General features: G+C 44.6%; 2 protein-coding genes, 2 non-coding genes and 1 pseudogene across 5 annotated transcripts; 3 read left to right on the plus strand and 2 right to left on the minus strand.

The window, feature by feature from the left end:
- Positions 1-12,795: 12,795 nt before the first annotated feature.
- Positions 12,796-13,743, plus strand: LOC102287500 (olfactory receptor 2V2). Its single transcript, XM_005891104.1, has one exon. It carries the CDS (start codon positions 12,796-12,798, stop codon positions 13,741-13,743), a length of 948 nt encoding a protein of 315 aa, XP_005891166.1.
- Positions 13,744-31,507: 17,764 nt separating this feature from the next.
- Positions 31,508-34,898, plus strand: LOC102287781 (EP300-interacting inhibitor of differentiation 1-like; annotated as a pseudogene).
- A 3,141-nt stretch (positions 34,899-38,039) lies between these two features.
- TRNAL-AAG (transfer RNA leucine (anticodon AAG)) lies at positions 38,040-38,121 on the plus strand. Its single transcript has one exon. It is a non-coding gene; the product is annotated as a tRNA-Leu (tRNA).
- A 4,784-nt stretch (positions 38,122-42,905) lies between these two features.
- TRNAT-UGU (transfer RNA threonine (anticodon UGU)) lies at positions 42,906-42,978 on the minus strand. The gene has a single exon. It is a non-coding gene; the product is annotated as a tRNA-Thr (tRNA).
- Positions 42,979-45,500: 2,522 nt separating this feature from the next.
- On the minus strand, positions 45,501-60,031 carry TRIM7 (tripartite motif containing 7). 2 transcript variants are annotated; one of them, XM_070374194.1, is made up of 7 exons: positions 59,071-60,017; positions 58,094-58,189; positions 51,148-51,378; positions 49,637-49,659; positions 49,243-49,358; positions 48,725-48,760; positions 45,501-47,090 (listed from the first exon to the last, which is right to left on the minus strand). In XM_070374194.1, exons 1-7 carry the CDS (start codon positions 59,575-59,577, stop codon positions 46,579-46,581), a joined length of 1,521 nt encoding a protein of 506 aa, XP_070230295.1. In that variant the 5' UTR covers positions 59,578-60,017; the 3' UTR covers positions 45,501-46,578. The 2 variants fall into 2 exon arrangements, with proteins under 2 accessions (XP_070230295.1, XP_070230296.1); XM_070374195.1 differs by lacking the exon at positions 49,243-49,358 and having other exon boundaries at positions 46,888-47,090; positions 59,071-60,031.
- Between the last annotated feature and the right edge of the window lie 917 nt (positions 60,032-60,948).

A 60,948-nucleotide genomic window follows, 5' to 3' on the forward strand; every position in this document is an offset into this window, starting at 1 on the left:
AGGCCAGGGATGTAAAAAGCAAGCGTCTCCATTAAGGGCACATTGACAGAAACAGGAAAGGGATTATATTAGGGTGCATGGGGCATCCAACATGGGTCATTTTGAGCTTGAATAATTGTGACAGTGGTATTATTTTAAAGAAATAAGATAAGAGAAGGAGATATTAGTTTTTTAGGACATGCAGATGGGAGTACCAGTTGGGTTGTTTTTTGTTTGAGTATCAGGAATTGTATACATTCTGCAGGGAACTGGAAATCTAGGGTTGGGAATGGGGATGAAGGTCTGGGATCCAGTAGAAATTTTGGTGTCCATTGGAGAGACAGGCAGGCAGATGGATTCTTGACTCTTCCACCTCACCCTACTAATCATCACCCCAGTGTATTTCCCCAAGTTTCACAGGGTCATAAATGTAAATATAATTTCACTTAGGTTGGGGGAATTCTGTTTATACTAACCAACTCACAATATGGGAATTTAATAACCATAAGTGATCATGCATTCATCTGTGATGAGAACTATATCTGACAGGAAACAAGTACTGCTCTTAAGCAAAAGGATCTCCTTTTCTTAGAGACCGTATTATGGATCTGAAGGATGCTGGGTAAACAAAGAATAAGAGAAAGGTGAAAATAGAAGCTCCTAAATAATAATTTTTTCCAAGATTAGACAGCTTCTCCTTGTGAAGACATTTTTGCTCAAAAACAGCATGATATGATTTAAATTTTCCAGAACTTTCCATCTCATGTTTGGTTTTGCATTTACTAGCCATGCAAACTTGGGCAATCCAGCCAATTCCTCAATTTTCTCACCTGTAAAAGAGGGTCTATTTTAATAAAATCACTGTACCTTCATTGTAGGATCACTATGAGGATGAATGAAAAATGAATCTGAGTGCTGTGGGATGCAACAGATTTCTTTTTACTGCTTGTGAATAGCCTGGCACTAGAACCAGACAGGGAGCCTTTTTCTTCTCAGCAGGTGAGAGATAGATGGACAAACTCAACGTCTTTGATTCTTTATTTTCTAGAAAAGTTGCAAACCACGATTCTTCTTAATGAAGAGATCACTTGTTAAAATTAATGAGTCTAAATTATTTATATCAGTGGTCAAGATTTGAGATGGACTGTGAAAGGCTAAGGTACATAGCCTCTAAGATGGTCTCATTGGTCCTTGATTCATAATATTCATGCCTTGTGTATTGCTCTCCCAGTAACTTGGAGCTAGATTTAGTGATTCACCTATAATGAATAGAATTCAGCAGCACTCTTGGGATGTCATTTCTAATATTAGGTTATATTCTACCCCACACTTGGAAAATCCCATGGACAGAGGAGTGTGGTAGGCTGCAGTCCATGGGGTCGAAAAGAGTCGGACACGACTAAGTGACTTCCCTTTCACTTTTCACTTTCATGCATTGGAGAAGGTAATGGCAACCCACCCCAGTGTTCTTGCCTGGAGAATCCCAGGGACGGCAGAGCCTGGTGGGCTGCCCTCTATGGGGTCGCACAGAGTCGGAGACAACTGAAGCGACTTAGCAGCAGCAGTAGTAGTAGCAGGGTGCTTGTAGTCACTCTCTTGCACCGCTCACCCTGGAAGAAACCAACTGTCACATTGTGAACCAGCCCTGTAAAAAGACAGCAAGACTTCACACAGTTACATGGGTAATCCTGGAGTGGACCCACCTCAAGACAAATCTTGTTGCTATTATTGTTCACTCGCTAAGTCATGTCTGACTCTTTGTGACCCATGGACTGCATCATGCCAGACTTCTCTGTCCTCCATGATCTCTTGGAGTTTGCTCAGATTCGTGTCCACTGAGTCAGTGATGCCATCTAATCATCTCATCCTCTGTCATCCCCTTCTCCTTTTGCCTTCAATCTTACCCAGCATCAGGGTCTTTTCCAATGATTCAGCACTTTGCAACAGATGGCCAAAGTATTGGAGCTTCAGCTTCAGTCCTTCCAATGAATATTTAGAACTGTTTTCCTTTAGGATTGACTAGTTTCATCTCCTTGCTGTCCAAAGGACTCTCAAGAGTCTTCTCCAGCATCACAATTCAAACCTAGACAGTGTAATAAAAAGCAGAGACATCACTTTGCTGACAAATGTCTGCATAGTTAAAGCTATGGTTTGTCCGGTAGTCATGTATGGAGGTGAGTTAGATCATGAAGAAGTCAGAACACTGAAGAAGTGATGCTTTTGAATTGTGGTGCTGGATAAGACTCTTGAGAGTCCCTTGGTCTGCAAGGAGATCCAACCAGTCAATCCTAAAGGAAATTAATCCTGAATATTCCTTGGAAGGACTGACGCTGAAGCTGAAGTTCCAATACTTTGGCCACCTGATGTGAAGAGCTGACTCATTGGAAAAGACCCTGATGATGGGAAAGACCGAAGGCAGGAGAAGGGGACGTTAGAGGATGAGATGGTTTGACAGTATCATTGACTCAATGGACAAGAGTTTGAGCAAACTCCGGGAGATGGTGAAGAACAGGGAAGCCTGGCGTGCTGCAGTCCACAGGGTAACAAAGAGTCAGATATGGCCGAGTGACTGAACAACAAAAAGGTTTGTCATAGCTTTCCTTGCAAGGAGCAAGCGTCTTTTGATTTCATTGCTGCAGTCACCATCTGCAGTGATTTGGGGGCCAAAGAAAATAAAATCTGTCACTGTTTCCACTTTTTCCCTTTCTATTTGCCATGAAGTAATGGGACCAGATGGCACGATCTTAATTTTTTAAATGTTGAGCTTCAAGCTAGCTTTTTCACTCTCCTCTTTCACCCTCAAGAAACTCTTTAGTTCCTCTTCATTTTCTACCATTAGAGTTGTATCATCTGCATATCTGAGGTTGTTGATATTTCTCCTGGCAATCTTGATTCCAGCTTGTGATGCATCTAGTCTGACATTCCACATCATGTATTCTGCATGTAAGTTAAGTAAGCTGAGCGACAATATAGAGACTTGTCATACTCCTCTCCCAATTTTGAGCCAGTAAGTTGTTCCATGTATGGTTCTAACTGTTGCTTCTTAACCCACATATAGGTCTCTCAGGAGACAGGTTAAGGTGGTCTGGTATTCCCATCTCTTTAAGAATTTTCCACAGTTTGTTGTGATCCACACCATCAAAGGCTTTAGTGTAGTCAATGAAGCAGAAGTATATGTTTTTCTGGAACTTCCTTGCTTTCTCCATGATTCAATGAATTTTTGCACTTTGACCTCTTGTTCCTCTGCCTTCTCTAAACCCAGCTTGTACATTTGGAATTTCTCAGTTCACATAGTGCTGAAACCTAGCTTGAAGGATTTTGAGCATAACCTTGCTAGCATGTGAAATGAGTACAGTTGCACATTGGTTTGAACATTCTTTGACATTGCCCTTCTTTGGGACTAGAATGAAAACTGACCTCTTCCAATACTGTGGTCACTGCTGAGTTTTCCATATTTTCTGACACTGAGTGCAGCACTTTAGCAGCAGCATCTTTTAGGATTTTAAATAGATTAGCTGGTATTTCATCATCTCCTCTAGCTTTGTTCATAGTAATGCTTCCTAAGGCCCACTTGACTTCACATGCCAGGATGTCTGGTTCTAGGTGAGTGACCACACCATTATGGCTATCTGGATCATTAAGACCTTTTTTGTATAGTTCTTCTGTATATTCTTGCCACCTCTTCTTAGTTTCTTCTGCTTCTGTTAGTCCCTTACCATTTCTGTACTTTATTATGCCCATCCTTGCATGAAATGTTCCCTTGATAGCGCCAATTTTCTTGAAGAGATCTCTAGTCTTCCCCATTGTATTACTTTCCTCTGTTCCTTTGCATTGTTTATTTAAGAAGGCCTTATCTCTCTTTGCTGTTCTCTGGAACTCTACATTCAGTTGAATATATTTTTCCCTTTCTCCCTTGCTTTTTTCTTCTCTTCTTTCCTTAGTTATTTCTAAAGCTTCCTCAGATCAGATCAGATCAGTCGCTCAGTCATGTCCGACTCTTTGCGACCCCATGAATGGCAGCACGCCAGGCCTCCCTGTCCATCACCAACTCCCGGAGTTCACTGAGACTCACATCCATCGAGTCAGTGATGCCATCCAGCCATCTCATCCTTTGTCATCCCCTTCTCCTCCTGCCCCCAATCCTTCCCAGCATCAGAGTCTTTTCCAATGAGTCAACTCTTCGCATGAGGTGGCCAAAGTACTGGAGTTTCAGCTTTAGCATCATTCCTTCCAAAGAAATCCCAGGGCTGATCTCCTTCAGAATGGACTGGTTGGATCTCCTTGCAGTCCAAGGGACTCTCAAGAGTCTTCTCCAACACCACAGTTCAAAAGCATCAATTCTTCGGCGCTCAGCCTTCTTCACAGTCCAACTCTCACATCCATACATGACCACTGGAAAAACCATAGCCTTGACTAGACGAACCTTTGTTGGCAAAGTAATGTCTCTGCTTTTGAATATGCTATCTAGATTGGTCATAACTTTCCTTCCAAGGAGTAAGCGTCTTTAAATTTCATGGCTGCAGTCACCATCTGCAGTGATTTTGGAGCCCCAAAAAATAAAAAAAAATAAAGTCTGACACTGTTTCCACTGTTTCCCCATCTACTTCCCATGAAGTGATGGGACCAGATGCCATGATCTTCGTTTTCTGAATGTTGAGCTCTAAACCAACTTTTTCACTCTCCTTTTTCACTTTCATCAAGAGGCTTTTTAGTTCCTCTTCACTTTCTGCCATAAGGGTGGTGTCATCTGCATATCTGAGGTTATTGATATTTCTCCCGGCAATCTTGATTCCAGCTTGTGTTTCTTCCAGTCCAGCATTTCCTCAAACAACCACTTTGCCTTCTTGCATTTGTTTTTACTTAGGCATGGTTTTGGTCACTGCCTCCTGTACAACGTTACATACCTCCATCCATAGTTCTTCTGGCACTCTCTCTACCAGATCTAATCCCTTGAATCTATTCATTACCTCCACTGTATAATCATAAGGGGATTGATTTAGGTCATACCTGAATGGCCTAGTGGTTTTCTCTACTTTCTTTAATTTAAACCTGAATTTGGTAATATGGAGCTCATGATCTGAGCTACAGTCAGCTGCAAGTCTTATTTTTGCTGACTGTATAGAGCTTCTCAATCTTCAGCTGCAAAGAATATAATCAATCTGATTTCAGAATTGACCATCTGGTGATGTCCATGTGTAGAGTCATCTCTTGGGTTTTTTGAAAAGGGTGTTTGCTATGGCCAGTGGGTTCTCTTAGCAAACCTCTGATAGCCTTTGTCCTGCTTCATTTTGTGCTCCAAGGCCAAACTTACCTGTTATTCAGGGTATCTTTTGACTTCCTACTTTGCATCCTTATGATGAAAAGGGCACCTTTTTGTGTGTGTTAGTTCTAGAAGGTGTTGTCAATCTTCATAGAACTGGTCAACTTCAGCTTCTTTGGCATTAGTGGTTGAGGCATAGACTTGGATTACTGTAATGTTGAATGGTTTGCCTTGTAAATGAACTGAGATTATTCTGTCACTTTTGAGATTGCACCTAAGTACTGCATTTTGGACTCTTGTTGACTATGAGGGCTACTACATTTCTTCCAAGAGAGTTTTGCCCACAGTAGTTGATGTAATGGTCATCTGAATTAAATCCGCCCATGCTTGCACATTTTAGTTCACTGATTCCTAAGATGTCAGTGTCACTCTTGCCATCGCCTGCTTGACCACTTTCAATTTACCTTAATTCGTGGACCTAACATTCCAGATTCCTATGAAATATTGTTCTTTACAGAATCAGGCTTTACTTTTACCACCATATACATCCACAGCTGAATATCATTCCCACTTCAGCCTAGCCACTTCATTCTTTCTGGACCTATTAGTAACTGCCCTCAGTTCTTTCCTAGTAGCATACTGGACACTTTCTGACCTGGGGAGCTCATCTTCTGATGTCATATATTTTTGCCTTTTCATACTGCCCATGGGGTTCTCCAGACACAAATACTGGACTCAGTTGCCATTTCCTTCTGCAATGGACCATGTTTTGTCAGAACTCTTCACTATGACCCATCTGTCTTGGGTGGCCCTGCATGGCATGGCTCATAACTTCAATGAGTTATGCAAGCCCGTTTGTGATAACTAGGCTGTGATCTATGAAGGGGCTTGCCGCATCCAGCACAGCAGGTGAGAAAGATCTGAAACGTGGGTGAGCACGTAAGGAAAAGACAGACACATATAATTTGGTTAGAGGGAGTCAGAGGGCCCTCCTGCTCTCCATGGCAGGAAGACCAGATGGCTCCTTTCAGCCCTCACTTTTATTGATAGAAATCACGTGAGATCATTAGGAAATAGCTATACTGGGGAGTTTGATCAGCACACCATAAAGTGGGAGTAAAGTTAAGGCTCTGCTGTTAATCAGGAACATCTTGCTCTGTTTCTATGGGAACAGACACAGGGGCAGACAGTGAAGCGGAGGAGAGAGCACGTCCTACCCCAAGTATGTCCTTTTGGCATGCTTACTAGGACAGTCAGGAGGGTGCAGTTTGCTACACCCTCGAGTCATGGGGCAGGTTCTGATCTCTGCTCCATCAGGCTGCAACAGGGGCTTTTACCTTTCATTTATCTGTAATACTTTTGATATATTCATCAAATCTGAATTAGAGCCTGTCCAAGTAGTGTATTCTTGGTGAAGGTTTTAACTTTTCGTCACTTTAAATATAGCATGCTGCTCCCTTCTGGCCTGTAAAGTTTCTGCTGAAAGTCAGCAGATAGCTGAATGGGAGTTCCTTTATATGTAACATGTTGCTTTTTCCTTGCTGCTTTTAATATTCTCTCTTTATCCTTAATTTTTGCCATTTTAATTACAATCTGTCATGGAGTGGTCCTCTTTGGATTGATTGTATTAGGGATCCTTTGTGCTTCCTGGACTTGGATGTCTGTTTCCTTCCTAAGATTAGGGAAGTTTTCAGCTATTATATCTTCAAATATGTCCTCTACACTTTTTTCTCTTCTTCGGGGTTAGTACTGGCTCATTTGAGGAAGAACTGGATTCTGAGGTGGTTGTGGGGAAGGGATCTAGTGGATCCTGGATCTAATGTTGGCTTGTTTTGGTGTAGGGTCAGTATCTGACATGGTTGGCTGTGGGTTCTTTTTTTTTTTCTCATAGTGGTATATATTTAATGGTGTTTATGATTAGTTATTATAATTTTTAATTAATTAATTTATTTTAATTGGATGCTAATTACTTTACAATATTGTAGTTCAATTCTGGTTTCCTCAGTGTGTATGCCCAGCAATGGGATTTCTGGGTTGTATGGCAGTTCTATTTCCAGTTTTTTAAGGAATCTCCACACTGTTCTCCACAGTGGCTGTACTAGTTTATATTTCCACCAACAGTGTAAGAGTGTTCCCTTTTCTCCACACCCTCTCCAGCATTTACTGTTTGTAGCTTTTTGATAGCTGCCATTCTGACCAGTGTGAGATGGTACCTCATTGTGGTTTTGATTTGCATTTCTCTGATAATGAATGACATTGAGCATTTTTTCATGTGTTTGTTCAGTTCAGTTCAGTTCCGTCGCTCAGTCGTGTCCAACTCTGCAACCCCATGAATTGCAGCACGCCAGGCCTCCCTGTCCATCACCAACTTCCAGAGTTCACTCAAACTCACGTCCATCGAGTTGGTGATGCCATCCAGCCATCTTATCCTCTGTTGTCCCCTTCTCCTCCTGTCCCCAATCCCTCCCAGCATCAGAGTCTTTTCCAATGAGTCAACTCTTTGCATGAGGTGGCCAAAGTACTGGAGTTTCAGCTTTAGCATCATTCCTTCCAAAGAACACCCAGGACTGATCTCCTTCAGAATGGACTGGTTGGATCTCCTTGCAGTCCAAGGGACTCTCAAGAGTCTTCTCCAACACCACAGTTCAAAAGCATCAATTCTTTGGCACTCAGCTTTCTTCACAGTCCAACTCTCACATCCATACATGACTACTGGAAAAACCATAGCCTTGACTAGACAGGCCTTTGTTGGCAAAGCAATGTCTCTGCTTTTCAATATTCTATGTAGGTTGGTCATAACTTTCCTTCCAAGGAGTAAGCGTCTTTTAATTTCATGGCTGCAATCACCATCTGCAGTGATTTTGGAGCCCCCAAAAATAAAGTCTGACACTGTTTTCACTGTTTCCCCATCTATTTCCCATGAAGTGGTGGGACCAGATGCCATGATCTTCGTTTTCTGAATGTTGAACTTTAAGCCAACTTTTTCACTCTCCTCTTTCACTTTCATCAAGAGGCTTTTTAGTTCCTCTTCACTTTCTGCCATAAGGGTGGTGTCATCTGCATATCTGAGGTTATTGATATTTCTCCCGGCAATCTTGATTCCAGCTTGTGCTTCTTCCAGCCCCTGTATGTCTTCTTTGGAGAAATGTCTGTTTAGTCCTTTGGCCCATTTTTTTATTGGGTCATTTATTTTTCTGGTATTGAGCTGCATGAGCTGCTTGTGTATTTTTGAGATTAATTCTTTGTCAGTTGCTTTGTTTGCTATTATTTTCTCCCATTCTGAAGGCTGTCTTTTCACCTTGCTTATAGTTTCTTTCGTTATGCAAAAGCTTTTAAGTTTAATTAGGTCCCATTTGTTTATTTTTGCTTCTATTTCCATTACTCTGGGAGGTGGGTTATAGAGGATCCTGCTGTGATTTATGTTAGAGAATGTTTTGCCTATGTTTTCTTCTAGGAGTTTTATAGTTTCTGGTCTTACATTTAGATCTTTAACCCATTTTGAGTTTATTTTTGTGTATGGTGTTAGAAAGTGTTCTAGTTTCATTCTTTTGCAGATGGTTGACCAGTTTTCCCAGCATCACTTTTTAAGAGATTATCTTTTCTTTATTGTATATTTTTGCCTCTTTTGTCAAAAATAAGTTGTCCATAGGTGTGTGGGTTTATCTCTGGGCTTCCTATTTTGTTCCATTGATCTATATTTCTGTCTTTGTGGCAGTATCATACTGTCTTTATGACTGTAGCTTTGTAGTATAGTCTAAAGTCAGGCAGGTTGATTCCTCCAGTTCCATTCTTCTTTCTCAATATTGCTTTGGCTATTTGAGATTTTTTGTGTTTCCATACAAATTGTGAAATTATTTGTTCTAGTTCTGTGAAAAATACCATTGGTAGCTTGATAGGGATTTCATTGAATCTATAGGTTACTTTTGGTAGTACACTCAACTATATTGATTCTTCTGATCCATGAACATGGTATATTTCTCCATTGATTTGTGTCATCTTTGATTTCTTTCATCAGTGTTTTATAGTTTTCTATATATAGGTCTTTTGTTTCTTTAGATAGATATATTTCTAAATATTTTATTTTTTTTCATTGCAATGGTGAATGGAATTGTTTCCTTAATTTCTCTTTCTGTTTTCTCATTGTTCGTGTATAGGAATGCAAGGGGTTTTTGTGTATCAATTTTATATCCTGAAACTTTACTATACTAATTGATTAGCTCTAGTAATTTTCTGGTGGTGTCTTTAGGGTTTTCTATGTAGAGGATCATGTCATCTGCAAACAGTAAGAGTTTTACTTCTTCTTTTCCAACCTGGATTCCTTTTATTTCTTTTTCTTCTATTACTGCTGTGGCTAAAACTTCCAAAACTATGTTGAACAGTAGTGGTGAGAGTGGGCACCCTTGTCTTGTTCCTGACTTTAGAGGATATGCTTTCAATTTTTTACCACTGAGGATAATGTTTGCTGTGGATTTATCATATATGGCTTTTATTATGTTGAGGTATGTTCCTTCTATTCCTGTTTTCTGGAGGGTTTTTATCATAAATGGATGTTGAATTTTGTCAGAGGCTTTCCCTGCATCTATTGGGATAATCATATGGTTTTTATCTTTCAATTTGTTAATGTGAGGTATCACATTGATAGATTTGCAAATATTGAAGAATCCTTGCATCCCTGGGATAAAGCCCACTTGGTCATGATGTATGATCTTTTTAATATGTTGCTGGATTCTGTTTGCTAGAATTTTGTTGAGGATTTTTGCATCTGTGTTCTTCAGTGATATTGGCCTGTAGTTTTCTTTTTTTGTGGCATCTATGTCTGGTTTTGGTATTAGGGTGATGGTGGCCTCATAGAATGAATTCTGAAGTTTATCTTCCTCTGCAATTTTCTGGAAGAGTTTGATTAGGATAGGTGTTGGCTCTTCTCTAAATTTTTGGTAGAATTCAACTGTGAAGCCATCTGGTCCTGGGCTTTTGTTTGTTGGAAGATTTCTTATTACAGTTTTGATTTCTGTGCTTGTGATGGGTATGTTAAGATTTTCTATTTCTTCCTGGCTGTAGGTTCTAAAATATCCCAGAACTGGTGCAGACCCAGGAGTCTGGGCTAGATACAAGGGCAGCTGGCTGTCAAGTCCAAAGCATCCCAGAGCTGACATTGGTTTGTTTGTAAGTATGGCCAAGGTTAGGGGGATCCTGAGAATGGTGTCAAACTGCTGGTGCATGGGGCTATGGCTCAGGGGATTCGGGCCCAGTACTGGCTCACATGTAGGTGGAACCTGGTCTGAGGATCTCTGGCTAGACAGTCCAAGTGTTCCATCCCTATGGTGAGTGGTACCAGATCCCAGGGTAGCTGGCTGCAAGGCCCAGGGGATCCAAGGTCTGTGCTAGCAAGCTGGCGAGTGGACTGGGTCCTGTCACAGCCAGCTGTGTGATTGCAATGATCCTGAGGCTGGTGTCTGCCCACTTGGTAGCTGTATCTGGATCCCAGATTCTCTGTCTGAAGAGCTCTAAGTTTCCACAGTTGGTGTGTTAGCCTGCTGGTGGGTGGGGCTGGGACCCAAAGGGTCCTGAGTCTGGTGCTTAACTGCTGATGGATGAGATTGGTCATGGGGTTAATGCTAGCCCACTAGTGGACTGAACTGAGTCACAGAGTCTCTGGCTGCAGGACCCTAGGGGTTCCTGAGCTAGTGCCAGCACACTCATGTGTAGGGCCATGAGCTGGGCTGCCTGGTGGACATGGCCGTGTCTCCTGGTAGCCATGGATTCAAGAGGTCTTAAGGCAGCCTGTCAATTGGTGGGTGGGGCCGTGTCCCTGCCTGGCTAAGTGCTTGGCCTGCAGTGTCCTAGAACTCGTGTGGACAGGCTGTGAGTAGGGCTGGATCCTGATGCTAATAAGCTAGAGGGAGGATTCCAAAATGGTACTAGTCAGCATGAGCTCCTAAAAGTGTCTTCCACCAGTGCTTATGTCCCCAAAGTGAGATCCAGTTACCTCCTGCCTCTCCAGAGACTCTCCAACACCAGCAGGTTGATATGACCCAGATTCTGATCAAATTACTGCATCTACCCTGGGTCCCAGAGTGTGTGAGATTTCTGATGTATCCTTTAAAAGTGAAGTCTCTATTTCCCACAATCCTCTGTGACATCTGAAAGTAAACATTGACAGCCTTCAAAGCCCAATGTTCTGGAGGCTCACCTTCCTGGGGCAGGACCTGCAGGCTGAGGAGCCTAATGTGGGGTTTAAACCTGTTACTCCTTGAGGAAAATCTTCACAGTTTTAATTATCCTCCCATTTATGGGTCATTCATCTCAGTAGTTATGATCTTGACTATATCGAGTCATCATCTCCTACTTGTCTCCTTATGGTTCCTTCTTTATATCTTTACTTGTAGAGTATCTTTCCTGCTAGATTCTGATCTTTCTCATCAGCACTTGCTCTCTTAAAAGTTATTTCTTCAGTTGGTCATGAGGGGAGATGAGCCTAGGGATCTCCCTACTCTGCCATCTTGTCCTGAACACCCCCACTCAGTTGTTTATAATTATTTATTTTTTATTTGCCTTGGGTTCAGATATTATGAATATCACCAAGGAAGCTTTATCATTTTATTAATAATACGCATTACTTCTTTTCTCAATTTGGTTTTTGTCCATGTAAAACCAGACCATGTCTGTTCTTTTATACAATAAGATATTTAGAAAAAATATCTGGACCAAATATCCAGGAAATATCTAGGAAAATATCTGGGAAAATATCTTTTCATTGACATGTGCTGTGCTGTACTTAGTCTCTCAGTCACTACTCTTTGTGACCCCATGGACTGTAGCCTGCCAGGCTCCTCTCCATGGAATTTTCCCTGCAAGAACACTGGGGTGGGTTGCCATTTCCTTCTCCTTGATTTCACAGTACTCTTGCCTGGAAAATCCCATGGATGGAGGAGCCTGGTGGGCTGCAGTCCATGGGGTAGCGAAGAGTCGGGCATGACTGGGCGACTTCACTTTCACTTTTCACTTTCATGCATTGGAGAAGGAAATGGCAACCCACTCCACTGTTCTTGCCTGGAGAATCCCAGGGGCAGGAGAGCCTGGTGGGCTGACATCTATGGGGTCACACAGAGTCAGACATGACTGAAGTGACTTAGCAGCAGCAGCAGCAGACATAATTTACCAAGTCAATGTGCTCTCTGATAAAAGGCTCAGTGTAATATAGTAAAGCCAATACCTTCTCTGTTGAAGGAAATTGACCAAAAACCTATGAAAGATAAAATAATTCTTTCCATTCTTATTGACACAGATACATCCCAATACAGCTATGTAGTCCAATTCTGTATACTAGAAAGTTTCCTGTTGCTATGTTGGGGATATGAAGGGTTGCCTGCTTCAATGTCCCAAAGCTTATGTTGTTAAACATTCTTGAGTTACAAACATAACAGCTGCCTGAAGATGTGGAATATAGAGGAAGCTGAGGAATATATAGAGGAATATAGAGGAATTTATAAATAAATTTCAGTCAATCCAATATTTTTTGTCCATGTTCTCAGGTGACCAGGAACATCAGCTGAGCCATGGAGATATGGTTGAATCAATCATCTTCAGATGACTTTGTCCTCTTGGGCATCTTTTCCCACAGTCCCACTGACCTTGTTCTTTTCTCAGCAGTCATGATGGTCTTCATAGTGGCCCTCTGTGGGAATGTCCTCCTCATCCGCCTCATCTACATGGATTCTCGACTTCATACACCCATGTACTTCTTCCTTAGTCAGCTCTCCCTCATGGACCTGATGTTAGTCTGCACCAATGTGCCCAAGATGGCGGTCAACTTCCTGTCTGGCAGGAAGTCCATCTCCTTTGTAGGTTGTGGCATACAAATGGGTCTTTTTGTCTCTCTCGTGGGATCTGAAGGGCTCTTGCTGGGACTTATGGCTTATGACCGCTATGTGGCCATTAGCCATCCACTTCACTATCCTATCCTTATGAGTCAGAGGGCCTGTCTCAAGATTGTTGGGAGCTCCTGGGCCTTTGGGATAATAGATGGTTTGATCCAGATGGTGGTAGTAATGACATTTCCTTTCTGTGGCTTGAGGGAGGTGGACCACTTCTTTTGTGAGATGTTATCCTTAATGAAGCTGGCCTGTGCAGACACATCTATTTTTGAGAACTTTGCTTTTGCTTGCTGCATCATCATGCTGTTTCTTCCCTTCTCCATTATCGTGGCCTCCTATGCTCGCATCCTGAGAACTGTGCTCCACATGTGCTCTACTCAAGCTGGTAAAAAGGCTCTGGCCACATGTTCCTCCCACCTGACAGCTGTGTTCCTCTTCTATGGTGCAGCCATGTTCATCTACCTGAGACCTAGGAGCTACCGGGCCCCAAGCCATGACAAGGTGGTATCTATCTTCTACACAGTCCTTACTCCTATGCTCAACCCCCTCATTTATAGCTTGAGAAACCAGGAGGTGATGGGAGCCCTGAAGAAGGGGCTGGACCATTGCAGAATTGGCAACCAAACCTGAACTTCAGGCCAGATATTGTGACTCTGTGATGTTGGATAAATAAACTCTATGTGAGGTTCAATTATCTTATTAATAAAAGAATCATGAAACCTGAAGCCTTGGAGAGGTCTTTTTCAATCCCAAGGAACTATTAGATAACTCTGATTGGAAAAAAAATAAAAAGGCTTTCCCCTTCCATTGTTTTTGAACTGATCATTTTGTTTAAAATGGAATGCAGGATTTTGTAAACTCAAGAGCAGTGTGGAAATAAGACATTGGGATTTTGGTCTCTTAAATTGAAATTGTTCATACTATCAGAGAATGCCCTGACCCTAACTTCCTCACTGGTAACCTCCACCATAGAGTCAGAGCCTGCTGCTGCTGCTGCTGCTAAGTCGCTTCAGTCGTGTCCGACTCTGTGCAACCCCATAGACAGCAGCCCACCAGGCTCCCCTGTCCCTGGGATTCTCCAGGCAAGAACAGTGGAGTGGGTTGCCATTTCCTTCTCCAATATATGAAAGTGAAAAGTGAAAATGAAGTCTCTCAGTCATGTCCAACTCTTCGCGACCCCCTGGACTGCAGCCTACCAGGCTCCTCTGCCCATGGCATTTTCCAGGCAAGAGTACTGGAGTGGGGTGCCATTGCCTTCTCCAGAGTCAGAGCCTACTATATGCCAAACACAGTGCTTTGTTCCTTCTATGTTTACAGAGGTATCACTTGTGTTTTATTTATATGTATAACACAGATATACCCTCACACTACTGTCTTAGATGAAATACTTCTAGATGACAAAAAAAGAAGTTAGTAAAATTCTCTAGAGAATGTGAATGCTTCACTCTAGTACCAGAATCATTATAATGACTTTCTCAAAGAATAAAAATGCAGTCTTTTAGATTCATGATGAAAGAAGTAAGTACTTGCTTATTGGTATATTCACATAAAAATATGCATAAATGTTATATATACATATATGCAAACTTCCAATGAAATCAGTCATTTTTTTAATTTATTTGTTTTTAACTGAAGGATGATTGCTTTACAATATTGGTTTGATTTCTGCCACACATCAACATGAAGTAGCCATAGTTGTATATATGCCCCCTCCCTCTTGAAGCTCTCTCCCACCCCGCTACTCCTTTTCCTACCCCTCTAGGTTGTTAGAGCTCCAGTTTGAGTTCCCTGAGTCATATAGCAAATTTCCATTGAATCAGCCATATTTTATCATTTCAGTTTCTATCAATAAACTAGGAAAATTAGCTATATTATTTTTCTTTGGGGGATTAAGATTGAAACATAAATGGGAGAATTTGATCTGTTATTTCAAATTTATTTTCACACACTTTTATTTGAACCACTGGGATTATTTGTACTCATATAGCTAAGCTCTGGACTAGCTCTTATACACATGTGCAATAAAACCATCTTTTCCTGGGGTAAAAATACTCTTAGTTGCATGCAGACAGAAGAGAAAGGATAGAACTGGGTTCTGGAAGTTGGACCAAGCCACAGGAAGGCATTTGCTCTGTGTTCTGTTTTCAGGCTTGGAGAGAATGGAGACTAGAGAATGTCATTAGCAATGACACTAATAGTAATTATGATTCTTAGGACCAACCAGGGAGAGCTGACTTGATGACTCAGTTTAATGTCACCATAAACATTTCACGGTGAACATCATTCACTTTTTGCAGGCAAGAAAACTGGACCTCAGATTAGTTAAGTCACTTGTCCTCATGCCCCAGTTTTCCTCTCCACATCCCCCAGGGAGAGTTTGTTGGAGCAGCTGAGATGAAAAGAGAACTTTGCAAGAGGCTTCCTTCTGTTGGAGTTTAATTTGCAAACTGAGGGGAATGATGTAGCATGTGTGGAGTCTCTGGAAATTTGTGAAAACAGAAGTAACTTTCCTTAGTCACATCAGAGGGGAGAATGATGGATGGCAGTGAGGAGTGGCAGAGAATAAAATCTCTGAGCCCGGAGGTGGACCTGGCCCAGTGAGGCATTTTTTCCACTTCCTCACTGGCTCCCAGTAACAGGCACCCCCTCCTAGTCCAGTCCACTCCCACAGTGTTCCCCTCATGGATGAGGATGAAAGTCCTCCTCGTGCTATAATTTTTGTTTCTGGAAAGCTTTTTCTTACCCCTAAATATTCTGCCAGAGTTTTAGGATGAAGCTCTCTCAGGTTTTTCTGGGTTCCTTTTTTCAGATCTATTTTCTTCCCATTTTAACCAATCAGTACATTTCTTCAAAATGTTTCTACAACCCTGTGGATGAGCACCCCAAACATCTCCATCAACTCTTATTTTCAAATGATAAGAGGAGATATTCTAGGGGAATTCTGACTGTGCAAGACTTTCTTTCTTCTGGAAATTTCTCTATTCTACCTTTCCTAGGCCCCTCCCTCCAGTTCAGGCCCATTTTCTTCAAGGTGATGAAGATAAACTGGTTTACCTACAAACCCAACTGACTGATCAGAGCAGCCCTCCCTGGATTGTGGAGTCAGTTCACCAAGGACATTGTGCCCCAGATTGGAACAACGCCCCCTGACCCTCTGGCACTTCTTGGTGTTATTGACTAGAAAGTTTCTATAAAACATTCTCCCTTTTTTAATATGTTCATTTACCATCTCTGTCATTGGATATTTTAAAATGTTCTTTATTCATTATCTTAAAAACTGTTAAGTAAAGTGTAAATTGATACAACCACTATGGAGAACTGTATGGAGGTTCCTTAAAAAATAAAAATGAAATTACCACATGACCCAGCAATTCCACTACTGGGCATATGCCCTGAAAAAACCATAATTCAAAAAGACACATTTACCCCCCACCAATGTTCACTGCAGCATTATTTACAATAGCTAGGACATGGAAGCAACCTAGATGTTCATCAACAGATGGATGGATAAAGAAGTTGTGATACATAAGCACAATAGAATGTTACTCAGCCAGAAAAAGGAGTGAAACTGAGGCAGTTGTAGGGAGATGGATAAACCTAAAGTGTGTCATATAGGGTAAAATAAGTCAGAAAGAGAAACACAAATATCGTATATTAATGGATATATATGGAATTTAGAAAAACAGTACTGATGACACTATTGCAGGACAGGAATAGAGACACAGACATAGCAGACATAGCAAACAGATTTGTGGACACAGTTGGGGAAGGAGAGGGTGAGATGAATTAAAAGAGTAGCACTGACATATATATACTACCACGTATAAAATAGATAGCTAGTGGGAAGCTGCTGTATAGCACAGGGAGCTCAGCTCACTGCTCTGTGATGACCTAAAGTGGTAAGATGGGTGGGTGGGAGGGAGCTTCAAGAGGAAAAGGATATATGTATACTATAGCTGATTCACATTGTTGTACAGCAAAAACTAACACAACGTTGAAAACCAATTATCTTCCAATAGAAAATAAATAATAAATAAATATATAAAAGATAAACTTGATGATTAAAAAAAACTGTTAAGGGGAGGATTGAACCACGCATCCCTTTTCTGGATGAGCTTGTCAAAGTTTTGGGTTTTTGTACAGACAAAAACACAATTCTTGCTCTTGTTGCGAGCAGGCTGGTGTCAGTGAGAGCTTCCTGTCCCCACTGTCTGAGTAGGAATGGTATTGAAACCTGAGGAGTTCAGGGTTCCCATCACTTCCTTAGGGTCTTGACTCGAAGGTACCGCTCTTCCCACCTCAAACCATTGGACAACTATGTGGAAAATGTGATGGCAAGTGTGCGATCTGTGAGTCTCTGTGAGTCCTCTATGCATCCTGCACCCTGATGTGCATATGCAATGTGTATAACTATGGCTGTTACCAGGGATGCTCTGTGATTGGTAGGGGCCTTGAGTTTGATACTGGAGTTCATCACCCAAGAGAAAGATAGAGATGGTTGCCCAAAGATTGTCAGTTTGGGGAGCTCTAAGGCAGATCTCTTCTTTAAATGCAAAAAGTATGGCTTCAAGAAGAGGCGATTGATGGGCTGCCACTTCCTTTCCTCATCAAACTGCTGCAGCTGCCAAGACAAACGCCTATGACTGCAAGCAGAAAGGAAGTGGAACACAGAGCCTCAGCTGAATTGCCTATTAGTACACTAGAACCTATCCACCCTTTCCTCTTCTCTCACTCAGAAGTGGTAAGAATGGAAAAAAGATTCTTCGCAGCACATTCTGGCAGGCGGTATCAGAGAAAAACTGATAGATTAGTTTCATAGTGTTTCTTAAATTCAAGAAGCAAGGCTGTGTTATCCACATCGAAAAGTTCTTTACACCAAAACCCTCTAAAACAGAAGTATCATTTCAGTCTTCTGTTTGAGGAGTTGACTGTGACACTATCTGCAGTGAGATGCATGTCTTACAGCAGCTCTGATAGCAGTTGTCCTTGATGAAACATCTGCAGTGTGGTGGAGAGCTCTAAGAACAATAAATATAGACATTTCATCTTGCAATCATATCACTTTTCTTTTAGAAAATTGAAAACCCTTTCTGCTGCTCTTGTATTTTAAAGTAGCACACTGACTTTTAAAAAATTTTTACTTTCAGTTCAGTTCAGTTGAGTTGCTTAGTTGTGTCTGACTCTTTGCAACCCCATGGACTGCAGCATGCCAGGCCTCCCTGCCCATAACCAACTCCCAGAGTTTACCCAAACTCATCTCCATTGAGTCAGTGATGCCATCCAACCATCTCAACCTCTGTCATCCCCTTCCTTTAAATTCTATTTAACTCATTAGTGAATGGGAAAAGTGAAAGTGAAGTTGCTCAATCATGTCTGACTCTTTGCAACCTCATGGACTGTAGCCTACCAGGCTCCTCATCCATGGAATTCTCCAGACAAGAGTATTAGAGTGGGTTGCCATTTCCTTCTCCAAGGGATCTATCTAACCCAGGGATCGAACCCAGGTCTCCCACATTGCAGGCAGACGCCTTGCCATCTGAGCCACCAGGGAAGCTATCAGACAGTAAAACCAGTTCTAAAAGCAACTGAGTCTGCATGGGCTATCAGAAAATTTCCTTTAAAAAATCAAAGAATATTAGAATAAGATTTCTAAGGTACGCAAATGGTGAAAGTCCTATAAGATAATAAAACCATAACCTTTATAGCTGTGTTTTCTACTGGACATAAATCTACAAGTTAACATGGAACTTCACAGGGCCTTAAGTTAAATAGCAAATATAAACACATACAATAAGAATTATTTTTCCCTATCATCCTTCTAGCATATATCAGCAAATGCATGAAAACAGATTCTCAATTTTTGCTGCTATCAACGGAGAATCAATTATCAGTCATGTGCAGCACAGAACTAATCTTTCCCAAGAACTAAAAACAAAAGCAAAGACACAAATACAGAACATCAAGAACAACAAGAAAATGAAAACCAGAGAGCCAGCAAAGAAAAAATTCTTAGCCCCCAGGGAATCATTATTCTGGGAGCCATGCTTGGGTTTAAGCAGCCCTGAGGTACACTTCTTCAGCAAAGTTTACCTGTTCCCTCAGGTGAGTCCACTCAAGCAAGTATATGGGACCTCCAAAGCTGTCCAAGCATAATTTTTTGAAAGGTAAAAACCTGACTCTCATATAAACATAAAAGAAACATGTCAAGTATTTTTATTTCATTTATATTAATTGATGAAGCAAGCAATAGGATGGTAAAGATGGCTCAAAGAGTAATTGAAGAGTTGAGAGTATGGGCTATCTAATAAAGAGCTGACAGGATAAAATGCTAGGTAAGGTAAAAAACTTCATGACCCAGATAATCACGATAGTATGATCACTAACCTAGAGCCAGACATCCTGGAATGCGAAGTCAAGCAGGCCTTAGGAAACATTGCTACAAACAAAGCTAGTGGATGTGACAGAATTCCAGTTGAGCTATTTCAAATCTTAAAAGATGATGCTGTGAAAGTGCTGCACTCCTAGGATGACCCAGAGGGATGGGGTGGGGAGGGAGGTAGAAGGGGGGTTCAGGATGGGGAACACATGTAAACCCATGGCTGATTCATGTCAATGTATGGCAAAAACCACTACAATAATGTAAAGTAATTAGCCTCCAACTAAAATAGATAAATTTTTCAAAAAAGAAAAGAGAGTGCTGCACTCAATATGCCAGCAAATTTGGAAAACTCAGCAGTGGCCACAGGATGGGAAAAGGTCAGTTTTCATTCCAATCCCAAAGAAAGACAATGCCAAAGAATGCTCAAACTACTGCACAATTGCACTCATCTCACACACTAGTAAAGTAATGCTCAAAATTCTCCAAGACAGGCTTCAACAGTACGTGAACTGTGAACTTCCAGACGTTCAAGCTGGATTTAGAAAAAGCGGAGGAACCAGAGATCAAACTGCCAACATCCGTTGAATCATTGAAAAAGCAAGAGAGTTCCAGAAAAACATCTATTTCTGCTTTATTGACTACACCCAAGCCTTTGACTGTGTGGATTACAACAAACTGTTGAAAATTCTTAAAGAGATGGGAATACCAGACCACCTGACCTGCCTCTTGAGAAATCCATATGCAGGTCAGGAAGCAACAGTTAGAACTGGACATGGAACAACAGACTGGTTCCAAATCGGGAAAGGAGTATAAGGCTATATATTGTCACCCTGCTTATTTAACTTATATGCAGAATACATCATGAGAAACTCTGGGCTAGATGAAGCACGAGCTGGAATCAAGATTGCCAGGAGAAATATCGATAACCTCAGATATGCAGATGACACCACCCTTATGGCAGAAAGTGAAGAAGAACTAAAGAGCCTCTTAATGAAGGTGAAAGAGGAGAGTGAAAAAATTGGCTTAAAGCTCAACATTCAGAAAACTAAGATCATGGCATCTGGTCCCATCACTTCATGGCAAATAGATGGGGAAACACTGGAAATAGTGGAAACAGTGAGAGACTATTTTGGGGGTTCCAAAATCTCTGCAGCTGGTGAATGCAGCCATGAAATTGAAAGATGCTTGCTCCTTGGAAGAAAAGTTATGACCAACCTAGACAGCATATTAAAAAACAGAGACATTACTTTGCCAAAAAAGGTTCATCTAGTCAAAGCTTTCCAGTAGTCATGTATGGATGTGAGAATTGGACTATAAAGAAAGCTGAGTGCCAAAGAATTGATGCTTTTGAACTGTGGTGTTGGAGACAACTCTTGAGAGTCCCTTGGACTGCAAGGAGATCCAACTAGTCCATCCTAAAGGAGATCAGTCCTGAGGGTTTATTCGAAGGATTGATGTTGAAGCTGAAACTTCAGTACTTTGGCCACTTGATGCAAAGAGGTTATTGGAAAAGGCCACTTGATTAGAAAAAGACCCTGATGCTGGGAAAGATTGAAGGCAGGAGGAGAAGGGGATGACAGAGGTTGAGATGGTTGGATGGCATCACTGAATCAATGGAGATGAGTTTGGGTAAACTCCGGGAGTTGGTGATGGACAGGGAGGCCTGGCATGCTGCAGTCCATGGGATCGCAAAGAGTCAGATACGACTAAGCAACTCGACTCAATTGAACTGAAAGTAAAAAATTTTTAAAAAGTCAGTGTGCTACAGAATAATATGTTAAATCTTTGGGATTATTTTTTCCATCTGACAGAAATTTACAAGTTCAGGGTAGAACCTCACAATGTCTAAGCTCTAATCAAATAGTAAGTAGCAAAGTCAAACATACATATTAGAATATTAAATAATCCTTTGACAATCCTGTGAAACACAGATACTGAAAGGATATGCCTAGAATATTAAATAAACCTTAGCTGAGCTTGTGAAACGACATTGAAAGGATATGCATTTATCCTCAAGCCATATTTCCAAACTTTGGATGACTTTTAACTCAGAGCTCAGATGATATTTAAAGCCATGAAACTGGATGAGATGGTTCATGAGTTGCCTAAAACTAGGAATGATTAAGCAATCCCTCTACCTTTTTGTGTTTCCGCAAATGGCTAAGGGACTAACCATGAAAGACAACTTCATTCTCACATAGTCTAAGAGCTGCCTCTGCTCTTCCTCAATGACTTTCTTGTTTTACAAAACCCCAGTTTTCTTCCTTTTCTTTGAGACTTTCCTCATTACTAAACATTCTCTGTATTATAATAGTCTGAATAAAATAATCTCTTTAGCTTTCTAGTGCATTTTGTCTTTGACAATCACTTAGGCATCATAAAGAAAGAAGAATCCGCTTTTTCTATGAAGCCCTCCATTCTTTGCCCCATTTCCCCAACTGCATTTTCAATGTAAATTATTGTATTCATTTTTAAAAGGTAATAAATACAAAACAGAGAAAAAGACATACAGTGAAAAATGTCTCCTTTTCTCCTCCTCCTTCTGCTGTCTATTTCACCTCCCAAAGCAACAATTTCTTTCATTCTTTTCAAGAACTTCAGTGTGTTCCATTGTGTGGATGAACCACAATTTATTTTACTGTTCCCTATTGATAGCCAAACTTACTCCTTGGAAGAAAAGTTATTACAAACCTAGACAGTATATTAAAAAAAAAAAAACAACAGAGACATCACTTTGCCAACGTATATCCATCCGGTCAAAGGTATGGTTTTTCCAGTAGTCATGTATGGATGTAGAATTGGACCATAAATAAGGCTGAGCACCAAAGAATTGATGCTTTTCAAATTGTGGTGCTGGAGAAGATTATTGAAAGTCCTATAGACTGCAAGGAGATCCAACCAGTCCATCCTAAAGGAAATCAGTCCTGATTATTCATTGAAAGGACTGATGCTGAAGCTGAAACTCCAATACTTTGGCCACCTGATGGGAAGTGCTGAATCATTGGAAAAGACCCTGATGCTGGGAAAGACAGAGGGCAAGACGAGAGGGGGATGACAAAGGATGAGATGGTTGGATGGCATCACTGACTCAATGGACATGAGTTTGGGTACACTCCGGGAGTTGAGATGGACAGGGAGGCCTGGATTGCTGCAGTCATGGGGCCACAATCAGACACAACTGAGTGATTGAACTGAACTGAGAAGTCAGTGATCAAGAAGCAAAGAGGCTTCAGGTAAGACCCAGATAGGGTTACAGTCAATATCTTGTAATAACCTCTGTGGACAAAGAATGATGCCTGCCATATCAGTAAACAAAGGATATTACAGTCATCACCGATTTCAGGCACCTCGAGCAAGAGCCCTGAGGGAACTCAGGAAAGAAAGAATGCCTGCCATCTAGTGGTTACCAGTCTGCAGCCACCCCTCAAGGGTGCAGCTTTAGGAATCTCAGGATGCGAAAACATAAGATACTTGCCCCAAATAGCTGAGTTCAGTTCAGTTCAGTCGCATAGTTGTGTCCGACTCTTTGCAACCCCATGGACTGCAGCATGCCAGGCTTCCCTGTCCAACAGCAACTCCTAGAGTTTGCTCAAACTCATGTCCATTGAGTCGGTGATGCCATCCAACCATCTCATCCTCTGCTGTCCTCTTCTCCTCCTGTCCTCAATCTTTCCTAGCATCAAGGTCTTTTCCAATGAGTCAACTCTTCACATCAGGTGGCTGAAGTATTGGACTTGAGCATCTTCTTTCCAATGAATATTCAGGGTTGACTTCCTTTAGGATTGATGGTTTGATCTCCTTGCAGTCCAAGGGACTCTCAAGAGTCTTCTCCAGAAAAATGTTATAGTTAACCTGAGATATCTAGTTTATTTTTATTAACAGTAACCTTTTATTCAACCATCTGCTTTTTGTTGCAAAACTCGTATTTCCAAGCTCCCCTCTTGCCTCTGCAAAGAAGTTTTCTCAGTGTTACTTGAGATGCTGCCTCCCAGGCTTGATGTCCTAAAAATGTCCACTGAATGAAACATATCTCTCAACTTTTAGGTTGTGTGTATTTCCCAGTTGACACCTGTAGTGGAAAAGAATCTGATAAATGAGATTTATATATATATATATATATATATATTTATATATATATATATTTATATATATATATCATATATCAAACACAACATTGTAAATCAGCCGTACTTCAATTTTTTTTTAATTTCAAAGAAAAAACAAGAAAAGAAAACCCAGATAAGGAACACCCCCACCCCACCAAAAAATGCTGTAGGCTTTTGAAATATAACCTCTGAGGCTCCCTCCTGTTCATCGCAGCACTTTACACCATTCATCTACATTTTGCTCCCTGAATCCTTGCCTTTGAGGACTAACTGATGAGAACATTTCTGGTACATTCACCACAACTCTGTCCTAATGGGAGTAGGGTGAGGAAACCTGAGGGCAGTTTTCCCAGGCCCTCCCTGTCTTCAGGGACCCCATGTGGGTCCTTTTGAGACAACAGCTGGATATGTCCCAACCCAGAGCAAAGGAACCAGTAGTTGGAACAGCTCTGGTGACAGACTACTTCTTTTCTGAACTTCTGTGTCCCAGGCCCAGGCTGCGTAAAATGAAGAACAATGGTGGGGAGGTGTTGGGGCAGTTTAAGGCTGGTGCCTCGTTACATGTCACAGAGGCTAACTTTGCCAACAGTACTCAGGCAGTCCAGAAAATGACCTCTTGATTTTGGCCTTTCAGTCACCCTGATAATGGACAGGATGCTCGGCAGAAACATTATTGGAAATAAGACAAATCTAAATGCCACAAGAGCAGGGAATTTCAGAGCTAGAAGGGACTTTTCAAGATCAACTTATTCTGCCCTCTCATTTTACAGATGTGAAAACAAGCTCAGAGATGGGGATGGATGGCTGGCATCACAGAGCATGTCCCCACACTCCATGCTCAGGTCTCCCAGGCCGTGCAGCCCTGGAACTGAATCCACATGGAGTTCCAAATAGGCAGAGACCAGCCAGCATAGTTGTCCCATGGATGCCAGACTCAGAATGACCCTACCTGTGAAACTTCCAAAGCAAAACTCCCCCCATTAAGTCTGGATTGCGCCTCTGTGCTCAATTTGACCTCTGGGGGTCAAAAGGACCTCAGATCTCTCAGGTTCCTTTCCAGGGTGCCTGAAGGCCAGGAGAAATGTCAAGGGAACCAGAGGCTGATCTCTGAGCATCAGAATATTTCCTGCCTTATCAGTAAACAAAGGAAGTCACAGTCATCAGGGATTGCTGTCATCCCAAGGGTGAGCCCTGAAGGAACTCAGGAAGGAAACAAAGAATGCCTGCCATCTAGTGGTCATCAGACTGCAGCTACTTCCTATGGTGAACCCTGAGGAAACTCCAATATGAAAACACAAGATACTGGCCCCAGACAGCTGAGGAGCATATAAAAGGAATGATTTCAGTGAGTCCAGACTCTTGCATCTTCCCATGAATAGAAAAGTACTACATTCCTTAACTTGGGATATCTGGTTTTCTTGAACTAACAATCATTTTTTGATGTTCCACCTACCTGCCCTTTGTTGCAAAACTTCTGTATAACTTAGCTCCCCTGCGCACTCCTCAGAGAAATGCTTTCAGCGTTACTTGAGATGTTTTCTTCAGGGCTTGAAGTCCTAAAACTTCCCACCAAATAAAACATGATTCTCAAATTCAGTTTGAGAATATTTTTCAAGTCAACACCTCCTTGCCAGATGAACTTGGTACATGGAGAGCTAGTCTGAAACCTTCTCCAGAAAGCTGTTTTCAGTCCCCGGGTGGAAGGTGTCACCCCCTTCCCAATCCCTCTTTTGTCATGTGCTTCATCTTATCCTATCCTATCCTATCTAATTTGGGACATCATATTTACAGTCAGTTAAGTTTTGAAAACCAGTGAACATACCTAGCTGCCTCTGATCCTCAAACCAGCCCTAGGAGGGGATGATTCAGATGATGCTCCCATTAAACAGCCCTTCAAGGAGAGAAGTGTGAGCCATGGCATGTCAGTGTAGAAAGGAATGCCAGGGGGACATTCTCCTGGCAACAGAGAGGGGAAGTTCCTGCTCCTGTGATGGGAAGAGCAGCAACTGTCCTCTACCCTGGAGCCCTGGCAGATCTCCCTGGAGCTGTTGCCAAGGACATGTGGCTTCCACCAGATGGGTGAGTGCTCCCAGTGGGAGTAGCCAAGACTCCAAGGCAGGGAGGGACTCTTTCTATCGAACTTGCATCCTTGGTAAGTTTCCAGCAAGACCAGGGACCTTTATGTCCCAAGGAATGCTTGCCTCTCCCAGCAGCTCTCTTGCTGAAACTTTCCTGTTAATGAGCCTGGAGTAAGGCACAAGGAGCAGGGAAAAGGAGAGAGAAGACTCTGCACTCTGAGCAGGTATACCTGAAGCCTGAGGAGCAGGTTTCAAAGGGACCCCAGGATGACCTCAACCCTCCTTGGTCCATGTCCACCTGAAAGAGCTCCTAAAAGAGCTTTCAGAGTGAAAGGCTCAGGGCCATCTGCTTTACATAAGTTGTAACAGTTAAGAGAAAAGCAGAAGCTTAGGCTGCAGGAAAATGGGGCAACTACCAACACTTTTATTTTTTCTTTAGTATCCTTGATGATAATACACAGAAACCTCGGCCCAGCAGCCCCCCACCCACACATCCACCCACCCACGTCAGGCCGGTGTGTTAGTCCCCTCCACTGTTTGTGATCCCATGGACTGTAGCCTGCCAGGCTCCTCTGTCCATGGGATTCTCCAGGCAGGAATACTGGAGTGGGTAGCCATTCCCTTCTCTAGGGGAATCTTCCTGACTCAGGGATCAAAACCAGGTCTACTGCACTGCAGGCAGATTCTTTACCTTGTCTGAGCCACCAGGGAAGCCCAGGCCCTGCTTTTGTCTTTCATTGTTCTAATCCCTCCCAGGGCTTCCTCTGGTCCTACCTCAGATGTTCTCCTCCCAGCCATCCTCCATTCTTGCTGGTCTGTATATTGTGTCTTCCTATTGTGCAACCATCCCTCCCCCAACCCCTCTGATTGTAGTGCTGGAGAGCAGGGTACTCCTCTGTCTCCTTGCCTTCCTGCTGTATCCCCTGAACCTAAAACAAAGCCTACCCTGGCACACCTGCTGATCCAGTAAGCATTTCTCAACTTGTGCTTTGCACTTGTTAATTCGTTTAACCCTCCTCATCACCCTATAAGAACACTACTATCATCTGTTCTGCAGATGAGAAATCTGGGACCTCCAGATGATGGCTAACTTGCCCAGGATCCACCCTGATGGTGAGGATGCAGAGGGGAGGCCTGACACCACCCCAGGTGGGAGTAGTCCAGAAGTCACACACACTCTTAACACTACAACTTCTCTGCAGTCCTAAGTGCTTATAAACAGAATCCTTTGAATTTTAATTTAAAAAGACAGTTATAGGGACTTCCCTGGAGTTCCAGTGGTTTAAAATTCACCTACCAATGCAGGGGACACAGGTTTGATCCTTTCTCTGGTGAGATTCCACATGGGCAATTAAGCCCATGTACACAGCTACTGAACCCCTACTCCGGAGACCATGGTCACAACAAGAAAGGGAACTGTACCTAGAGAGCAGCCCCTGCTCACTGCAACCAGAGAAAGCCCAGTGAAGCGACAAAGCCCCACGCAACCAAAACAAAAAGACAGTTATAGCATATAAAAGGTGAAAATCTCCTATTTGTTCAAGCACCAGTAAATAGCTTTCACATCATGCACAAAACATCAATATAAACTGGCACCTCGTGCAGACACACCATGGGGTGTGTGCTTGTTTTCACCATAAACTGGATTTTTTTATTTCTGTGACATTCAGTTTTCATTTTTTAAACTATCTCATGGTAAGTTCTCTGTTTTGGTAATTTTATGTTGGATGACTTCCATCACTCTCATTCAACTTCTGCAATCTTACAATGGCTGCTCACTTCATTTAATTGACATTTCTTTAAATGTACTCATATCTTTGTTACTTATATAACTACTCTAGCTTCATCGCAAGCAATACCATCAATAAATTTCAACTTTCAAGGTGCAAGATACACACTTGCTAAGCTACATTGAAGTGTTACATGAACAGTTGTCTCTGGGTCATTTAAGTAATTTTGCACACTACACTTGTCACCCGTGCCATTCCCTGAAAAATGCCTGCACACTGTTGTGGCTTTGGTTTTTTGTTTTAGCATTTCGTAACAGCTTTCTTGAGGTATGATTAATGTGCAACAAAGTTCATTCACTGTAAGTATACAGTTTTGTGATTCTTTACTCAATCTTTTTTACAGATTTCTGCAACTATCACCACAATTCAATTTTAAGTGTTCCATTATGATAAAAATTTCCTACATCCCCGTTTGCAGTCAGTCTTCGCTCTCTCCTTTAGGCACAGACAACCATTGGTCTGCCTTCTGTCTCTATGGATTTTCCTTTTCTGGAGATTTCATATAAATGGTAGCACTGGAATTGTCGTGTGTTAAGTTTTAACTCTGCTATCAAAAAGTCAAACGCAGAGTTACCATTGCCTTCTCCGCAGAGTTACTATACAACTCAGCAATTCACTCCTAGGTACATATCAAAAAGACTGAAAAGCATGTGTTCATGCAAAAACTTACACATGTAATATTCATACTAGTATTATTCCTAATAGCCAACAAGTGGAAACAACCCAAATGTCCATCAAATGGGTAAATAAAATGTAGTACAGCTATAAAGAGCTTCTCAGGTGACGCTAGATAAAGAACCTGCCTGCCAGTGCAGGAAACTTAAAAAGATGTGTTTGATCCCTGGGCCTGGAAGAGGGCATGGCAACCCACTCCAGTATTCTTGCCTGGAGAATCCCATGGGCAGAGGAGCCTGGTGGGCTACAGTCCGTAGGATTGCATGACTAAAGTGACTTAGCACGCACTCATAGCTATACAGTGTGATATTATTCAGCCATAAAAAGAAAAAAGTGAAAGAAGCCAGACACAAAGGCCATATCGTACAGGCTAGCTCTCTTCCTCTTCCCCAGTGCCAGAGATGACTCAGCATTATTCACAAGACTCTTCAAGGCCACAGCAGATAAGAGGGCGGCTTGGTTTAAGGCCCTGCTGTGTTGAAATTCTTTATGATTTGGTCTTTGAAGGTGGGCTGCCATCTATGGGGTCGCGTAGAGTCGGACATGACTGAAGCGACTTAGCAGCAGCAGCAGCAGCAGCAGGACAATGAAGCACATCTATGAACAGAGATCTATGCACTGTTGTGCATTATGTGTCCTGTGTTCCTTGCCACCCCATTTGTACACAATCAGCAACATCTCTTGGGCCCACAAGGCATGCTAATGTTAAGTCGCTTCGGTCGTGTCCGACTCTGTGTGATCCCATGGACAGCAGCCCACCAGGCTCCTCCATCCACAGGATTTTCCAGGCAAGAATACTGGAGTGGGGTGCCATTTCCTTCTCCATAACGCGTGGGAATTCAGTAAAACTCAAAGTCGAATTCAAGGTAAGCTGTTAGCTTAGGACTGAGTAAGGAGAGACAAGGAAAGGGAAAGATAGGGAGACCAACTACTCCTTCAATCTTTTCTTGTCAGTAAGCAGAAGGTAGAATGCCATTTCAAGAAGTGAAATAAAAGTAGTTGAGCTAGTTTTGTGTAGCGCTTCCACTGTTACAATAAGAATGAAGTACCTGTGCGTTTATGAGCTACCAAATGAGGATCTTTTACCAAATGGCAATTCTGTATTTGAGTGAAATGTTCTTTTATCTGCATTTAAAACCAGCATTGCATAATAAAAAGGTGAATAGAAAGCCCATGCTAATAATTTAGGTTTTTAATTTTTCTTTACTTAGAATGACATTGACTAGCAAAAGAAAAAACAAACAAAAAAACAAAATCCACCATGACAAGTCATGAGCAAGACCACAGAAGAGTGGGAAAGCCTTGCATTTACGGTTTTAGCTTTACTATCTTTAACTTTCTTGCTTGTTTGAACAAGAGTCCCTACATTTTTTCTTTCTTTTTTTTTTTTTTTTTGCTCTGTGCCCTGCAAATTATGTAGTAGACCCTGTCTTTGAACCTGTGACCCATTATTCTCCGAGCATGCACCTCCAGCAATACTCACTGCCCACCCCCCTCCCCGCCCACCCTGTCCCACCCCACTCCACCTGGGGCCACAGGTGAGGTCTGATATAAGAATGCACCTGCGTACACCAGAACCATGAATGCTGCCCCTGCTGCACTCTGACTCTCCCATGTGCCTGAAAACTTGTACTTCTCCCTTTGCAGCTTTCTGCCTCTCCCCCGCCCCCCTCCATTTAGGGCACATTCACTTGTCTCTGAGTATGAAACCCTATCTTCCCCACAAGTCCATGAGTTCTCTAAGGCACACATCCCTTTATGCTTAAGATCTAGAGCAGGGCCTAGAACAGGAGCAGGTCACAGAAATGTATGAATGAACTGAGTATATGAATGAATAAAAAGTAAAAGTGTGGGTTGCGATAATCCTTCATTCCTTCAACAAGCAAATTCTGACCAGCCCATACTCTTGACGAGGGACATTTCTTGCAGAAGTAGACTTAACTCTAGCCCTGACCAGTCCCAGATGGCATGCCAGTTTCCACCAACTTCTCCCCAGCAGTGTGCTAGTGGAGACCACCAGCACCTCTTTGCTACTTTACAAGTGTGAAACTCTCCCTAACCACCCTGGGTTCTGGGCCCTCCTGGTTCTTGGAAAGTCACTGCTCTTTTATTAAAGGGGGCTGTGTTCCACCTCTCTTGCACTATTTCCAAGAGTCTCAACATTTTTGGGATCATGAACCCCTTGGTAAGTCTGGTGAACATTATGGACCTTCTCTCAGAATCATGTTTTATGTGTACAAAATACATTGCATCTTAAAGAACCCAATTCTACTGAAAAGAAAGAAAGAAAGTGAAGTCGTTCAATCTTGTCCAACTCTTTGCGACTCCATGGGCTGTAGTCCACCAGGCTCCTCCATCCATGGAATTTTCTAGGCAAGAGTACTGGAGTGGGTTGCCATTTCCTTCTCCAGGGGATCTTCCCAACTCAGAGATAGAACCAAGGTCTTCTGCATTGCAGGTAGATGCTTTACCATCTGAGCCACCAGTTACCATTAAATCAATTTTCAGTATAGAAATAAATATACTGCTTTATTAACACACTTAATAACAAGATCCAGAAGCATATCTAATAATTATCATAATTTTTTTAAATACTAAGGAGCATAAAGGATAAAAAGTATTTACAACAACTGTGATGAGATGTGAAAACATCTGCAATTTCTATTGGCAGTGAAGTCACAGGTCCTGTTAATCCTACTGGGGTCTGTTTCCTGCATTAAGAATGGAAATAAAGACCCTATTTCACTTAGTGATTAGGAAAAATATGAATTCTGTTCTTTTTTCCCATCCAGGTTCACAGAACCGCCCCCTCACCTCCAAAGAATTCTCTTCCAAGATTGCAACTACCGTTTATTGGCAGTAGAGGGCGCCAACAGCAAGGGGTTCCCTCTGCCTGTTGGGAATAGAACCAGAACAGGCAGAATTGAGTCCTCAAGCTTTGACAGAAGAGTTTCCTTCTGTTAAATCGTGAATATCATTATTAGAAAAACTAAGAATGCTCTTATCTAGATGACCGTTATTTAGCTAAAATTATTATTTTAGCTAAAAGATTCATCTAAATGATTTCTTCAATGAGACAAGACATTACCCACACGGTTTGAAAGGATTCTATCCAGGTGATAGAGTTTGTCATGCCGGGTACCTGCTCACCTATTACTTTCTGGTTTCCCCTCTTGTTGCTTAACACCATCGCCAGTGTCAATTGTGTTTTATTTCTTACTGAAAATTCTGGGCTTTGTCCACACATCCCTTTGAGCTTGGTTAATAGAGTAAGCAGAGAAGAAATGGACAACTTTCTGATGTTCTGGAAGAAGGTGTTGTGGGGGTTCCTGATGAAGGGTATATCAACAATCCTGAAGAGAGATGATGGCGGCAATAGTGTTGGATGGAGCTACCCTGTGGGCTTGTGAGTTGAACAGCGGGGAGGATGCTGGCAGCACTTCCTAAAGGCAAAGAAAATGTGATGTATCTATAGATACAGGTTCCCACAATGGTGCCCATGCCTAGTATAATCCTTTTCCCATGAGTGGCTATGACCGGATGTCACTCCCAGGATCATGTTATGTTTTATAGAAACAATGATTTTGCAGAGGAAATTAAGGTTACTGGTCAGTTGGCTATGAGCTAATCGAAAGGGGAATCATCTGGCTGGGACTGACTTAATCGGTGGGAACCTTTTCAGTTCAGTTCAGTTCAGTCGCTCAGTCATGTCTGACTCTGCGACCCCACGAGTTGCAGCATGCCAGGCCTCCCTGTCCATCACCAACTCCCTAAGTTCACCCAAACTCATGTCCATTGAGTCAGTGATGCCATCCAGCCATCTCATCCTTTGTCGTCCCCTTCTCCTCCTGCCCCCAATCCCTCCCAGTGTCAGGGTCTTTTCCAATGAGTCAACTCTTCGAATGAGGTGGCCAAAGTATTGGAGTTTCAGCTTTAGCATCAGTCCTTCCAAAGAACACCCAGGACTGATCTCCTTTAGAATGGACTAGTTGGATCTCCTTGCAGTCCAAGGACCTTTAGAAGAAGATAAAGTCTTAGAGAGGCCTTACAGTGACCTCAAAGGAGGAGTAAACTGCCCTACTGTGAGAGGGCCAGTGAACCAGCAGAGGGGCTCTTAGAAGAGCCCCCAGCCAACAGCTAACAGGGAAATGGGGATTTCAGTCCTACAACAGCAAGGAACTGAACTCTGCCAACAGTTAGTGAGGATGGGATAGAACCTGAGCCTGCTGCCATGTAGCAGCAACAGCCAACACCTTGATTTTACCTGGTAAGCCATGAGGAGAGGACCTTACTAACCTGTCGCCAGGCTCCTGACTCACCAAAACTATATGGTAATAAATTTGTGTTGTTTTAAGCCACTAAATTTGTGGAAATTTGTTATGCAGTAATAAAAAACTACTGCAGTGGTTTTCTCATCAACTCATATTCTTTATAATTTTTGTGCAAAGATATCTTTGTTATGTATTCTTATATGTGCAAAACTCGTAAGTGCACAACTAAGTGAATACATGTCTGTGTCTGTGTGTGTCACCCAGATTAATACAGAACATTTTCAGCACCCAAAACACTTTCCTCATGTCACTTGTCAGTATCAGTACTTCCTTCCCCACAGTAACAAAATTTCTAACCTCACCACTGATTAGTTTTCCTCATTCTTGAGTGTCATATGTATGAAATCAACAGAATTCAAACTGGTTTTTTGTTGCTATTTAGTCACAAAGTCATGTGTTGTTGTTTTTGTTTAGTTGCTAAGTCTGACTCTTTGCAACCCGGTGGACTGCAGCCCACCAGGCTCCTCTGTCCGTGGGATTTCCCAGCCAAGAATACCGGAGTGGGGACTTCCCTGGTGGTCCATTGGGTAGAACACCGAGCTCCCAATGCAGGGAGCCTGAGTTTGATCCCTGGACAGGGGACTAGATCCCACATGCTACAACAAAGGCCTGGCACAGCCAAATAAATAAAAATTTTTTTAAAAATACTAGAGTGGGTTGCCATTTCCTTCTCCAGAGGATCTTCCCAACCCAGGGTTCAAACCTGGGTCTCTTGCTTGTCAAGTGGATTCTTTACCTCTGAGCCACCTGGGAAGCCCGTACAAACTGTTTTACATCCAATTTATTGTGCTCGATATTAATGTCAATGAAATCATTCATGTTGTTGTTTGTAGCTGTAAGCCTGTCTTAGTCTGTTCAGGCTGCTGTGATACAATACCACAGACTGGGTGACTTATAAACAGAAAAAAATTATTTCTCACAGTTCTGGAAGCTGGAAGTCTGAGATCAGAGTGCCAACCAAGTCAAGTTCTGGTGAGGGCCGTTTTTCAGACGGTCAGTCAGTCTGTTCAGTTGCTTAGTCCTGTCCAGCTCTGTAGCCCACCAGGCTCCTCTGTCCATAGAACTCTCCAGGCAAGAATACTGGAGTGGGTTGCCATTCCCTTCTCTAGGGGATCTTCCCGACCCAGGGATCAAACCCACGTCTCCTGTATTGCTGGCAGATGCTTTACCATCTGAGCTATCAGGGAAGCAATATGTAGACAGCAAAAGCTCTGCTGCTGTCAGGGGCTGTGGTCAATTAATGATTCCGTGTAGTTTTACAGACACATTTTCTAATCCACACTGAGGTCCTCACTGTAGAGCAGAGGAAGGCCCTGTTATTAAAATGATTGAGAGGAAGTTCGTGTTATTAATATTAAAACAAAATACTTAGCCGAGGCCATCTCTGCAAGCCCGTGAGGCCTGAAATACACACATGTTGGCTGAAAAACAGACAGCTATACAGTTCTAAAAATCACACCATCATCTTTACATTAAGGTTTAACATAAGCACCAAGGACACGGCCACACAATGCCGCAGTTATCTCAGTGTAGTCTACTCTGGCATTGGTAACCATCCTGTCTTTCAATCTCCCATTCAAAGTCAGGGGCCAGGGGCAGAAATCTGGCTACTTTTTTCTTCTAGAAATTGAGCTTTCAAGTGAAGTTTTGCACTCTGGGAAATGTGGGACTGTGCCATCTAGATTCTAGATTCTAAATTAAAGTTGAATATTCATAATCAGGGAAAAAAAGACAAATGAGATTTTGGAATATTTAATGACACAAAATCTGTCATTTTTTTAAATGACAAAAATCTGAGTTTAAAAAAAACTTGTCTCAAAGCATAGCTCCCTTCTTAGTATAATCGCCTTTTGGGAGGTTGAGCCACTTGCACAATATTGGAAATGTACGATCAGTCTCAGCTCTATGAAGAGAGTATTGACATGCAGACGGATCTGATACATGGCAAGACTGACCTTCCGCAGATGCAGGTAGGCAGCTGGAGCCAGGAGCATCCCCGAACCACCCACAAAGGAGACCTGCCACAGCCGACCAGGAGGCCCAGTCGAGCAGGAGGAGACACAGCCAACGGCAGAGCAAGAGAGGGACCAGGGTTTTGCTAACTGGTCCAAGTCTGGGGAGCAGCCAAGCCAGATTGCCAGCCCTGGCTTCGAGAAGGAGGGTGGGGGTAGGCGGACACAAGGAAGGCTGGGAATTTGATGACTAGGACTATCTGGAAGAGGAGCAATCAAGTGGTGCAGATTACAGAATTTCAGCAGCCCTTGAAGAAGCCAATAAGATGTTTCTGAGAACATCCTGAGCAAGAGAAGCAACTCTGGATGGTGGGTTTCAGATGCATTATGAGAAGACCTAGTTTCATCAGTTGGCTTTTATCGAAGAGCTTTTTTCCACTCATGATTGTCAATCATTTGACTGAAAAACAATGATTAGGTTATCTATATGATAGTAGTTCAACGATGCTATAAGAGGAAACTAGTCGGAAAAGACCCAGCATTCCATTGTCTCTAGGGTTCATTCCAAATAGTTACTTGCCAATGCTTCAATAGTAAGTTTCCCCTTGGTCTCATGGTGCCAAGAATTGAAACTGTGCCTTTGGTAGCAATTCCAAAGAGTCCTTTCTGCTAGTTCAGTTCAGTTCAGTTTAGTCGCTCAGTCGTATCCGACTCTGCGACCCCATGGACCGCAGCATGCCAGGCCTCCCTGTCCATCACCAGCTCCCGGAGCTTACTCAAACTCATGGTGCCATCCAACCATCTCATCCTCTCTTGTCTCCTTCTCCTCTTGCCCTCTGTCTTTCCCAGCATCAGGGTCTTTTCCAATGATTCAGCACTTCCCATCAGGTGGCCAAAGTATTGGAGTTTCAGCTTCAGCTTCCAATGAATATTCAGGACTAATTTCCTTTAGGATGGACTGGTTGGATCTCCTTGCAGTCCAAGGGACTCTCAAGAGTCTTCTCCAACACCACAGTTCAAAAGCATCAATTCATTGGTGCTCAGCTTTCTTTATTATCCAACTCTCACATTCATACATGACCACTGGAAAAACCATAGCTTTGACTAGATGGACCTTTGTTGGCAAAGTAATGTCTCTTCTTTTTAATATGCTGTCTAGGTTGGTCATAACTTTTCTTCCAAGGATCAAGCATCTTTTAATTTCATGGCTGCAGTCACCACCTGCAGTGATTTTGGAGCCCCCAAAATAAAGTCTATCACTGTTTCCATTGTTTCCCCATCTATTTGCCATGAAGTGATGGGACCAGACGCCATCATTTTAGTTTTCTGAATGTTGAGTTTTAAGCCAGTTTTTTCACTCTTCTCTTTCACTTTCATTAAGAGGCTCTTTAGTTCTTCTTCACTTTCTGCCATAAGGGTGGAGTCATCTGTATATCTGAGGCTATTGATATTTCTCCCAGCAATCTTGATTACAGCTTGTGCTTCATCCAGCCCAGCATTTCTCATGATGTACTCTGCATAGAAGTTAAATAAGCAGAGTGACAATATATAGCCTTATACTCCTTTCCCGATTTGGAACCAGTCTGTTGTTCCATGTCCAGTTCTAACTATTGCTTCTTGATCTGCATACAGATTTCTCAGGAGGCAGGTCAGGTGGTCTGGTATTCCCATCTCTTTAAGAATTTTCAACAGTTTGTTGTGGTCCACACAGTCAAAGGCTTTGGCATAGTCAATAAAATAGATGTTTTTCTGGAATTCTCTTGCTTTTTCATAGGTCCAACAGATGTTGGCAATTTGATCTCTGGTTCCTGTGCCTTTTCTAAATCCAGCTTGAACATCTGGAAGTTCATGGTTCATGTACTGCTGAAGACTGACTTGGAGAATTTTGAGCATTATTTTGCTAGTGTGTGAGATGAGTGCAATTCCGCTAGGCCACCAGGGAATTCCCCAGACTGAGGGTATATTGAGAAACCTTTGAAGATTCCACTTTGTGCTCTATCCAAGTTGTGGTTATCAAAGGCTAAATTTGTAATGTAAGATAAACTGAGTATTCTTCAATATCTCAAAAGGATAATCAAGCCCCCAAAGACATATGTATCATGTGTGCTGTATCCAAAAATGTACTTCCAAGAGCATCTGAGATTTTGCTTGTACTTGTATCTTAAACATTTAGAAAGCTACTGTGATCTGTAAATCAAGAAAATTCTTTGTCTTGACAATTTTTAAAAGTCAAAATTAAGACTTCCTTAATGAAGTTTCAAATTTTATACATTAAGATGTTTGTGAAAGGAAACCAAACTATTTCTAACATCTTTATACTCTAGAGAAATTGTTTATTTCTCTCGCTCTCTATTTTTCATTTGCTTTACAGGTAAAAGACTATTTCAACTTCATAATGTAAGAACTGTTAAGTCAAAGTTGTCAAGTGGAAGGAAAGCCCTACATCTAAAAGAGACTTCGTGAACACTCATGTCTGTCAACCCTTAAAGATTTTAAACCTGCCCAGAAATCTACCTCAGTATCTGAAGTTTCCCTCTGTCTCCTCCTCTAATTAAGCTTGTCATAAGTTATGCACTGGCATGGAGATAGATAATTTTTTTAAAAAAAGCTTAATTCAAATCTGTATCTGTAGCATGATCACAAGTAAAGACATAGCCTCACTGTTGTTCAGTCTCTAGGTCCTGTGGGACTCTTGGCGGCCCCATGGACTGCAGCATGCCAGGCTTCCCTGTCCTACACTATCTCCTGGAGTTTGCTTAAGCGCATGTCAGTTAAGTCCGTGACGCCATCCAACCATCTCATCCTCTGTCACCTTCTTCTCCACTGGTGCAGGTAAAAATCAACAGAAAAGCAAACTGGAGATTAGTTCACCAAGTATTGATGGTTGTCTCTGAGTTTGGGGCTTGCGAGGGGATTTTTTTCTATACATTTTTCTAGGATTTGCTATTTTTTAAGAAATTGGTTTTTATGATTGGTGAGGGGCGGGGAGGCGGGGAGGTCTCCATATAGTGTTCAATCAAGCTTGTTTTGTTAAGGCCCTATACCTCCACCTGGAACATTTGTTTCAAGGGTGGAAACATCAGGCAACAAAACTGCAAGGATGGCGGCTTCTGAGATGGTGGCCACGCGATCGTTAATGAGCCACTTCTGAATGTGTCCATGTTATTACCAAAAAATGTTATGGGGTAAACAAAAAAGAACCGGGAGAAGTAGTTTAGGGTTCCTTTCTGTTTTTTTGTTTTTGTTTTTGTTTTTGTTTTAATTTATAAAACCAACAGAAGATCACAGTTAAAATATAAAAATAAAACAAGTGATAGTGTAGAAGTCTTCCCCTGCGTCCACGCCCACTTCCCAAAAGTGAAATGTCGGAGTGACTGGAATGTTCTTCCCCAAACCATTGTGTGCGGTGGTCTGGACTTCACGACTCATCCTTTGTCAGAGGAGCGCAGGGTGCAGATTCCGCTCCTGAGACTCTGGACAATCGAATTCTGCTAGTTGGGGTGTGGTTGGTTCTGCTCTGACCTGTAGAGGCACCGGAACACAAGATTTCCCTCAGGAGCCTGGGGACGTTATCTAAATTGAAAAACAACACCAAAAAAATTCACTTCCCGGCATGGTAGCGTGGCCGAGCGGTCTAAGGCGCTGGATTAAGGCTCCAGTCTCTCCGGGGGCGTGGGTTCGAATCCCACCGCTGCCAGCTTGTTGACAACTTTTTTTCTCCCGCCCCCTCGCCCCTTCAATCCTCCACACAAAAAGATTATGCATATTGGTCTCTCAATCGCAACCTTACCTTTATTCTGAACATGAGACTGTGTTTGCCAGCTTTCAGCGAAATACCCCTTGGATCATAGAAAAAGCAAGAGAATTCCAGAAAAACATCAACTTCTGCTTCATTGACTATGTTAAAGCCTTTGACTGTGTGGATCACAACAAATTGTAAAAAATTCTTAAAGAGATGGTAATACCAGACCTCCTTACCTACCTCCTGGGAAACCTGTATGCAGGTCAAGAAGCAACAGTTGGAACAACAGACTGGTTCAAAATTGGGAAAGGAGTAGACAAGCCTGTATATTGTCATCCTGCTTATTTAACTTATATGCAGAGTACATCATGCAAAATGCTGGAATGGATGAAGTACAAGCTGGAATCAAGATTGCTGGGAGAAATATCACTACCCTCAGATACTCAGATGACACCACCCTAAGGGCAGAAATCGAAGAACTAAAGGGCCTCTTGATTAAAGTGAAAGAGGAGAGTGTAAAAGCTGGCTTAAAGCTCAACATTCAAAAAAGGAAGATCATGGCATCCAGTCCCATCACTTTATGGCAAATAGAAAGGGGAAAAGTGGAAACAGTGACAGACTTTATTTTCTTAGGCTCCAAAATCACTGCAGAAGGTGACCGTAGCCACGAAATCAAAAGATGCTTGCTTCTTGGAAGAAAGGCTATGACAAACCTAGACAGCATATTAAAAAGCAGAGATATTACTTTGCTGACAAAGGTCCGTCTAGTCAAAGCTATGATTTTTCCAGTAGTCATGTATGGATGTGAGAGTTGGACCATAGAGAAGGCTGAATGCAGAAGAATTGATGCTTTTGAACTGTGGTGTTGGAAAAGACTCTTGAGAGTCCCTTGGGCTGCAAGGAGAACAAACCATCAATCCTAAAGGAAATCAACCCTGAATGTTCATTTGAAAAATAGATGCTCAAGTTGAAGCTCCAATACTTCTGGTGTGAAGAGTTGACTCATTGGGAAAGACCTTGATGCTGGGAAAGACTGAAGGCAGGAAGAGAAGGGGACGACAAAGGATGAGATGGTTGGATGGCACCACCGACTCAATGGACATGAGTCTGAGCAAGCTCCAGGAGATGGTGAAGGACAGGGAAGCCTGGTATGCTGCAGTCCATGGCGACACAGAGTTGGACACGACTGAGCGACTGAAAACAAGCAAAATCACCCAACTTAGTGAGTGCAAAGTCCCAAAGTGAAAGTGGGGTGGGTTAATACTACTTTCATGGGTTAATGCCTCTTGAGTATGAGAATCCAGAGGTGTAAATGTTAAATTTCTCTTCCCTGGAAAAGTGTACACCTCTGTAACCAGGTGAAGGTGATGACTGGATGTCTTGGACTGGGACGTCCTGGACTAGGACTAAATTTACCTCAAAGTAATAAATTTCCAATAGTGGAAAAAAACAAAAACCCTCAAGATGCTACCAACTTTGTTTCCCCTCAGCTTCAAACTGGAGACCTTTCACCTGTTAGATGAAGATAATATCTACTACAATACAGAAACGCCTGAGCTTGGTCATCTTTGTGACACTATTGATTTTTAGGAAAACTGGTGGGATCAGTGAATATACAGTTCTGTGGTGGGAAAGGATGGTCCCACGACCCAATCAGTGGAAACACCCGCAGGAGGCTCTGCTCCCAGTCTCTCACCGGGAACCATGGGCTCTGAAGCGCCTCACCCACTCTTCTACCCGAACTTCTTTCCCATCCCCGAACGTTTGGTAATGCCCATTACCCGTCCAGGACCAAAACTGTCCACATGAGAGATTTTTAGAAAGAAAGGGACAAAGGAAAAAAAGAAAAGGGCTCGTCCGGAGTCTGAACCTGGGACCTCTCGCGTGAGAGGCAAAAACTGTAACCTGTAGACAAAATAGCCTGCCCCCCACTCGGGAATGATTGGGTCAGTCCCTGGTATGACGCTATGTGGACTCTTTTACCCACTGAGAAACCAATTTTTCTTTCTGGCACGTTGAAAATGTTCTGTGCATCTCGGACTTTCTCACGCCCGACCTATCCCAGTTCGACGATATCCACGTCCGCCTCCACGTCCGCCGTCTCAGCTGTTAGTTCTGCTGCTGCTGCTGCTAAGTCGCTTCAGTCGTGTCCAACTCTGTGCGACCCCATAGACTGCAGCCCACCAGGCTCCACCATCCCTGGGATTCTCCAGGCAAGAATACTGGAGTGGGTTGCCATTTCCTTCTCCAATGCATGAAAGTGAAAAGTGAAAGTGAAGTCGCTCAGTTGTGTCCGACTCTTCGCGACCCCATGGACTGCAGCCTACCAGGCTCCTCCGTCCATGGGATTTTCCAGGCAAGAGTGCTGGAGTGGGGTGCCATTGCTTTCTCCGGTAGATAGTTCACTCAGCATCAATTCTCAGTATCTCTCGGCCCCTCTGAGATCTCCTGGAATGCCAACGAGCGCCTCGTTGCTAAGATTTCTCGGGCAGCAGGCAGGGGCACCCTTCCACTGTGGGGACTCTTTTCCCAGTGGAGCCCAAATAAGGCGCAAGTCTGGAGAACTGGAGGCAGGGCACAGAAGCCGGGAGAGCCTGAGGGTCCCTGAAGAGAGTCTGGGACGAGGAGAGGTAGACTGGGTCAGTACCTGCCGCAGACGAAAGGAAATCTGGATAATCGCTTCCTATCGAGCGCCTGGTAAGGGGGCGGGGGCTTTTCTCTATCATTTTATGAAAATGTTTTCTAAAACAACTACTTATTTGCAAAGTATTCCGAAAATGTAGGAAAGTGAGAAATGAAAAGCATACATGAGATGACCAGGAACCCCGCTCCTTCAAGGGTGACCGGCAGCGGCGGTTGGTGCACACCCGGCAAAGTTCGCCTCCGTGCCCTCGCGCACACATAGGCGCGGCGCCCAGGCCGCGTGTCCCGGCTATCCGCCCTTGCTGCCTTCGGCCGGAATCGTCCCAGAACAGTCTTAGGTCGGGTGAACCGAAGGCCCAGACTCTGCGGGTGCTTTCCTGTTCCAATTCCACTGGGTAACCCAGTTGTGAAAAGCGGTTATTCTGATTCCTTGCTAGAAAAATTCACGAAAATCCACTTAGAGTTGACCCCAAAGTGTATTTTTGTGCCACTAGCAGAGAAATTCCCCTACACAGATGGCTGTTACAAAACAGCGTGGGAGATGAATGCTGGAAAACCCACTCCGGGATGGGGGTGGGAGGGTGGGGCAGAGAGTGCTCTTTTTTCCTATTGCCATTCTCTTAGATCTTAGCTCAGCGCTCTGCCGTGGCCTCTCCACTCAAGTGCTCCTCCTCTCGGCCTCTTCCTTGGAGACTACGATGCTCACGCACCTCATCTCCACGCGCTGTGTCTTCCCCTTCTCCATTGCGCATTCAGCAATGGAGGTAGGTGGGCTCACCTCTGCTTACCGCCGCGGTGCGTCCTTGGCCCCTTGGCCACTACTGCCTCGGTGTTGTAAGCATTCGCCTGTCTTCTCTATGGAATTATATAAAGAAAAATGCAACAAAAAGAAAGAAAGAAAGAATCCACATTCGTGATACCTGGACCTAAAGACTACAACTTTGTCACATTCACTTCCAATCTTTAAAAAAAAAAAAAAAAAAAAACTTTTGGTTTTCCTTTTAACGAACCAAAAGCAGTAATTCATGATGACCTGTCTGATTGATTTATTAATGCCGTGAATGGAAATCAAGTGCACAAATAAGCCTAAATCCTAAGTGAACAATGGGGGCCCTGCCCAATGGGCAGAACCAGGCCCGCTGGAGGTCTTGGGTGCCCGCCCGCCATGGCCTTCGCAGGCATGACCCATGGCAGGGGGTGGGGGTCTTGGCAGAGGCAGAGACGTGATTAATCCCGCCGCGCCATCCGGCGGGTGAGGACCCTCAGAAAAGCCCCGAGTGAGTCGCCAGTCCACGTGAGGTCTAGCTTGGATCAGCTTTGGAAAATAGAGCCCGGGCCGTATCACCAGAGGAGAGAATACTGCTCTCGGGAACCTGGGCAGACGCCCAGGAGGGGTGAATGAGATAGGTGGGGTGAGTGGCAGAGGAGGGACTCGCTTCTCTCCGTCACACAAGGCAGATCTCACCCAAAGAATCACGCTTTGCGTCAAGAGCCGAATGGACCTGCCCCACACTGGCACGATGGGGCATTTGTGCGGCCCGAACTCCTGGATTCTTCAATCCCAAAGTGACTACCCTACTGGAAGGCCACCTCATTGAAGAAGCCAGATTTCGGGGACCAAAGGCAGACTTCCCGGGATCTTAAACACAGCCCCACTCTCAACTAAAATAATAGATTCCCAGAGTACGGAGGTGGGTGTGGAGCGTTCACAGGTGCTCCCCGCGCAAGGGAGAAGAACGAATTAGAGAACACGGCAAAGCCCCTGGCCCGAGTCAGTGACGGGAGGGGAACAAAAAGACTCGCTATGAATTTGCCAAGAAGACGCGCAGAAAGAAGCGAGGGAGGGGTCGCTGGGGAGAAGGCGCGCGGAGCCAGCGGAATCTGTGACCGCAAGTCCAAGGGAGCAGTGGGTCTGGTTCTTAAAGAGATAATGTTAGAGGAGGGGTGGAGGGAGCGATAAGTGACGGCCACTTGAGGGGCAAAAACACTCAGACCTGCTTAATTTAAGTCTACCCTTTCAGTATGGCGGAAAGTCGTGTTGGCAAGCGCATCTTCTCCTCTCCAGAAATAGGGGGGTGGGGGAAAAAAGGGTAATTAGGCCCCAGCGAGATTTGAACTCGCGACCCCTGGTTTACAAGACCAGTGCTCTAACCCCTGAGCTATGGAGCCAACTGCGATTCTGCACTCTGCGCACGAGCAGTTGATACCGCTATGGTCACCGCGCAGCCGCAGACAGAAGAGCGACGCGGAAAGGCGGGGCCCACGCTCCTCAGCCAGTGACCGCCCTGTCCGGCTGCCACAGCTGAGTCTGCAGCGTCAGTAAGTGTCAGTGTCACAGACTGAGCCGCAAATCCTGGGAGAAGTCCAGCGTAGAGGGGACCACGTGGGTGGGCGGAAGCTGGGAAGGATCGGGTGAGGGCGGGGCGCGCTGCGGAAGGGGGTGGGGCCACCAGTGGGCGGAATTGTTGGAGGGCCGGGGGCCTTCCTCCTGCCCTCGGGATCAGGGGCAAGACTTGAGTAGAGAGGTCCACTAGTAATTGTGTATGAGAACAGGGTTCAGGGAGAAGGCAATGGCACCCCACTCCAGTACTCTTGCCTGGAAAATCCCATGGACGGAGGAGCCTGGTAGGCTGCAGTCCATGGGGTCGCTAAGAGTCGGACACGACTGAGCGACTTCACTTTCACTTTTCACTTTCATGCATTGGAGGAGGAAATGGCAACCCACTCCAGTGTTCTTGCCTGGAGAATCCCAGGGACGGCGGGGCCTGGTGGGCTGCGGTCTATGGGGTCGCACAGAGTCGGACACGACTGAAGCGACTTAGCAGCAGCAGCATAGGGTTCAAGGCCGAGGCCCTGAGGGGAAGGCTAAAGGAATGGTGTCAACATGCCTGTCCTGAGAGGAATCCAGCTAGGCTGGTAGAAGAGATGATCAGGAGGGAGAGATTGGTAGAGAATGTGAGAAAATCAGGTGGTCAGTGTGTTAACGACTGCATCAAGACAGGAGACCCAGATCACTGGGTAGCCAGGCCCAACGAAGTTTCCTAGGTGCCTTCCTGCCTGGATGCTGAGGACCAGTGTGAGGGTCTGGTGTCAAGGATGTGGGTTCTCGTATCTATCGCAACTTAAAGCAAATTAGGAAAAAGCAACCCTTAGAAGCCTGTCTTGGACTTTGGAAGAGCTGGGTCCATCATGGCTCCCCAAAGGACCCACGGAGCAAAGGGCAGAGGTTGAAAGCCCAGGTAAGGGACAGGAACCCTAGCCCAGAAATGGTCAGAAAATGTGTCTGTAGTTGGTAGAACTTGGTCTGATGGCCCAATCTGTTCTTTGGTGCCTTCAAGGCCAGATGACTTTGATCACTGGGTAGCCAGGCCCAAGGAAGTTCCCTAGGTCCCTCCTGTCTGGATGCTGAGGACTAGTGTGAGGGTCTGGTGTCAAGGATGTGAGTTCTCATATCAAAGTAGCTCTCAAGGATCTAGGACCAATGAACAGGTTGTGTCAGAAGGAAACCAAATTAGGCCAGTCATTGCTTTCAGAGGCCCAGACATCTCAGAGAGCTTACAATGGTCACAGGATGGAAGAGGAAAATGTATACACAGGCATACTCACACCAGTATTGTGACATCCTAAGTCACCGCACCACCCTGGAGACCAAGAGAGAACATCTCTCTTACCAACCACTTGTGATTGTTATGTACTGTTGTTACGTCTTCGGATATGTATATATCTATCTAGTTATTCTACAAACTCTGAAAGACATATAGTCATATTCACAAACATAAAAGCTGAAAATATACACACAGACAGCCAGCTCTGCAGTGCCCAGGCCTGATCCTACAGGCACCTCCACAAGTCACCCTACCTTCTGTGATCCATAATGTGTTGCCGTACTTCAGCACAGTTATTAGAGGATAGAAAGGGTAATTGTGACACTCAGTCAAAAAGCCATATAAGCCATACAGCCATACATAAGGGCTTGATGATTTTCCTTGTAGAAATCAGTAATATTCAAATACATGGATTGGGTACAGTGTTCTAGAGCTATACAACATAGGATTTACCCTTTGGGATGCTGCTGTAGGCTGGACTCTTAAATGATCCTGTCCCCAGCCTATAGGACACTGGATTCTGATTGCCTGGTGTTATGTCCACTGGGTCTGCCTCTAGAACAGTGTCATGCTGGCCTGACCAAAACATCTCTCTTACAGTCCCTTGTATGCAAAGTGTGCTTGAAGTATCTCAGGGACAGAGCATGGAAACTCCAAGATGCTTGTAAGTCAGACTATTTAATTGTCAGTGTCCCTGCATGCCAACAATATGTGCAGGACAGAATTAGGTCTGAGACTGGCTTTCATCTAGCTAGGTAGCTAGGTAATGGGGGAAGGAAACCTTTGACCTTCACCTAAATATGGGGTGGCTAATATTAATATTTTACAACAACAAATCAATAATAGGGTGTAACCATACTGACTTAGGTCTGTTCGTACCTAAACCCTATATGCATACTTATAAATGCCCTCTATAAAATTTACATGGCCCTGCACCCCATTCCTGAGATCTAAGACATATACACACATACAGATGTTCCTCACACACATAACACACATGGCCACCTAGTCTGGCAGAAACTTTGCTCACAACTGCTCTTGCATTCAAACTGGGGGAGTTAAGAATTCGCCAAGGCACCATACAAATGAGCTCACAGTCTGTATTTCCATCCTCTTTTCCAGGAGCATACTAAGCAGTGAACAGCCCACCTCCACTCTCCCAGAAATGCAGCCATACAGAAGCTGGGGAACAGTTAGCCAAGGGAATAACACAGGCCAGGGTACAGACTGAGCAGAGCTTGAAACCAGGGTCTTCTGCCGTTGGCATACATTTGAGAAGCTCCAGGAACTGTCAGGGGTATGCCTGTGCCCTGCACATTTCCATTAATTGGAGTTAATTGCTTCTGTAAAATTATAAGTGCTGCCTTGAGTTTCAAAATTCCATAATCTTTGGTCTCCTTTCCCAGGGGAGACTGTACCTTGGCACTTGGAAAGGTTTAGGCAAATGTGAGAATGTGGGACTGTCATTGTGGCCAAGGATATACATATAATCTCATCAGGCTAAGCTGTGTTGAGTGACAGCAATGTCAATAGGCTGTTGTCCTGGGCTGTTCCTATTGTACATATCAAGGGTCTCTTCCCACTTCTGGCCTAGACTCTCCTTTGGGCTGGGAATACCATGCTCCTCCCTGAGTAGATGACTTTGTCAAGCTAGCCAGATCCAGGTTCTGAAGGCAAAGCTGGCAGCTGACAAGAAGGCAAAGCAGAAGGGATCATGAAGCTGAGCAGTCTGGAAGGAAGCTGCTCCCTTGCACAGCCAAGAGCTTGGTTTTGTTCCATGGAACTAGAGGTCCTGGTGAATTGGGGCAGTGATAGGAAGCACCTCTGATGGAGCTGGGCTCCTCTCATCCACCTCCACCTCCTTACAGCTCATGCCAAATCCTCACCAGGACAACAGGCAAGAGACAGAAGGGAGAGTCCAAGGCCATATATTCCCCTGCTGAATTAACCTTAGAACACTTTTCCCCAGTAGCCCAATCTCATGTGTTTGATGTTGTGGTCTGCAGAAGCCCCTCTAAGGCAGCCTGGGGCAACAGTCAGGAAGACAGACCCAAAGTATCCAGGAGGTTCCATCCAAGGGCAACAACCCTTCCCATGGGCAGCCAGGACTGGGAGGAGTTCACCCTTGACTGGTTTACTCCCTCCGGGAGGCTGGACAATGATCTCAAGGCCAGATTCGCAAGTAGGTGCCGGTAGAGCAGACAGAGAAAAGAGGGAACACGCGCTCTTGGAAGTTGACGCGGAAGGTATAGATGTGGCGCATGTCCTCTGCAGCGTAGAAGGACACAGCCCCCACCTCCAGGTCCAGGGCGACCCGCACGCGGGACAGGTGCCCACAGCTGAGGGGCGTCCGTTCAGGGCTGGTCACCGCCCAGTACTGCCCGTTGTTGAGCTGCAGCGCCCAGACGCCCTCCTCCGGGGTGAAGGGCGTGAGACCCTTGCGGCGCACGCTCTCACGGGCCACGCCGAAGGCCCAGCCGTCCTTGGAGCCCACTTCCACTTCCCAGTGGTGCCTCCCAGAGGAGAAACCGCAGGAAGCCAGAACTCGTGTGTTGGTGTCGAAGCGGCGCGGGTGGCTGGGCAGGTCCTGGGCTTGTTGCCCAAGGCGCACGCTCTTAAGATCCAGAGAGAGGATGAGGCGGGGGTTGGCCGTGTCGGGGTCCAAGGTCAGCTCCACTGCGGGGGATGGGTGGTTTAGGGAGGTGGAGAGACAGAGGACTTCCCATGCAGGCTCCTTGCACAGCTCCCCTTGCCCAACTGTCCCCTCAAATAAGTATATGTTGAAATCACACAGCTACAGTTTATGGGCTTGATTTGGATCTCAATTCACACAAATTGATAAATCCAATTTAAAACACTTGTATCATAATTTATGGAAAAGTTTTTCCATAAAGTTTTCTTTGATATTGTATTACCTTTGTGATACTATGTAAAATTTTACTTAAAACATATATGTATTATTAAACTGTATTTTATAGCAAAAAGACACCTGGGGAATTTTGGACACTAGATACTGGAAAGAATCATTAATTTTTTATTTATAACAATGGTTTCCTCTTTATGCTTTTTAAAAAGTATGTCTCTTTAGAGACAGCATACTGAGATATATATGAAATGATATATATGAAATCACAGTTATCTATGATTTGCTTCAAAATAATCCAGTGGCAAGAAGTGGGTAGGGATGTTTATGAAAAATACTAGTCATGAGTTGATAATTGCTGAAGGTATATGATGAGTACATAATACTTGTTATGCTCTTCTCTCTACTTTAGTGCATGTTTGAAACCTTCCATAATGAAAAGTTAAAATACGCACACTTGCTGTAAATACTACTATGTTCCAGGTCTGTGCTAGGCCCTGTGAATCCCACAGAGGAATATCCCTGCCCTCCTGCAGCTTCCTTTCTATGGGGAGAAGGAGGAGAGACAATAAATGATAAAGGGATCAGAAGAGCAGGCTGTAATTTCAACTAGACAGGCCAGGGAAGGCCTTACGGAAAATGTGCATATGAGCACAGACATCAAGGAGATGAGAAAGCCAGACAGGTGGCTGTCTGTGGGAAGGGTGTTCCAGGCCCTGGCACAGCCAGTGCAGTGCAAAGGCCCTGAGGTAGCTGTGTGCTCCTGGTGCATTCCAGGAGCAGCAAGCACGTGTGTGACTGCACAGAGTGAACCAGGGGAAGAGTATGCAGTGAGGCTAGATTTCATGAGACCTTGAAGACCAGTTACTCCACCCCTTACTGAGTGAGAGGGAGAGGCAGGGCTGTCACAGAGTCCTGAGCAGAGGAGGACATAGTCTGACTCAGTTGGTTCACTAGGTAAGATATGACTTAGCTTAGTCATCAGCATCAGGAATATGTGCCTTCCCTTCCCCACTTTCCCAGCCCATTGGGGTTAGATCCCACTCACCCCAGAACTCTGCAAGAGTAATAACCGCTTCCCTTCCTGTTTTCAGTCTGACCCCTGACCCAGTACACAACCCCTGTCCCAAGAAGAGGTCTCCGTCTGTCTGGGAGTGGGAACAGGGAAGAGAGATTTGTCCAGGTGACTGACAAGCACTTCCAGATCTAAATACCCCAAGGTGCAGGGCACTCCTACTCTGGAATGACCCATAGCTTTATCGGCCTATGGGCCCCACTGTGACATGAAGGAATCATAATTATGAGGATGAGGGAGAAAGGACAGCTGATGGCAGTGTTGCTTAGGTAGATGGGCAGAAGGAACCAACCATGCACAGAGCCGAGAGACAGTTACTGTATCTCCACATGGCCAAATGACAGGTACTCACTGTCACAACAACCATCGTACCTTTTTCCTCTTTGTCCAGCTCTCCCCGAAGATCCTCTGAAGAGAAGAAACAGAGCAGGTTGTGCATGAATGACATGGAAAATTTCTATCCGGCAATGACAGTGACACCATCTCTTGACTTGTAAGCCCCACTGACTCACTCACTCCCTAGATAACCTAGAGATGACAGGCAGGTACCGGGCCAAGCACAAGGGTGGAAAGGGGACAGTAGTCTAACTCTACCTCTCCCACGTCCCCCTCTTTTGTCTGGAGCCATTCTGAGCTGAGCTCTCCTTCCTCATCCTTATTTCTGCCCCTAATGACCCTCGACTCCATCTGTCTTCAGTTGAAGCTTTGTGTCCTGGGGTAGGGATGGGGGTTCTAAATAAATTAGCCACCACTAACTGCCTGAACCAATCTGGCTTTGAGAGACACACTAGTTCCTGTTTTATCACACAGCTTCTGGAAAGGCACATCCTTAGGACCCTAAACCACCAACACCAGGACTGCAAGGCCCAGCCCCACACACAGGCCCCTACCTTTGAACTTCTTGAGCAGCCCCTTTAAGACAAAGGTTTTGAGGGAAGCATTCCAGACTTTATTCTTCATCTCAGAAGAGACTGTGGTTGGCTTGGGGGCAGGCACATTGCTGCACCTGCAGGACAAGGACCCTGAAGAAGGCCCACAACCACTGTCCCACTCCCCCTGGGCTTGACAATTAGAATAGTGAGGTCCTCTGGGTAAAGAAAGGTGAAAAGAAGAGCCTGACCCTGTGCCAAATACCCATGGCCAGGCAGCAGATGTTTGCCTCAGAAAGTACTCAGGTAGGTTGGTGAGGGGAACAGGAGGTGAGAAGTCAGGATGGGGAATGACAAGAGGAAGCACAGTAGAAGAGGTGGCTAAGAGGCCTCAGGTATTGTTAGGTCCACTTACCTGCTTAGTGTGTTTTTGAATTCCTGGAAGGAAAGGTGAGAGAAAACCAAATCAGCATTCACCTTTGAGAAATAAAACTGGTCCCTTGCCCTGCTTCCAGAGGAATAAGCAATAGGGAGATGCATTACCCCCTCTACACACACTGCTTGCATGGGCCCCATGTGGCAACAGCTTCCTCATATGGCAGACCACTGCGTGTCTCATCAACAAGGTAGACCCCTCAACCCTGCCCACACCTCTGCAATTGCTCCCATCATTACAGAATCATCACTGGAGACAAGTGCCAGGAGTCAACGTTGCTTCTGCTTTTAACATAGCCTAAGAAAACTGATGGGGCTTCTCTAGTGGCTCAGATGGTAAAGAATCTGCCTAAAATGCCAGAGACCTGGGTTCGATCCCTGGGTAGGGAAGATCCCCTGGAAAAGGAAATGGCAACCCACTCTAGTATTCTTGCCTATACAGAAGACCCTGGCTGGCTATAGTCCATGGGATTGCAAAGAGTTGGACATCACTGAGTGACTAACACTTTCAAGAAAACTGACAGCCCCTATGCAACAACTGGTCACTCAGATCAGTGCTTTTTTTCCCCCATATATTATTATTTTTCTTCTTTTTTATTTTTCAAATTATGAAAGTATGATAACACATTTACCAGAGACTTGGAAAGTACAGAAAAAAGTTACATACAGTTCCATTATATATCACAATTATTTTTTAAGTAGATAAGAATTTTAGTTGAATTTTCAATATCAGACTCTCAAAAATTAAAAAAATGAATAGATAAGTAGAAGGATATAATAGATCTGAAAAGCACTGTGAACTAATCCAACATAATTAAGATTTATACAATTTTCAGACAACAGCAAGATACAAATTCTATTCAAGTTCCTATAGACTATAAACCAGGAAACATTGGAACGTATCTAGGGACATAAAGTGTTAGTTGCTCGGTCATGTCCATAAAACAAGGTGAAAAAATTCTTAGACCAGTGCCTTTTAAATGACCATTCTTTTTAGGGGAGGGGGGCGCTGCATGGCTTGTGGGATCTTATTTCCCTGATCTGTGTGGAAGCACAAGAGTCCTAACCACCAGGGAATTCCCTTAAATGACCTCTCAATCCATTTGTCCATTTGTGACTTGTGAAGTTTAATTAGTGGGTTGTGACTATTTATTTTAGAAGGACATATGATAGGAAAGATCAAAGTGCATCATATGTAGTACAGGTGTTATTTTCTGAGACTTTTTTCACACATATGTATATAATAGAATGCATTGTAAGATATATTATTGTGGATCATGGTCAAGAAAAATTTTAATCACATCCTTTTAGACTGCTAACCCCAGGAAAATCAGGGCTTTTCTCTTCAATACCCTTTGGCTCCAGATTGTGTGATTCTACTAAACTAATTCTGTTCTCGCTGCTGTTTCCTCATTTGAAAAGTTGGAGGGATACATTCAAGCCTCCTGCCTTAAAATTAATGACTCATACCCCTGGCCAAGCCAGACTCACCTGGAGAAAGTCAAGATCAGGCTTGCAAGTTGTCTCCTGGATCTGACTGCTGAGCTTGGAGAGCTGGGCAATCTCATCCCCAAGCTGGGCCAAGTTCTCATTCTGCTTCTGTGTCACCTCCCGGGACAGCTCCTCCAGGCGGCCTAGGAGTCGACCCTCCTGCTCCACCAGAAAGGCCCGCAAAGCCTGGAACTCTGCCCCTACCTTCTCCTGCTCAGCTGCCATCTGCTTCTGTCTCAGGAGAAACGAAGTTGAAGAAGGCAAGGGATGTGGTCATCGATGGGTCATCAATCCCATCCCATTTGGATGGGAGCCTCTGTGCCATCTCACAGGACAGGGTTCCATCTCCCTCCGTGCTCGGGGGTCAGAGACTCATGTACACATACCCACAGTGCACACACTCTAGTTAAGTATCACAGTTCCGAGCATGCGGTAGCCTTGACATGTGCTTTCCCTTCCCCTGTCACAGTTGTGCCCATGTGTCACTTTAGACCTGGGCTCTCCCATCAACCTAGAACAACTTCAAACTCACTCCAGAACCACCCAGGGCTGCAGTTTCCTCATTTGAAAAATGGAAGGGATAAATCAGTGCCTTCTGTAGTTACTGTAAAGATTAAGCTGAGGTCCCCAAACACATTTATTTTGTGTTAAAAACAAGACAACAGGCTCCAAATGGAGTCACTTATGCTAAGCCCCATGTCACCAAACCGAGACCTAATTACAGTTTCAGCTCTCCCAGAAATATTACCTTAAACCATCCTATAAGGAATGGCCTCCTCAACATTTGTTTAGTAACCTGTCTGATAAAACCATGCCAGCCACTACAAGGAAAGTAACTTTGCAGTAGCCAACCCACTTTTCTGTGTGTGTGACCAAATTTATGATCTTTATTCTGCGGAAATCCAAACACATTATGGTTTCAAGTTACTAGAGTTGGAAAGTTGGAAAACATTAAAGTTGCAGAGTTGGAAAGCACCTTTTATAGCACACAGTGAGATCTCAAACGTAATGCTGTCAAACTCTTCTCACTTCTCTTTAGTTCAACATTTTTGGCAATGATTTAATAGATGATTTACAAGGCAACTTTAAGGTGTGACTTTGAAGCAAAACCTTTGTGGAGCTGGGGGTGCCAGTGAAAATTCATTTTAAGACACAGAAATTTAAAGTGAACCAACAATGTCACTGGCTGTCAGATGGACAAGCCAACATAGTACCCTAAGTCATTGTTAGGCTGCAAGGCTGAAGCAAGGTGTGGAGAGATGGTGTCAGGTCTCACATTTAAAGAAGCACATTCAGTGTTAAAACACGTACTAATAGAATATCAAAATTGAAAAATTGGAAGTAAATTTTAAATAACTCTACTTTCACAGCTTTTTGTTTTGTTTTTTTTGTTTTTGGCCACATGGCATGTGGGATCTTAGTCCCCTGAGTAGGGATTGAACCCATGCCCTTGCAGTTGTAGCATGGAATTCTAAACACTGGACCTGCCAGGGAAGTCCCTCAGAGCACTTCTGATATTTAAATTCCCTCTCTAATCAGACACCCAAGTCACTTTAGGACTGTACATCATGTTGATGAATCAGTTTATAAGCCCTTACTAGTGCTGACTGAGGCTCCACAGGCAGCAAAGACAGTTCTTATTCAGAATATGTGTCAGTTTCAGCCAAGATAAAATACTTTCCCTTCCAGGGTGGAAGAGGTCCGAGGCTATCCATCTGCTACCAAGTAACTGGTTTCCTTCAAGGATGATGCTGTATCAGGCCTCCACATTGCTTCTGTTGCTACCAGGCTGAATATTGTGTGGATCACAACAAACTGTGGAAAATTTTTAAAGAGATGGGAATATCAGACCACCTTACCTGCCACATGAGAAACCTGTATGCAGGTCAAGAATCAACAGTTAGAACCAGACGTGGAACAACAGACTGGTTCCAAATTGGGAAAGGAGTACGTCAAGGCTGTATATTGTTACCCTGCTTATTTAATTTCTATGCAGAGTACATCAGCCAAAACACTGGGCTGGATGAATCACAAGCTAAAATCAAGATTGCTGAGAGAAATAGCAAACTCAGATATGCAGTTGATACCACTCTAATGACAGAAAATGAAGAGGATCTAAAGAGCCTCTTGATGAGGGTGCCAGAGGAGAGTGAAAAAGCTGGCTTGAAACTCAACATTCAAAAAACGAAGATCATGACATCCGGTCCCATCACTTCATGGCAAATAGAGGGGGAAAAAGTGGAAACCAGATTTTATTTTCTTGGGCTCTAAAATCACTGCAGATGGTAACTGCAGCCATAAAATTAAAAGACACTTGCTCCTTGGAAGGAAAGCTATGACTAACCTAGACAGTGCAGTAAAAAGCAGAGACATCACTTTGCCGACAAAGTGGTAGCCATTTAGTCAAAGCTATGGTTTTTCCAGTAGTCGTGTATGGATGTGAGAGTTGAACCATAAAGAAGGCTGAGCACCAAAGAATTGATGCTTTTGAATTGTTGTAATGGAGAAGATTCTTGAGTTCCTTGGACTGCAAGGAGATAAAACCTGTCAATCCTAAAATAAATTAATCCTGAATATTCATTGGAAGGACTGATACTCAAACTGAAATTCCAATACTTCGGCCACCTGATGTGAAGAGCCAACTCGTTGGAAAATTGAAGGCAAAAGGAGAAGGGGGTGGCAGAGGATAAGATGGTTATATAGCATCACCGACTCAATGGACATGAGTTTGGGCGGACTCCAGCAGATGGTGAAGGAAGCCTGCTGTGCTACAGTCCAGGGGGTCAAAAAGAGTTGGACAGGACTTAGCGACTGAATACAACAGCAAAGAAAGAAGAAAGTGAAATCAATGCCAGTGATCAGAGGTAACAGCATATCCACAAGAACTAAGTGAGAATATGCTGTGTGCAAGCTTTATATTCTATTCTTTCCATTATTACCATTCACGGGATTTTCTCCCCTGTGTTTTTAGACCCAGACTCTCGCCCAGGGACGGGGGAGCCTGGTGGGCTGCCATCTCTGGGTCGCTCAGAGTCGGACAAAACTGAAGCGACTTAGCAACAGCAGCAGCTCACCCCTGATCCTCTTGATTCTTTACACAAACACATGGGAGGGACTCTGTGTGATATCACAAGTGGGGCCTCTCGTGGCCAGTGAGAAGAATCCCATCCCTCCAGGACAAGCTCAAATGTCAAAGTTCCTTTTCCGTGAAAATGTTATGGGAGGAAAGAGTAGCTAGAAGAGCAGACTGTAAGTGAGTTCTGAAGTCAGGCGACCCGGGGTTCAGGTCACTGCTGCCTAGTCTTCAGGATGTTGGGCAAACCGGCAGCAGCAATAAGGGGCACTTTACAGGTATCAGCTCCCTCAGTGATGACAACCACACAATGGCATGGATATACTCTCATCCCAATTTACAAATGGGGAGACGAAGACAGGTGAATTACCAGGAAGCGGGAAGTCAGGATTCTAATCCAGGGAGTCTGACCTCAAAGTCCAAGCTTCTTACACAACAACACAAGTGGAAATAACACAAGTGTAACAATATTTGCCAAAGTACTCTAAATCAGGGTTTCCTGCCTGGGTGCTATTGACATTTGAGGCTAGATAATTATTTGTTGTGGAGGGCTTTGTCCTGTGCTTTGCAGGATGTTTAAGCAGTACCCTGGCCTCTACCAGTAAACACCAGTAGCACCTCTGCCCCAGTGTTGACAACCAAAAATATCTCCAGGCATTGCCAAATGTTCCCTGGGGCCCAAAATTGCCACCAGTTGAGAACCACTTCTCTAAATAGTAAGAGCATTTTCCAATAAAAATGTTCTTTCTCTTTGTTCTCATGGCAGCAATAATTGTTTCATTAAGCAGGTATCTTGCAGTTCTAAAGGATGTATGGGCCAGAGAGGGGTTGGCTGGGTGGGTGTAGGACAGAGTAGAAAGTGCTAAGCAAGGCCATGGGATGTAGGATCAGAGACCATGAAGCTGCCCAAGCTGGAGAAGGCCCTCTGGTCATAGATGTACAGTAATGGCCAAAGAACCACAGGTTTATTCCTTTTTCCAGCAGAGAGGGTGGAGGTGTGGAGAGGTAAGTTCTTCCTTATGGAGGGAAGTGAATTTTCAGAAAAGAAGGCCTGAGGTGTGCACCGAATGCAAGTGTACCCGATGCAGTTCAGGATCAGGAAAGAACACTGGGGCATCTATACACATGCCTCCCCTTCACCCCACCTGTCCTCCCTTTAAGGATAGAGGGGTCCTCAGATTCCTTTCCCTCCATTTTCCAACTTCACAACTACACAGTCCTGTGCTAACAAGCAGGAACTGAATTTTCGAGATAGAAAATAACAGTGACCCACATTTTCCCACCTTAAACAAAATGAACCCCATTTCACTTTCCTGTTTCACTTCAAGGAAGACAAAATACCACCCCAAGCTCTGGGCACAGGGGTGCTGGCACAGTCAGCTGCTGAAAACCCAAGTCCGCAAACCTTCTGCCCTCTGCTGGGTGGGGAACAGCTCTGCCATCCTCTCCTCCACCCCCAACCCCCTCTCTCCTAGCCTCAATTTCAAAATCTAAAAAACTCTAAAAATGAAGAAAAAGTTTTTTTCATAACTCCTTTGGTGGTAAAATTTGCCCTAAAACTGACAGAAGGCTATTTATTTTCCATTTATATGTTTCTCTACAGGAATATTAATGTATTCAATTGCAAGATGCTCCAAAGACCCTAACTGAGGTGTTATGTCATATTAGGGGGACTATACTTCCTGATTCACTGGGACAGTTCCAGTTTAAGCCAGATGTTCGAAAATAATTATTTTAGCTGTCCCTTTTACTCTCAAAAGCTCTGGTTACATAATAAATTATATGGTCACACTATATGATATGCATACTATTATATTTCCAAGAAGAGAAATGCAAAAAAGCAAGATGGCTGTCTCAGGAGGCCTTACAAATATCTGTGAAAAGAAAAGAAGCAAACACCAAAGGAGAAAAGGAAAGATATACCCATTTGAATGCAGAGTTCCAAAGAATAGCAAAGAGAGATAAGAAAGCCTTCCTCAGTGATCAGTGCAAAGAAATAGAGGAAAACAATAGAATGGGAAAGACTAGAGATCTCTTCAAGAACATTAGAGATACCAAGGGAACATTTCATGCAAAGATGGGCACAATAAAGGACAGAAATGGTATGGACCTAAGAGAAGCAGACGATATTGGGAACAGGTGGCAAGAATACACAGAAGAATTGTACAAAAAAAGATATTCATGACCCAGATAATCACGATGGTGTGATCACTCACCTAGAGCCAGACGTCCTGGAATGTGAAGTCAAGTGGGCCTGAGGAAGCATCACTATGAACAAAGCTACTGGAGGTGATGGAATTCCAGTTGAGCTATTTCGAATCCTGAAAGATGATGCTGTGAAAGTGCTGCACTCAATATGCCAGCAAATTTGTAAAACTCAGCAGTGGCCACAGGACTGGGAAAGGTCAGTTTTCATTCCAATCCCAAAGAAAGGCAATGCCAAAGAATGCTCAAACTACCGCACAATTGCACTCATTTCACACGCTAGTAAAGTAATGCTCAAAATTCTCCAGGCCAGGCCTCAACAATACATGAACCGTGAACTTCCAGATGTTCAAGCTGGTTTTAGAAAAGGCAGAGAAACCAGAGATTGAATTTCCAATGTCCACTGGATCATCGAAAGAGCAAGAGAGTTCCAGAAAAACATCTGTTTCTGCTTTATTAACTATGCCAAAGGCTTTGTGTGGATCACAACAAACTGTGGAGAATTCTTAAAGAGAAGGGAATACCAGACCACCTGACCTGCCTCTTGAGAAACCTGTATGCAGGTCAGGAAGCAACAGTTAGAACTGGACATGGAACAACAAACTGGTTCCAAATTAGGAAAAGGAGTATGTCAAGGCTGTATATTGTCACCCTGCTTATTTAACTTATTTGCAGAGTACATCATGAGAAACGCTGGGCTGGAAGAAACACAAGCTGGAATCAAGTTTTCCAGGAGAAATATCGATAACCTCAGATATGCAGATGACACCACCCTTATGGCAGAAAGTGAAGAAGAACTAAAGAGCCTCTTGATGAAAGTGAAAGTGGAGAGTGAAAAAGTTGGCTTAAAGCTCAACATTCAGAAAACTAAGATCATGGCATCCAGTTCCATCACTTCACGGCAAATAGACGGGGAAACAGTGGAAATAGTGGCTGACTTTATTTTGGGGGGCTCCAAAATCTCTGCAGATGGTGATTGCAGCCATGAAATTAAAAGACGCTTACTTCCTGGAAGGAAAGTTATGACCAACCTAGATAGCATATTCAAAAGAAGAGACATTACTTCGCCAACAAAGGTCCATCTAGTCAAGGCTATGGTTTTTCCAGTAGTCATGTATGGATGTGAGAGATGGACTATAAAGAAAGCTGAGCACTGAAGAATTGATGCTTTTGAACTGTGGTGTTGGAGAAGACTCTTGAGAGTCCCTTGGACTGCAAGGAGATCCAACCAGTCCATCCTAAAGGAGATCAGTCCTGAGTGTTCATTCGATGGACTGATGTTGAAGCGGAACCTCCAATACTTTGGCCACCTGATGTGAAGTGCTGACTCGTTTGAAAAGACCCTGATGCTGAGAAAGATTGAGGGCAGGAGGAGAAGGGGACGGCAGAGGATAAGATGGTTGGATGGCATCACTGACTCACTGGAGATGAGTTAGGGTAAACTCCGGGAGTTGGTGATGGACAGGGAGGCCTGGTGTGCTGCAGTCCATGGAGTCGTAAAGCGTCGGACATGACTGAGCGACTGAACTGAACTGAACTGATATTTCTAAAATCCACCTCTGTTCCACAGGCACACACTTCAAAGCCAGAGTGGTAGGTGGCCCTGTGTTGTCAGCCTGGGCACAGGGTTGGGGGAGGGGGAGCCAACCTGGGGGTTGCCATTCTCACCAGGAGCTCCTTGCTCTCCTTCTCTTCTGTGGAACGAAAGGCCTCATAGTCCTCCAAATCCTTCTTCAAGACCTTCAGCCTGGACTCCAGAAGCTCCTGCAGGAGGGTGAGAAGGAAGACATTGGAGGGAGAAGATTCTGGAAACCCCCACATGGGCCTTCCTGAAACCACCCAGAAGAAACTGAAGGCCCTGCTCACTGAGGTGGAGGAGGCAGGATTGAAGCCACCTCTGGAAGTTGGGATGGATACAGCCTACACAGTCTGCACTTAAGGGTACAGGGCAACTGCAAGCTGATTCCAAAGACCTCAGGGTCTCCGGTCCTCAAGATCATCTGTGCACAGTCTAGGCTGAAATGCAAGCACTCCAGCGCCCAGTCTGCCTAGTCCTCTTTTCTACTCTCCTCACCAGCATCAGAAAGCCATCTGGGTAGGAGGGCTGGAGCAGAGTCAGAGCAAAGAGAGACTGGGGACTGTGCCGCAGGCCTCCTAGTGCACACTCCAGCAAGTTGGCAGGAAAGGGAGGCGGCAGGCACCCAGAATCCCAGGTGGCTCTTGGCACTCTACTCAACCCTGGATCCACTCACCCCCTTAGCCCAACCTCCTGGGAAGGTCGTCTCACTTGGCCACAAGAGGTGAGAGAACATTGAACAGAGCTATGCCCGTGGTAAGGGTTGATAGTAGGGGTAGCAGATATGGGGGTGTGAAGGAGGCACTACTAGAAGCCAGGGACCGACAGAAAAATCGCCAAATCTGTGCGGTATCATGCAGTTGGTCCAGTATGGGCCCCAGAGGAAATGATAGGGGTGTGGGAGGCTGGTGACGGAGAAGAGAGCCGCGTTGAGTCCCGAAGCTAATGCCAGGCAGCATGGGATAGGACAAAAAAAAGCAAGGGCTCACCTGGGCCTTCCTGCGTGCGCGGGAATGTAGAACCGGGACTGCAGGTCCCGAGAACCCGCATGGGTAGGGACGACGCTCACCTTAGCCTCCTGAACTGCCTCGTCCAGCGGCAACACGGCGTGAGCGCGGTGCTCGCGGGCGCGGTCGCACACCACGCAAATAGCCCGTCCGTCGTCCTGGCAGTAAAGCTTGAGCGGTTCGCCGTGCTGCGCGCACCCGGCCGCCACGGCCTCCGGAGGCCCGCGTTCTCCTGGCGCTCCGGCCGGCAGGCTGAAACGCCGCAGCAATGTGGCCACCGCGGCCAGCTGCCGGTTGGGCCGCAGCTGGCTGGGGCGCGCGGGCTCGCGACACTGCGGGCAGGGCAGCGAGAAGGACAGCGTGTGGGACACGGCGGTGGCCCTCGTCCCCGGGCGCTCCCAGCAGCGCGCGATGCAGGCGCGGCAGAAGCTGTGGCCGCACTCGACGGACACTGGCTCGCGGAAGAGCTCCAGGCAGATGGAGCAGGTCGCCTCTCCTTGCAGCTCTGCTGCCAGCGCCAGCGCCTCGGCCCCGGCGCCTGGGCCAGTCCGCGGCCCCACTGCCGCCATGCGCGCCCCCAGCTCACCGAAGTCGGGCGACGCTGGGGAAGTTGCTGGACCCGACAGTGCGCGGCCGGGGCGGGCGTCAGAGCGGCCGCTGAAAGAGGAAGGGCGGGGCTGACGCCGGCTGGCAGAGACTAGAGCTGAGTGCTCCAGGCTGAGAAACGCTAGAGGAGGGTGCGTCTTGACAGCTGGCGGAGTAGCACAGGTCAAGGGGATCCAAGCGCGGGCCAGTGCCTTGCGTTCCCGCTCTGAGCCCCCTCAATACCCCGCCTTGGCCAGCGGCCTCGGAGGTCCCGCGGCCCTCTCTCCGTCTCTCCCTTATTTCAGCTCTAACGCGAACCTACGCTGTCCAAGCCTGACTCCGTCGGCCGTGAGAAACGGGCCGGGACGGGTGGAAGCACACGCCCACCTGGGCGCCACTCCCAGTTGCTGCCCGAGGCCGACCCAGCACAGCCCGAGGGTGACCCAGCACAGCCCGAGGGTCGGGCGCCCGACCACGGTGTCGGGTTCCCGGAGCACAGGTTTGTCCGGCCCTGTACTAAGTTAAATTTAGAATCTGGAACCTGGCTCTTGCTCCACCCCCACCCACATGAGTGGCCTTTTATCCACTTTTGTAGCTACCTTTCTTGCATTTGTGTCCTCCCCTGCCCGTTTATTCTTTTTTTTTTTTTTTAATGCAAGTAATACACTTACAGTCAATACCCCCGCTTTATTCAGTGTTATCCTCCTCCCCTAAAAAAACCCCCATCCTCTATTGTCTCTTTATCTTTATTTGTACAGCTCTCTGCAGCCCTTCTGGAGCTGCCAATAATATTTGCTCACGCCGGGTCTCCCCTCGGGGGCTTCCCTGGTGGCTCAGACAGTAAAGAGTTTGCTCGCAATTCGAAAACTCGGGTTTGATCCCTGGATCGGGTAGATCCCCTGGAGAAGAGAATGGCTACCCACTGCAATATTCTTCCCTGGAGAATTCCATGGACAGAGGAGTCTGGCAGGTTACAGTCCCTGGGGTCACAATGAGTCGGACACGACAGAGCGGGTAACACACACACGTCTGTCATGACTCCCTCTGGAGGGCACTCGAAGCAGATTTCTTCCTCAGCCTCCTCAGAAACCGCGCTTGTCAAGGTCACGGGTGACCGCAGCGATCATAACCCAAAGACGAAGGCAGGCGGCTTCTTAGGCTTTACCTCCTCTCTTCTGGGATGTTTCCTCCTTCTAGCACCATCTCTTCCTTCCGGGGTACTGTACTCCCTGGCTTTTCTCCCACTTCTATGGCCTCCTACCAGCTTCTTGGTCACCATGGTTGTTTCCTCTTCCTCTCCCTGCCCTTGCTTGGTCCTTGGACTTTCTGTCTACGCTCACTTCCTTGTGATCTCT

The sequence above is a fragment of the Bos mutus genome, chromosome 7 (genome assembly GCF_027580195.1).
Source record: "Bos mutus isolate GX-2022 chromosome 7, NWIPB_WYAK_1.1, whole genome shotgun sequence".
NCBI lineage: Eukaryota > Metazoa > Chordata > Mammalia > Artiodactyla > Bovidae > Bos > Bos mutus.

Excerpts from the sequence above, each read along its gene's own strand:
- LOC102287500 (XM_005891104.1), top strand. The coding sequence starts at position 12,796 with ATGGAGATATGGTTGAATCAATCATCTTCAGATGACTTTGTCCTCTTG.
- TRIM7 (XM_070374194.1), bottom strand. The coding sequence starts at position 59,577 with ATGGCGGCAGTGGGGCCGCGGACTGGCCCAGGCGCCGGGGCCGAGGCG. Across the intron at positions 51,379-58,093 it reads AGGAGAGCAAGGAGCTCCTG|AAGCAGATGGCAGCTGAGCA; the intron begins GTGAGAATGGCA and ends CTCCTGAGACAG. Across the intron at positions 49,359-49,636 it reads TTCAAAAACACACTAAGCAG|GTGCAGCAATGTGCCTGCCC; the intron begins GTAAGTGGACCT and ends CTTGTCCTGCAG.